General features: G+C 35.6%; 2 protein-coding genes and 3 long non-coding RNA genes across 9 annotated transcripts; 1 reads left to right on the forward strand and 4 right to left on the reverse strand.

The window, feature by feature from the left end:
* Positions 1-556: 556 nt before the first annotated feature.
* Positions 557-30,512, forward strand: LOC147490919 (uncharacterized). The gene is made up of 7 exons (XM_086565256.1): positions 557-577; positions 851-856; positions 951-1,001; positions 1,128-1,220; positions 1,287-1,382; positions 1,673-2,199; positions 30,096-30,512. Exons 1-7 carry the CDS (start codon positions 557-559, stop codon positions 30,097-30,099), a joined length of 798 nt encoding a protein of 265 aa, XP_086421382.1. The 3' UTR covers positions 30,100-30,512.
* Positions 28,487-29,430, reverse strand: LOC147490920 (uncharacterized). Its single transcript, XR_015198585.1, has 2 exons — positions 29,073-29,430; positions 28,487-28,833 (listed from the first exon to the last, which is right to left on the reverse strand). It is a non-coding gene; the product is annotated as an uncharacterized LOC147490920 (long non-coding RNA).
* A 968-nt stretch (positions 30,513-31,480) lies between the features above and the next one.
* On the reverse strand, positions 31,481-33,696 carry LOC147490921 (F-box/LRR-repeat protein At2g42730-like). Its single transcript, XM_086565950.1, has 4 exons — positions 33,543-33,696; positions 32,295-33,337; positions 32,008-32,178; positions 31,481-31,905 (listed from the first exon to the last, which is right to left on the reverse strand). Exons 1-4 carry the CDS (start codon positions 33,679-33,681, stop codon positions 31,600-31,602), a joined length of 1,659 nt encoding a protein of 552 aa, XP_086422076.1. The 5' UTR covers positions 33,682-33,696; the 3' UTR covers positions 31,481-31,599.
* Positions 33,697-34,099: 403 nt separating this feature from the next.
* LOC147490922 (uncharacterized) lies at positions 34,100-35,434 on the reverse strand. 2 transcript variants are annotated; one of them, XR_015199973.1, is made up of 2 exons: positions 35,360-35,434; positions 34,100-34,330 (listed from the first exon to the last, which is right to left on the reverse strand). It is a non-coding gene; the product is annotated as an uncharacterized LOC147490922 (long non-coding RNA). The 2 variants fall into 2 exon arrangements; XR_015199974.1 differs by having other exon boundaries at positions 35,342-35,434.
* An 11-nt stretch (positions 35,435-35,445) lies between these two features.
* LOC147490923 (uncharacterized) lies at positions 35,446-40,712 on the reverse strand. Of its 4 annotated transcripts, none has more exons than XR_015199977.1 (4): positions 40,096-40,712; positions 39,582-39,755; positions 38,005-39,010; positions 35,446-35,478 (listed from the first exon to the last, which is right to left on the reverse strand). It is a non-coding gene; the product is annotated as an uncharacterized LOC147490923 (long non-coding RNA). The 4 variants fall into 4 exon arrangements; XR_015199976.1 differs by lacking the exon at positions 35,446-35,478 and having other exon boundaries at positions 37,613-38,336; positions 38,811-39,010; XR_015199975.1 differs by lacking the exon at positions 35,446-35,478 and having other exon boundaries at positions 37,613-39,010.
* Between the last annotated feature and the right edge of the window lie 13,268 nt (positions 40,713-53,980).

The raw sequence follows: 53,980 nt of genomic DNA on the forward strand, positions 1-53,980 counted from the left end.
TGGCTCGGTTTTTGGCCGCTTCCAAATTTAAGACCCTTTTAGCATCCCCATTGAAATGACATTTTTGTGGTTGGGGTGCTATATTTGCCTTTAGCAGCCCATATATTTTATTTTTGTGGTTGGGGTGCTATATTTGCTACATTTAAGACCCTTTTAGCAACCCCATTGGACTTGCTCTAAGCCTCCACATTTTGTCAATAAAGCTAGCTCGTTTAAAAACAGACACAAGTCTAACTCCATAATCCTACTGAACTACTAAAGTAACCTTTGTAAATTCTCAGGCTTTGAATTCTAGCTTTAGATGAAGAAAGTGAGAAAATTATTGTTGAGTGTCTTTCTAACAGTTGAAAACGTAAAAGAAGGTGAGTTAAAATTTTGTTAAGCTAATTTTACTCTTGAAGGCATGCCAATATCCAAGTGGCATCCATTTAGTTAGTATGGGCTTTTTTTTCGGCCCATTTCCCAAGTCCAGCCTATATATATTAGTTCTCCCGCCAGAGCAAAAGGGAAAATTCAAGAACTTGTTCTTCTTCAACAACTCTCACAAATGAAAAAAATGGACAAGTTTAGCGAAATGGTAAAAAAATTGGCAAAAGAAACGAAAGTTCGATTGAATGATTTGTGTAAGTCTATAGGCACTGATTTTGAAAATGGCTCTTGGAAGATGATGGAGTGATAAACAAGGTTAGGGTTTATTGATTTCAACTTGTTTATTTATTTATTTATCTTTTAGTTTATAATTTATTTTAATATTGTTTTATTATTTTTTGAATTCTTGATTCAATTCAAGGATGATAATGAAAAAATTAAATCTGATGTTGCTGTGAGTGCTAAGGATGATGTAGTGTAGAAATCTGTGAGTATTTCATTGGTTTAGTAGGTTTAACTTTGCCAAAGAAGATAGTATTAATTTCTTCATAATTCTCATCTTATTTATTCATTTTGTAAAGGGAGTTGTTGACGGAGTCAAAGGAAATGAAGATGATGGAGTGATAAACAGGGTTAGTGTTTATTGATTTCAACTTGTTTTTTATTTATTTATTAGATATATATAGAATGAATTAGCTAGATGTGTAATTGATTCTAATCATGTTTTATTATTTCTTGAATGCTTGATTCAATTCAAGGATGATATTGACAAACTGAAATCTGATGATGTGAGTGTTAAGGCGAGTTTGGTGAAAAAGGATGATGTAGTGCTGAAATTGGGGTTGAATTATGTGAGTAAATCGTGTATAATTAGGTAGAGTAGAGTAATTATGATCATATCTATTCATTTTGTAAAGGGAGTTTTTGGCGGAGTCAAAGGAAATGAAGATGGTAAGAAAAAGAAAGAGGTTGTCGACCTTACTGATGACGATCCGGTGCCACAACCAAAATCAGTGAGTAAATTCACTTTTTCATTGAACTTGTTTGTTTTTGGGAAATATATAGTCTGTGAATTAGGGAGTGTGTCATGGGAATGCAAATGATGAAAGAGATACTTATTGTTGTTTTTGAATCCTTGAGATTCTTCAGTAATGGCTGTTGTTAAAATTAGATTACACATTGCTTTATTTCAAATATTTTCTGATTCACAGTTTCTTCCATACTTTCGTGTAACGTTTCCTTAATGTTCTCCTCATGTCTCGGTTCAAGCTAAAGTAACCTAATGAAATTCAATATTTTGAAGGCTACAGAGCTTGACAAGTGCAATCCAGCAGATTTCGAGTATTCACTTCAAAATCCATTATCAATTATTGATCATAATCAGCTGAAGGAGCTGGACCCTAAATCGGAATCTGCTTTGCTTGTTGATTTCACACAACCTACTTTGGAAGAGCTTGCCACTCAATTACAGATACCTAGACAAGAGCATGGCGCTCAACTACAGATGCCTGGAGAAGAAGATAGTGCTTTATTGGCCAAAAAAAGATTGGTAGACAAAGAAGTAACTCTTGGCTACTTTCTTGTTAAGGCTGAATACCTGAAGAATGTTAAGAAGTTGGTAAAGTATGAGCAGAATATAGATGTTTGTGAGAAAGATGATGTGGATCAACAGTTTACTATGCAGTTTATCAGATATACATCTTCAAAATGTTCATATTTCAAAGGGGATGGTCTCAAAAGTTACTTCCAGAAGATGGGTGCTCAAGCCAACAACGAAGTAAAACTGGAATATGACGAGGGGACTTTCTTTATAGCATTTATAGCAAAGAGGTAACTTATTCTTATTGATTTATTTTATGAATTTGGATGAGCTGATCTGCCACATTATGAGACTGAGTCTTCTTTTTTGCTTTCTCCCTTTCTGTTGCATTATTTCGCTTTTGGTTCAGATGTGTGACATCTATTAAATTATCCTTTTATGCTCTTATAAGATGAATACTGGTTCTCTGCAAAGTTTCAATTCCGGCGTCTTTGAAGTTTAAATAATTTTGGTGCAACTGGATTGACTTTAGATCCATAGTGATTTCATGCGGTTTCAGTTATACTTTTTAGCATGTGCAGACTAAATGGTGTGGTAATAGAGCATTAACAAATTCAACTTGAACTGACGGGGAAAAGGTTGAACATGGACTTTAATGGCTTGGTAATAGAGCATTAACAAGAGTAACTTTAGAAGTTTGATCAGTATAAATTGGTGTGTTAAACTGGCATTAAGCATGGATATAATTAGGGTTTAGACACTAACAAGAGTAACTTTACAAGTTCAATCGGTATAAATCGGTGTGTTAAACTGGCATTAAGCATGCATATAATTAGCATTTTAAGCACTCCCATTTATTGGCACACTGATCTCAAAGATTCTTGTTTTGGTGTTTTGTTCGGATAAACTGATTTCTTACTCGTGTTTGGATCAAACAATCTTGTATTGTGTGTGTTGATCGGACTCATTTCTTCCTTCTCTTGGGGATCAAAGATACTTGTGGCGGTGTTTTGTTGGTGGATGGATTTCTTACTTGTGGTGGGATCAAAGATTCATCTCTAAGACATTGTGGTGACAAGTTTTTAGAGCATGGCTAGGTCTTTGAAACTTTGTTCTTGTTGTACTAATGCCATTGATTTAGAAGGTAAAAGTTGGTGTTTCTAGACTATGAACATGGTAAAAGTCGGTCTTCTTACATTATTTTGTCTTGTTTCATACATACAAATATACAATACTTTAGTTTAATGTTTCTAGTTCCTTTTGATTTCATCAATGTCTGAAAAGAACGGATGAGTTCTTCAATGTTCCTTTGTACTTAATAACAACTTTCAAGTCACCATCAAAAAAAAAAAATATAACAATTTCAGGTCTCTATTGATCCTCTGCACTATATTTTCGCTTTTAAGACCAAGTCCAGAGGAACACCAAATAGTAGAGAAAATGTGGTCCAAAGGACTGCAAAGAACCGAATAACACCAACCTGCATTTTGCTTCGATCTCTGAAGTATGAAATTTGTACAAGAAGCACATTTGTCCTAAAACCAACGTGCTGCTGCTTAAAATTTCAGACCGTTGCTTCATTGTGTTGTTAGCAGATGGAACCAACCATTATAATTCAATGTTTCACTCCGCTCTGCAACAATATCAGTATCTCAATTCTCAACTAGAGGGGTTGACTTCTTCATACTAGATCATCTAGTCCATCTGGCCCAATCAGGTGGGGGGATGTTACTAGTTTCTCTACAATGACAATAACATTTGCATAGAGCTAAGAGTAAATGGAGCATGCAATACCTTGCACTTGGTAGATGTTCCCTATCCATATAGAAAAAGCAACATGCGTTGATGTAGATGTCTGCGAGTTGTTCTAAGGACAAGTCAATGCTCGGGTCTTGCTGGAAATCAATGTTAACTTGTCTTGGTCCATCAAATGCCTACTGCTGATAGATAGATATGCTAAAGGCGTGCATGTCGAACATCATTCCTAGGCCTTTGTATATCTGAATGGTTTCAAACTGGTGAGCAAGTCCGTGAATTAAGTCTAGGTATCTTTGCCATTTTATCGTCTCGGGCTTCAAAAGATGGGAGAATTGCCCCGCCACCAACCGTGAGTGAGTGAAAATTTGTAATTTTCGAACTCCTAAGTCCAAAGTCAGGCGATTAAGGCATATGACAGCTTCATATATCGCTACATTATTGGAGGCCTTGAACCCAAAACGAATCGAAGCTCCATGGTTGATTTATGTGGCTTGATAAAAACACATCTTAATCCAGAGCCGAATTTGTTGTGTGAGCCATCTGTGTAAACAATCCATAAATCGGATGAAGGGTCCGCATGCTTTGGTAGGGCTTCCTCGCCCTAACTATAGTCGTTTTCGCTTATAGATAACTGTCTGTCTTGGTTGACTCGGGGGACAAAATCGTCGATAGGAAATCGCCATTAGAGATGCAAGTGCATGACCCTTTTCTGAAATGCGAGGTTCAAAATGGATGCTATAAGCACTTAAGTAGATGTCCCATTCCGCGAGTCTACTTGATTCTTGGGCACTTCGGAAAACTTTGCGTAGAGGATATTCCGTGTATACTTTGATCAGTCTTCCTTGGAAATATGGCTTGAGGCGTCTGGCAGCATGAACCAAGGCTAGAGCAATTTTTTCAATTCTCGAATATCTGCTTTCCGCCCCCGTTAGTGTTTTCTATCCGGGGCCATGCGTCTAGGCTTCTGCCGAACTGGCTTGATGGTAGGATCCATGTCAAGTGTGTGGCATGCAACTTCGGTCGATCCCGGCATCCTTTCGACCGACCAAGCAAAGATCTTTTTGTTTTTCCGAGGAGTGCTACCATTTCTTTTTGTTCATTTTCTGTCGGTTTGCGAAATGAAAGTTGTTTGTCCGCCTAAATTCCCAATTTGAACTTCTAAGAGGCGGTCGATAGTCGGCGGTCCTTCATTTTGTGAACTAGCAGTATAAATATTGTGCGTGGTTGACTCTGATTTAGATAACGCTATGCTTTAATTATCGAGAATTGTATTTCCTCGCATATCCCGAACGACGATATTCATCAAGACTTTTCGTGATAGGCTGTGGGAAGCCATCGGTCACAGCGACCTTACAAATTTTGTCGAGAGATGGGAATTTTACTGCCTGGTGAAAGGTAGAGACTACTGCGCCCATGCGTTGTGGAGCCAATCTCTTCCTAGGATTGCATTGTACGGGGACTTGCAATTCATCAGGAGGAATTCAATGTCAATAGACTTGTCCATGAGCGTGACTGGTAGAGAGACTCTTCCTACTGGAGTTATTTGCGGTTCCAGTCAAACCCAATGATTGGAGTACTTTCTGTAGTAATTAAATTTTCTGACAGCTGCATGTTCTTGTAGCAACCTGCAAAAATGACGCTGACAGAGCTTCCAGTATCTATCATGATACGCTGAACTCGCCATAATCCAACGAAAGCAGAAATGACGATAGCATCATAATGAGGATGATGGACGCCAATTAGATCTCTATCACTAAAACATAGGGGACCAAGCTCTGTGGTTTCTGAACGAATTCCTTCAACAAAATCAATGTTATTGACGTGATAAAATTCCCGTAAGAAACCAAACTTTGCTCGTTGTTCACACTTTTGCCTTGTTCGTGAAACATCATTGATTTTGGCATGACTAGCTAGTATGACATTGTGGCTAGTCATTGCTACATTTTGTTTCACCGTTTTTGAAAGCACAAACTCATCTAATTGTCCCTTGTCGACTAGCCTCTGTATTTTTCCCTTGAGGGATATGCACTCTCCTATTTCATGGCCGAAATCATTGTGGAAGTGACACCAAAGATTTTTGTCTCGTGTAGACTTAGTGTTTTCAGGCAACGGTAGTGGTGGAAAAAGTAAGTTGCGTCCCTTGATCTTTTCATATATCACATTGTACTTGCCATTTAATGGAGTGAGCTTCATTTCCTCACGAACTGTGTTAACCTTGTTGTATTCTGACTTCTGTTGTGGTCCTTCCGATATGTTTTGCTTCTGTTTGCCTTTACCTTCGTTTGAGTCTTTACTCCGGAAGTCTTTGTCTCTTGAGGCTTTTGATCTAACATCTTCCTCCACGTTAATGAACTGTTGTGTTCGTGCAAACAAATCGGATTTTGATTGTGGGGGGTCTCGTACAAGGGAGTTGTAAATTCCATTTTTATCGAAATGGACTCCTTCCTTGAATGCATGAATGATCATTACGTCAGGGACATCATATCGGTGACCTCTACTTGCACTTGGCGGAAACGAATTACGAACTTTGCCAATGCTTCATCCTTTTGCTGCTTGGTGTTGAGCAAGATGTTGACATCCTTAGGACGTGTCCAATTACGCTTAAACCGATGTGAACTGGTTTGCTAATTCCTGAAATGACGTGATAGATTGAGCTGGCAAGCTGGAAAGCCAACGTAGAGCTTCTCCTTTTAATGTAGACGGAAAAAGTTTGCACAGTAGGGGGTCATCTTTGCGCCATAGAATTACCCTGCTTTTAAACTCCATAACATGATCGTTTGGGTCTCCTCGCGCCGTTGAGCGTAGGAAGGTCCGGTTGTTTGAATCCTTTTCGATGCTCTCGCATTTTGTATTTTAGGGAAAATCTCCCTACGACATCTTCATTTACTTGCAAGGTCTTTCCATCGCGGCTGCCCGTGACACCCACATTAGTCATTGTTTTCTTGATGATGTCTTTGATTTGTTGTTCCGTGAATGGTGCACCTGTGGCTTCTAGACTTACGACTTGAGGAGTAACTTCACTACGTTGCATCTCACGGTGTTGTCGCCCCCAGTTGTTGCTTGCTTCTATATTCGGGCTGGTTCCTTTGGGCTGCAAGACTCGGCCGATAAAACGGGCTAGGCTATCGAAGCGGGGACCCATTTCTTTGGTGTGGCCATATTCTGGGCTGACCGTCATTAACCTGTCTGTATCGGTTTGCTGCATTCAAGCCATGTCTAAGGTCATGTTGCAATTCGTCTCTGAGGTCCTGATCTTGGCGTCCAGCATTTCGTCTTATGGTGGATGTTGTCCACCTTTCTGATACGCTATGATCAACATTCAATGATCTTGTCATGTTATGACCACTTATACGCCTAGTGTTGTTGGTATTTCGAGATCTGGATCGTCTTCTTGAATAGGATGAATGTCTGCTTGACCTTGGGTGACGATGCTCAGGGACAGTTTCCAATGGACGGGATGTACCGTAATTAAATTGTAGTCGGTTGGATACACTCCGATTTTCACCGGATCTAGGAGCTCTTGCCGGTGTGGAAGATGCAGCGTCGGCATCATCCCTTTGTCTAGTTGCTTCTGCAAGTAGTTGCTATGCTCCTTCTCTCTTCTGAACCTCTGACGCAGTACTTCTAACGGCATGTCTTCATCTCCTATCTCCATGTTATCCGGATCTACTTTATTTGCATTTGTAACGTCTAGATCTTGAAGGTGAGTTACTGGAGCCTGAGATGTCGGACGTCTAGATCTGGGTTGTCGTGGCACTGGGAGTTGAAAAGGCTGATCTTGTAGATCTGTTGCAGCCGGTTGTTCTATCACCTCCTGATTGATTAGTATTTCCGGATTTTCGTCTTGTTGTTGTTGTTGTGTTCTTGCATTCTTGTTCACCTGAGACCTTGTAGTTTTTGCCATTAATGGTGCTTGGAAGAAGGAACGTGGAAGAGGGCCTGTCAATAAGGACCACGGACGGAGCCAATTATGTTTGGGTGATGACTCACACAAACACACCAATTCAATGATCTTGTTGGAGAGGTTGATAGAGAGTGAAAGAGATTGTACCACCAATGGCTGCCTACGTATCCAAATTGTTCTATGGAATTAAGTCTCAAAAAATGCACGTAGTTCTTTGTTTGAAATGATTGTTGGGTATTTATAGGAATCTTATTGCTAAAAATACCCTTTCCTTATTTGACGAGATATTTCCCTCTTTGTATGAAATCTTTCCTAAAGCTTCATATGGAAAAAATCCCTTGACATAACTCGGACCTGCTATATATAACTTGGGTGTCATATTAGTGGGCAGTGTCATTGCTTCAATAGAGGGCATGCCCGAATGCCACATTAGTAGACAAGTGGGACTGCCACAGTAGCGGGGGCAAGCAAGCCCGCCTCATTAGTGGCCGGATCTTATAGTGGTACCCAATGATGGTCGTTCGTAGGGGTACCAGTACCGTGGTACATACAATGTCCTTTGGTAAGTTCATGTCTCTGGGCATAGATTAGTGGAGCACCAAACTAGTAGACCAGAAGAAATCACTCAAAAGATTTTCATAATTAGCAATCAAGGGAAATTGTAATGTCGTTAAATGCTGAAGACTACTTAGCTCAGGCTCGACAGTTTTTAACATATCGTTGCATTGGCCTGACTAGCCTTGGGTATGTTGATCCAACACAAAAGGCAAACAGTCTAAGGTCTAGCTGGCTTCCCTACATACAACCGCGACAGTTCAACTAAGTAATTCTCTCCCCTCTATAGAGGAAGAAGGGCCAGTCCACAAGCAAAGTATGAACATTTGGTTATCAGTGTATCGCAAGGTCAAAAGTGAGCAAATAAGTTCTATGTATACATACAGAGAGCGAGTCTGAGACACATGTTTTAGTAACACCACCTAAATAAACAAAAAAAAATTTTAACAAGATAAGGCATGCAGAGATGCTGAAATATATTGGGGCCCCTTGAATTTTGCTTTGAAAATATGCTTTGAGCGATTTTGAGAGCGATTTTTTTCTGAGGGTAACCTAGTTTTTTTTTTTTTTTTTTTTTTTTTTTTTTTTTTTTCCTTTTCCTTTTTGGGTTTGTATCTTATATTTTGGAGGGAAAGTGAGGAAGGTTACTCTTTATAGTAATCTTGACTTCGGGTTTCCGGTGGCTTGCCACCGTTGAGTGACTAGCAATGGTTTGGTGAGTGGACTAGTGATTATGAATCCACCAAGTAACGAGCCGTCTGTTTTACCATCAGTAGATCAAGAGCCTTCTGCTTCGACTACAACAATGAATGTTGGAAGTTCTTGGAGTGATCTCTTTAAACATAGCAAGTCAACAACTTTTTCTCCTCTTTTAGAGCGATATGTGATAAGCACCCAAAATTGTAATATTAGACCCCATAGAGACATAGCAATTTGGTTAATTATGTGTTTAATAATCAGGAAATAATCGCATTTTCGTGCTTTTGCAGGTTGGAGAAACTAACGTAAAAATAATGATAAAACCAACATTTAAGCACGAAATAGGGAGTATACAGAAGCTTTTCGATTAAGCCCACGTGAAGCCCAACAAAATCCGGACTAAAGCCCAAAGACTCAAATAGTATAGAATCCAGTCAGAAACGGGATTACGTGCACAGAAGCATCAAACTTCCGAAGCTCATATCTCTTAAACCAGGACTCCGAATGCAACGAGTGAGCTGCCCAGACGATCAGTGCGACGAACTATACGCATAGGCGGGGAGTTGTAAAAATGCCAAAAGACCGGACCGCCACTGGACACTGCACATGGACCTACTAGCGTGGGCCCGCAAGATTTGATGAGTCATCATGTAAGTCAAGACAAAGGTGCAAATAATTTGTGCAAATTTGACACCTTGCATGAAATTAATGAAGTTGGTTGGATTTAGGTGATGATTATCTAAAAGAATGTAAGGTATCAAATAGGGGTTAGTTTTGGATAAGAGGAAAGTAAATGAGGGGGGAGTGTTTCACGTGGGAGAGGAGAAAAAGGCTCTCTTATGAAAAAGGGGGCTGATTTTGGAGAAGGCTAGCATTTACTTCCTTTATTGTTTTTTCTTTTTCCATTCTTTGTCTTTATCTTTTAGTTTTTAGTTTTTAAAGAAAGCTTGTAACATGTTAATGGTGGAACACTTTCTAGTTCTTGAATAAAATCTTTCTTCCTTAGGTAAAATAGGTTGTTCCATCTTGTTTCCTTTTCTCTCTCTCTCATTTTACATATCTTCTTGTAGTTTTTATTCAATCCTAGGATCATGAGCTAAAACCCTCCAAAGTGGAGGGTTAATGAAGCTCATGTGAGAATTCGTATAAATTTCTTAGGAGTAGGATTCATTGCCTGGACTTAAGGACACATGGAACACACTACCCCAAAATGGTAGTGTTCGGCCAAACTTGAGACCTGGAAGTGAGGAAGGACTCGCATGTGCCTCCCTTTTTATGCCTGGGATAGTCGCGCGCGCGGGTCTTCTTTAGCTTCTTGTTTCCAGATTTGACAGGATTATGTTGTATGAGTCCAAGAGTTGAGATGGAATTTTAGAGATGAAATTCCAGTTCAACTTCTTATGTTAGGGAAATAGACTTAGAGATGGGTTCATTTCGCTAGGGATCGACGCTCAAGCCGGTTCGGGTTTGATAATGAACCCAAAACAGCTTAGAGATGGTAGTAATCCGATACTAAGATAGGATAATATGACCTTGCATGAGCAACATGATCCTCCACCCCTTCTTTTTCTTTGAATATCTTAGGAAAAATCTTAGTTTTTTACCATTTTTCGTATTTCGCACGTTAAGCGTCATTTAGGATTCAACAAAGCAACTTAGCTAGCAAACCACTACGAAACCTACTCACTAGTTTCCTAACTTAGAGCTTAAGAAGGTTGTATGATGTTCTAGAATTTAGGTTGGTTCGAATCCCTACTCTAACTAAACGAAAGTAGACACGTGAGTAGGAACTTGTATTTACACCAAACGGAGAATAGAAATTCAATCTAAAGACCGCAAAGTGTAAAGATCAATATGAACCAGAGTTAATCAATGGAGTTGCACAAGTCCCGTCCTCTATTCTTGAGGAAGGTGAGGATATTTGGAAGAACTACCTAGTGGGTTATTTTATAGAACGCCGACTTCCGTACCCCATGGTCAAGAATTTTCTTGAGAAACATTGGAAGGTCAAAGGTAGCTTTGAGATGTTATATGATAAAGATTTCTTCTACTTTAAATTGGCTGTGATGAAGATAGACAAATGGTTATTGACAAAGGTCCAATTTTTATTGCTGGTTGAGTTTTTGTCATAAGATCTTAGTCAGAGCAGATTGAACAACAAAAGAAAGGTACCAAGACAATTCCAATATGGGTGAAGACGGACTTACCTAAGAAGTTGTGGACTAAATCAGGTATTAACTATGCAGCTAGCTTGATTGGCAACCCTATCTGTGTTGATGAGGCCACACAAAACAGAACTAGACTCAACTATGCCTGTATGTGTGTTGAGGTTGGTATCAACTGCGCTTTTCCCAACTCTGTTAGTTTCAATCTTGGAAAAGGTATCATTGCTGATGTGTAGGTAGAATATCCATGGTTACCTTCAGTGTGTAGTAAATGTAAAGCCTTCGACCATGCAGACGCTAAGTGTAGCAAAACCACAAGGGTTTGGAAGCCAAGAAATCCAAATCCATCAATTGTGAATGTGAATACACACACACGCACACGCACACACGCACAATTTTTGTAATTCTTACGTCTTCTTTGAAGGTTGATGAACTAATGAACTGATAGACAGTTGCACCTTCAGTCGACTCAACTACGACAGACAAATATGAAGATGGAGATACTTTAGGTCAGTTCATCTTATCTATTTCCTTTGCTCGAGACTGGGTATCTCTTTCAGATGAATAAGAAGATTAAGTCCACTATACTCGCTCATCAAGTAGGAAATTTGTAGGCACATCTTGAATTTGGAATTGCAGTATCTTCTTTGCAACCTCATAAATTCCCTTTCTTGAGGAGTTGAGAAAGACGTTCGTGTATATGGACCTAACTATGGCAGGCCAATAGTCAGAAAGAATTAGCTGAGGTTAGTTTATCTCATATATTTTGTTCTTATAACCATTACTTAAGTCCCAAGTAAATTGATTTCACTACCGACCTACAATGCTTTGTTTTTTCAACAGTCTTTCTTTAATGAGTTTTTGATTTGCACACGCTAAGCTATGGGTTTAAGAGCTCTTCTTCTTCTGCCCCTTTCAACCAGGTATGTCTTTCAAATTGTTTTTTGTTTGCATAATGATAATAACCACCCTTTGGTGATATTGGTGTATTTGCTCAAGTGTTGTCTTATTGGAATGTTGGATTGATGATTGTTTTTTAGAATACCCATTTGTTTGTTTTGTTTGCTTTTATGGACATCTCGAATCTTTGATTGATTTATAGAAATTTTAGGACACAAATTTATAATTTTGTTGATTTAAGAGATACCTGAGTTAATGATGATAGTATCCATTTGCCTGGTGATATAGTTTTTGAAACTGAAGTAATAATGTTGAACCAAGAACAAAGAAAGTAACCCAATTTCCATTTTCCTTGATAACCCAGCTTAGTATTACTCATATTGAGAAGGTATTAAGTTGAACATTGATCTAATAAGGATCAACTTTTTATGACAATTGGGATTTTTTATTGGATAAATCCCCTTTACGCGGTTTTTTGTTTCTCTTTTTGGGAAATGGACAACTCAAACAGTCGTCACACTGTGATTGACATTTTTTTTAGCTGCTTCTAACTTGCACTTGGTCTCTTACACTTCAACCAATTTTTTTGATAACTTGGTAACTCTAATTTTGGACCGGTTAAAACTCAGATTGACTATATAGATCTGTGGCATTTATTGATATCTTCATATTTTCACTGGTTAAACTAAATTTATAACTTCCTGTGGATTCATCTGCGACGCAAGATGTGAATTTTTTTTTAGACTGTTTCGGTCTAATCATCCAAATTGACATCCTTAATTTCATGTAGTGTGATTAGCATCCTATAATGTATTGCAGTGTCACGGTGTTACCCCCATGATGATTGTGTTGAAACATACAAAAAGAAGAATTACAATCGATTGTATAGATTCAGATAGATCATATTGGGCAGACTCAGCCATTACAAATTATATAGTCAAAGAGTTGTAATGAAACATAGGATAAAATGTCTTATACATACATATTTGTTTTTTATTTGAAATATGTTTGATGGCAATAAAATGTCTTGAGAGATGGTTGAATCCTCTACATAAGACAAAGGGAAGGAAATCTTAACATAGCAAGTGGTTTATTCTGCATTTGTTTGTGTTTAATAGGAGCATAATTCTGTATTGTGCAGGTACTTCAAAATTGAAGTCGTACCGTGTCGGACACTCCGCATTTTAACTGAAAATATCGTGTCTCTGGAGTGTCCCTACCATGTCTCAATCGTACCCGCAGTGCCGGCCCTGACCTTTTAGTGGCCCAAAACATCACAATAGAATGTGGCCCTATATGCGAAACAATTCAATGAAATGAATAAGGCAATAGACCAATAGTCCAAAAAAGAGCCGAGTGACTTTGTTCTTTGAAGAGGATTTTTTATTTTTTTAAATGAAAATTTAGGTTTTTCTTTTATTTTTTTTTTTTAAATATAAGAATGAGGTCAAGTAGATTTTCTTTTTGTTTGTCTGTAACTAGTGGTGTAAGGATTGTAAAACGAGTTTGTATGGAGTTGAGTTCTCAGATTAATTGATTAAAAGATGATCGTGTGTGTTTTTCCTGAATTTTGGTTGGCATTTTGTCTTAATGAAGTGGAAAGTCTATACTGTAAAGGTTTCCTGTTGACAATAATGTGGCCCTATCTTATATATTTGGAGTTGGTGGCCCAAAGCCACCGCTTGGGTGGCTTTGCATCAGGGCCGGCACTGCGTACCCGTGCAACATAGGAGCATATGCTCAGTGGATTTTGGTTATAGGAGTTTTAAGGTATTGGGCTCTTTCTTATTCTCAAAAGTTTATTGCAAATTCTAAGGTATTGCTTATCAAAGAGCTCGAGGAACTGGTAGAGACTACCCTAGCGTTATACAAAGTTATATAGGCCTTTCTGAACATAAATGTTTAAGTGCTTTACAAGTTGTAATTCACTGCAAACTGACAGCCACAGCCCCACAACCTTATCGACACGCACGCACACGCACACACACAGATGCCTAGAATAAACACATAAATTTTAAAAAGATGAATAAATTACATGATTAAGTGGGTATCTACACCCTTGCCCTCATGTCGCCCACATCTATCCAACCAGATGGGTGGATGAAAATCAGTAAGGCTAGGTAAAAGGGACACTGCACAAGCAATCTCCCAATAATTAAGGTTTCAAATCAACCCACGAATTTGAGATACCTCATAAAGGGAAGACACATAAAAGTGTTGGAATTCGGGATGCCAAGAATGAGGTATGATAATTAACTAACAAAATATAATAAGAGCCTAATACTGTTTAGGCAAACCAAATAAGGGGGTTCATGGATGTCATTGCGCAAGACAACTGACCTACCATAACATTTTACAGTTAGAACTGGTTATATTATTAAACTTCATTCCCATATTGTTAAGAAAATAAAAAACCATAAATTAATTACAAGTGAAAATTATGTAGGAGAGCTTCAATTGCATTTGTGGAAAGTAAGAGGTGTAGTATAAAGGTAACCGGTGTTTGTTTTTGTGTTGTAATTGCTATTTTGCGCTGTGGGACCTGGTTATGGTTAGAGTTGTAGTTGCTAGATTGAGCCAGTGGTGGTGGGTATGGATAACCGGTTACCGGTTTGTTGTTCTTTTTTTTTGCTTGGTACGAGTTTGTTCTTCGTTGCTCATCTTTGAGGAGAGCAAATTAAAGGAGAACACGCCATGATTATTTTTATTATTTTTATTTATTTTTATTGAGTGGTCAAGACGCACATTACATCAATGATGATCGATTTTATAATACTGGGTGTGAATCAGATTACATTCTCCTACATTACCAAAACCCAAGAATGATGTTATGCCTCTAGGAGAAGCTGCAAAAAGAACATCAGGCTCACTGTTGTGACTAAACGTATTTTTTAGCAGGTGCCGACTAACTTTACGGGATGAAGTGCCTACCAGAGAACTGGGTGCAAAACTACCAAAAACCAGATATTCATTTTATAAGAAGATCCTGAACCTTGATGTTGAACTCAACTCCTTGACAAGGGTTGAAACTCGAAAGAGTTTTAGGACTTCCTGATGGATTGGACTTCCATATGAATGAGCAGTGTCTTGCATATGAAGTGTATCAGATAAGAGATATGCGTCGTCACCTATTTCCTGGTAAGCAGGGGGTGGGGAGAGTATTGAGAGTGCAATTTGTCACACAAACAGGTTGACTTTTGGTCTTTTGCTTTTCTGCCCCAAAATATCATAAAAATAAAAAAGAATAACTTTTGCAAGGGCATTGGTCATTTAAGTTTTATGATTACAGAAAGACAATAAATAAGATATCAACGAAAGCTTTCTTTTAGTACATTTTTACTGCAAGGAGAAATAGAAAACAGTGTTTGCATATGTTGTACCTATCCTTACGAAAACCTTGAGTGCACGATCATTATAATGTTGAACTTTTTTTTTATTGGACCTTGACTTGGGCATCATAGTTGGAGATTTGAGTTAATATCATTTTTTTTCTTCTTGCAGATATCATGGCTGGGACCAGTTGAGGCTTCCTTTGCTTCACCATAGCTGATTCGTGGTATCGAGTTCCAAGTATTATGTGCTTCTGGTACATTCTTTTGCATTAACCTCTGTTGTTTATACATATGTCACCAATCCTCGCCTTTGTTTTAACCCCCAGATTCAACTTGGAAAAATAACAAACATTTAACATATTTTTCTTTTCGGTTCCTTCTGTTCTTTGGGCTTAATATGTTGTTTCTTATTGATTTGATTTACAGGTTGTGATATGACAGAAGATGACAATTTCATGTTGCCATCTTACATTCTTACCAACGTTTAGAGTTCGTTGGTGATGCTGCTTTGGGGCTTGCTTTTGCAAATTTCATATATATCACATACCCTGATCTTGATCCGGGCCAACTCTGGCTTCTTCGTGCTTCCAATATTAACACTGAAAGGCTTGCTCGCGTTGCAGTCCGACATGGCCTTTTTCATTTTGTTAGGCACAATGCCCCTTCTCTTGATGCAAAGGTACACAAGCTAAGAATATTCTGCTGGTTTTAAACTTTAAATATTTGGTTTGATTATGCTCTGATATTCAGGTTTGTATATTGTTTTGGTAGGTTAATGAATTTTCTTTAGCAATTAAAAAAGAAGAACAAGCTTGCGAGATTTCAAAGTATGGAGGAAAGGTAATAGCGCCAAAAGTCCTAGCGGATATCGTCGAACCCGTTGCTGCGGCTGTATACGTGGATGCCAAAATTGATTTGAAGTTTATGTGGGAGAACTATGTGATTGTGTTTTCATAATTTCATACATCTTTCGAATGTTAAATTACTATGTGATTGCTGCAGCTTTGTTGTTGTTTCATATAGGAGAACTATTACCGATTTATTATTGATATGATCAAATGAGCTGCTGCAATCAGGATCACCAGAGAAGTCAGTATTTCAGATATTAACTGAGAAAAAAACACTCCGTGCTAGCCAGTCAGATTTACTGATAATAGGAATTATCATGGTTTACTCCAACATCTCAATCTCCTGCTTACCTATCTGATGGATAACAAAGTGCTTATCCTAAACTGTTTTACGACCAACAACTATAAACTGTAACAAATATACATTATGGAAGTGTCGTGCACCCTGTCTTCGGTAAACTACACAATAGCTATGAGAGTGTTTCACAGGTGTCTAACATATAGGTGAAACGTTTTGTTCGCTCGAATCATTCACAAAATCACAAGTTATATGTACCTAATGCAGGTGATAGATAACAAAGAATCCTTTTTCAGAATCCAGCCATGAGACCGTGGTGAGAAACTAACAATAACACAACGAATGTATAATGTCCTAGCACAACAGAAACACCGAAGGAACATACAAAAAATGCAAGTAGCAATTCAGAAAATATACGTGTAATACAATCGTCTATAGTTGCCATTAGAGTATCCTGTGAACAAGTTCGATAAAAAATGCATAATTTTGCTTTGTTGTGATCCATAAAAATGCACAACTTATTCCGTGCTATAGTGCTATAATGGATTAGTTAATTGATATGTATTAGTTATTGGATATGGATATGGATTAGTTAATATATATGGATACGAATTAGTTAATGGATCAACAACAGAGTTCTTATGCTATACAACTGCTGTCATATTAAAATATATATAAAGACATCAATATTCATGAAGCATTCAATAAAAACCTATTGAAAGCATACGCCAATATACAGAAAGAAATCCTAAGAAAACACATCAATATTCACGAAGCACACACCATCATTGAAAGGTTTACGAATTCCTTCCACTTCCTTCTACTGAAGGTTCGTTTTTTTTTCTTGGACTGAAGGTTTTTCCCTGGTACACCATCTTTGAAAGGACTCCAAATTCTTTCCACTGAAGGTTAGTATTTTTTTACTGTTAGTACATATTCCAGGAATTTCTTACAAAAGATTGATTACTGCATGGCGGAAGCTTCACTTTTTGCTCTGTTGTAGGATTAATAACATAATTCTTCACCAAAAAAAAAAAAAATAACATAATTATCATTGTCAATCTGCAATAGTAGTAGACCATTACAAGAAGCAAGAATCGTCCCTTTGAGATTTCTTAGTTTCTCTTTCAAAATCTTCCCATCTTTTATGTTAATGAAATATTTGTGAACCTGCAGCTGCTGGTATTGTAAGCGTTCTTGGATGATTACACATTCATACCTTATCCAGAACTAAGGCTGTGTTGGAGTATGAAATAAGGATCGGATATCATGTTAAAACATTGCTTGCATACGTGCGCCTCAACTCACTTAGTGAATTAGCTGGAACTCCTAGAAGAACTTTGGTGATAATGTCATCGTTAAGATGTTGGCTACGATTTTGCTGTTTTGCTGATTCTATTGTTTCACCACTCTGACCACCACCATCACTAATACGCCCCAGTCCACCAATTCCATATTTATCCACACTGACACCTCTAATTAAAACACCTCCTATGGTCGGACCAAAAGCTCTAAAAAGAGACATTCCAGTCATAGAAATGCCATTTGCAGCTCCTCTTTGGTGCTAGTCCTGTCCTTATAGTGAGAGATGTGCGTCCAGAAACCAGTAGTTATGATGATGTCCAACTTATTTTCAGAAAATGGAGAGGAATGTGTATAACATATGTGGGAAATATTACCACAGCATTGTTCTGCAAAACTAATAGTCCAGTGGTAATGGATACCTGGTGGAAAACACATGATAAAAGTAAGAAATGTTTTTATCCTAAAATACAGGTAAAATTTTTATGATGGTGAGGAGTGAGGACGGAGGATTTCTGAAAAGTTACACAATTTAGTAAAAGTGAAAGATTGAACCCAGAAAGCTTAGCTATGAAAGGGTAACTTGCTAGCACCGGTATAGTCAAAACCTTCATGCAATAAGAACGTGAAACAAGCAACTGAAATCAGTTATCCATGTTAAAAATAAAGACAAACTCCAAAACAAGACAGAAAAAGATCTTGATAACATACTGCTGCAATGCGAGCAACCATGATAGGACCAAGAATTCTTTCAACTCTTGGATATAGAAGAGTTTGAGAGATTAGAAGTTCAACACCTAATAATAGATAAATAAGTAAGTAACACTACCACGTGCACAAGAAATATCACTAAATTCACATATTTGTTTGATTCTCTGCTTTAACTGACTCCTTTTCTTTCCAGGCTTCCAGAAGTATTCTGTTCTACATGATTTCAGTTGACGAGAATTTATCCAGCAGAAAGCGATGGACACCAACAACAATCCAACTTGAAAAACTGCATCAAGTATTTGATCAATTCAATGGAAGTCCAAATAAAGAGATAATTAACAATTTGAAAGTTGAACTAAATCAACACGATAATGTTTCAGAAAAAAACATAGTTACTTGGTTTTGCAACATGCGTGCTAAGTTGAAAAGAAAAGCACTCATTAACGCAGAGAAAGATTCAGATTAAATTCAAGTAGAGATTCAAATTTCTCTAAAGAAGACCAAGTCTAATAATATGGAAGAAACTTTTGGTGACATTGTTCATTCACAAGAAAGTATGTCTTAACTTACAACAATTCTGACAAGTACTTTATATATTCATCATAATAATATTACTCTTAAATTGCAGGTCAGCATCAAGTATCAGTTAGAAAAACAACAACTACAAAGTCTACCCCAGTCAAAAGAAAACAGAGGAGGAAAACACATAAGAGAAGTTATAAATCTAATCGTCTTAGTAGAATGAAACGTTTTGGTAAATATTTTCTTCTTATGTATTCAATTTATTGTTCTTATAGCATCAAATACTTTATTAAATGACATATTATTATTTTTTAAAACGATTATCTATGCCCGAACAAGTGAAGAAGAAACTAAAATAAATAGAGCTAAACGAAAAGAGATGCTGAATTTAAAAAGCATTGGAAACGATAATTACATTGACGATGAAAGTGATGATGATTACCTATCACAAATGAGTGGATCAGATTCTGACATTGAAGTGGACAATGAAACTGAAGTTTCCATTTCACATGGAATAGATGTCTCACATAAAAGTAATTTTCTTACAGCAATGTTTTATATTCTTATTATAATTAAATTCTTTAATTTTAATTAACTTTTTGCCTTGCAGGAAGTTGTTTTGAGCCTTTGGATTTTGGATGTCCAACATCCATATGTTCTCACTGTGGAGCTATTGTCTGGTACGAAGAAAGGAATTATAGGAGCAAAAAACCTATTAATCCTAAATTCTCCATATGTTGTCAGAATGGAAAAGTTCAATTGCCTCTTCTAAAAGATACTCCAGAATTTTTAAAGAATCTTTTGGATTGCAATGGAGGGTCTAAATCGTTAAATTACATGGAAAACATCAGCATTTACAACTCAATGTCCGTGTTCACATCTACTGGTGGACAAGTTCAAAGTTCAGTTAATGATGGAAAGGCACCCTTTATTTATAAAATAAAAGGGCAAAATCACCACAAAATTGGAACATTGCTTCCAGCTGAAGGAGTACGTCCAAGGTTTGCACAGTTGTACATATATGATACTGAAAATGAAGTCACCCACAGGTTGAACTCTCTTAGTAAGAAAATTGTTAAGAGGAATCCAAAATATGCTTTAGATTCTAGCATTGTTCAAGGATTGATAAATATGTTGAATGTTACCAACGAACTCACCAAGACTTATAGAATGGCAAGGGATAGATTTAAAGAATGTCATGTGGCCGACGTCAGCATACAATTGATTAATAGAAAACAAAAAGATGGAAGACTTTATAATTTGCCATCATCAAAAGAGATAGCTGGTCTAATCGTTGGCAATGGTGATGAATTTAACGAAAGCAATGAGAGATGTTATTCGGACAAGAAAGGATTTGGCTTGAAGAGAATCAACGAATTGCTACCAAGTTTCATGGCAATGCAGTATCCACTTTTGTTCCCCCATGCTGAAGATGGATACAGACTTGACATTCCATATAGAAACAATGCAGTAGTTGGAAAAAGAAAAAATATTATCATGAGAGAATACTATGCTTTTAATGAGAGAAAAAATATTAGCATGAGAGAACACTGTTGGTTGACTCCTTTTGACTGTCAAGTTGGGGGGGGGGGGGTAATCCTAATTGCAACTAGTGGTGGGTGGGTATGTCAATATATATAACCCAATTGTTTATGTATGCATCGCATGTATGTTCGGAGTCCTTCATAAACAATCAAGTCAATAAGGGGGTGTTTGGATCCTATTTATTTATTGCCAAAAAGTGTTTATTAATGAAAAAACATTTTTTGAAAAAATAAATGTGTTTGGTCTCTATTTTAAAAAAAAAAATAGTTTTTCATCCAAAAAACACTTTTTGGTCCCAAAAATTTGTTTTATGATAATTAGGTAAAACTTGTTTTTCAAGTTACAAAACTATTTTTCTTTGAAAGAAACACTTTGGGTGCTCAAGGCAAATGAACTCCCCGGATGTTTTAGACTTTAGTAATTTATGCCACGATATGCCAAAATATATCGAAAAATATAGTGTGAAATCTTATTTGATAAAATAGTTTTTTAAAAAAATCACAACCAAACATATTTATTGAAAAACTATTTTTAGAATAAATATTTTTTCAAAAAAATACTTTTTAAGAAAAAATGAGAACCAAACACCCACTAAGAGTTCAACTAGAAATCTAACTTTTTATTTTTCTTATATTCCAAGCTTTGCCTTCTATTAATAGTACTCCAACTCATATTAGATTAGGCACTTTATGGCCTAATAGCCTATGGCATTATGGGAGCCTGTGGTGAAAATAATGCCTTTGGAAGACTCTTGAAGACCCACCCCACCCCCAATCCCCCATATGTTTTTTCAAAAAGAAATAAAATAAGTATAATACAAAATGTGAGAAGGTGGATTTAAAATCCTCTTTAGAGCATTCCCAATGCAGGTGAAAAAGAGGGGTATGTGAAAATTTTCACCTCTTTTTTGTTCAAATTCAGTGCTCAATGCAGAGGTGAAAAGGAGGGTGACTCTTTTCCCAAGTCATTACCAGGGTGAAATCTTCAACCGAGATAGTGGCTGACTTTTGAACTTCGGACGGGATGTTGGATTCCGTCTCGTGTGTTTTTTTTAAAAAAAAATGGGGTTTTTTTTTTTTCGGAATGTTTTATTCTGTCTCGCATAATTTTTCAACTTTTTTACGGGTTTTTTTTTTTTTAATTTCAGACGGGATGTTTTATTCCGTCCGGAGCATTTTTTCAATTTTTACGTCCAGACGAAATCTAACATCCCGTCCGAAATTAATATTCACCTTTACATTGGGGAGCTTCACCTTGCTTTTCACCAAAACGGTGATAAGAGGAAAAAACTGCCTACGTGGAGGTGATAAGAGAGAGAAAAATTGACTTGCATTGGAAATGCTCTTAGGGTGCAAGCCCATGTTGTCTAAGCCCTTTTCCATAGCATAGGGCCCCCAAAATAAACTAAAATCAAAGGGCCCGCTCTACTTGGAAAACCCCACTATAGCCGTTAAAAAACAAATAGAAAGCCATTCCACATTCCAGTAATAAAAAGAAACGAAAAGGCCCATTGGAATTAAGGCTGCTTTGGCAAACTTTCGTCACCACTGGCATCTTCTTCCTTGTCAAGATTTTAGTTCCACACAAAAACTATTCCTTACCAAGAACTGAAGAAGGCTTAAGACCTCTAATGTTTTCTTTCAAATATAATAATCCAATTCAAAAAGTTTCAAAACCCACTGAGTGATACCCAGTTCTCTTTTCACTATCTTCAAGGGTTAAACCTATAGCCCAAGAACCTATAATTGACACAATCTCTGAGCTTGGTACATTACTTCATATATGGAAGCAATGTACTTGTCTAGGTGTACCACCCATAGTACAAAATATCAGGATATGAATATTTATCAATATTCAATTTCTGGATATGTATCGTGGATATATCATTATCTTTGGAGATATTTGACATTGTTTCACATGTAAATATCGTAGATATATTCAAAATATCGACAAATATTGTAGATATTTCTTGATATATCATGATACATTATTTATATTTATTTGAAATATAATCGTAAATATTAAATAAAATTGTTATATACACAAAATATCGCCAAATATCTCCAAATATCGCAAAATATCCCCAAATATTACAAATATCACAAATATCATTAAAATATTACCGATATTTACAGTCGTATATATCTCTGAACATATTGTGATATTTATATATCTTTCTCTGAAATCTGGATAAATATCTCCAAATATCGCGATATATCGAGATATTTTGTACTATGGTACCACCTACCATATCGGTTTGTTGAAGTCCTATTTTTGTTTGAGACTAGACATTGGATACGTTGGATTATATTTGAGACCAAAATTAACCGAGACGCTCGCCATACAACATATAAATGGCTGTAACACATCATTAAATTTGCAATTTATTTATCTACTGGTATCTCATTCATAGTGAAATATCTGGGGAGATTTGTGAATGTTTGTGGATAGGGCTGAGAATGGTACGGGATCAATCCGAATCTGACCCATATCCGAATCTAAATTATCCGATCCGAATATCCGAAAACCCGAACCATTTTAACAAGATTCATATTTTAATGCCTAAAAATAATTTATATCTTACATTTATATATGAAAATCATTAAAATAGTGTATTTTTGTGTGTTTTTAGTGGATATGGATATCCGAAATCCAACCCGAATCCGAATGGATCTGGATATGGTAAAGAGTTTTGAATGAGAATCCGACCTGAACCCACTTCATTTCCTGCCCTATTTGTAGATGCAATAAGATAGTACTCTGGGCCATAGTACAAAATATCCCGATATATCGCGATATTTGGGGATATCTATCCAGATTTTAGAAAAAGATATATAAATATCACGATATGTTCAGAGATATATACGACTGCAAATATTGATGATATTTCGATGATATTTACGATATTTGTGATATTTGGGGATATTTGGTGATATTTTGTGTATATAACAATTTTATTTAATATTTACCATTATATTTCAAATAAATATAAATAATGTATCATGATATATCAAGAAATATCCACAATATCCATGATATTTGTCGATATTTTGGATATATCCACGATATTTGCATGTGAAACAATGTCAAATATCCTCAAAGAGGGGGATATATCCACGATACATATCCAAAAATTGAATATCGATAAATACCCATATCCTGATATTTTGTACTATGCTCTGGGCGACTTGTCCAATAACCCCACTTACCCCAGGATGATATTTTGTCAAAAATCGCCAATCTTATATGAGAACAGTTGCAGGTTGTTTTCGTGGCCTTGTGCCTCACCTTGTACCTGGTAGCATCATTAGCATGGGAAGGATGTATAAGAACTGTGTTAACCAGAAATACTAGCATGGGGCATTTTCGTGTCTTGAATTCGTTAGTAATGCACCAAGTGATTATGGAACTGGTACAAATTGATACGTTGAACCTAAAATCGATCACCCCCCTCTTTTTCTTCTCCGATTGTATTCAGCCTTGATCTTCGTAATTCAACCCTAGGCCAAGTTGGTTTGTTCTAATGTGAAACACAGCATCACATGTAACACTTATAGTTTTTTTTTTGGTAAAGAATAGGGCTTTACTCTTGTTTAGAGGGAGCCCTTCCAGAAATTCTCAACGGCCCAGGCGAACCAAGGCCGAAGAGGGGGTTTGGAAATAGTCTATATATATATATATATATATATATATATATATATATATATATATATATATATATATTATAGCTCTCCCCTCATCAATTGAGGGAGAGTTTTGAGAGTGTCCACGTGGCCAAAACTAATTACGATAAAATAGGAAGAGCTTATTACGTGAAATCAGGAGCCAAAAAATTCATCTACTTTTTTTGTGCTGGCCTTTCCCCACTAACGAGAAGAGGTAAACCCCAACAAAACCCCAAAAAAAAAAAAAAAAAAAAAAACGGAAAATTGTCGAACTCAATAGACCTTTGCCAATCAATTCCCCACCCGACTAATAACATATTACGAGAAAAGATGGCAATTCACATATTCCTTCTCCTTTCTCCTTGGTATGTCTCAATTTTACTGTTATTTTCTGCAGTATGAGTACATGATTTTGCTGGACTTGCTGAGGAAATCCACTACCCAAACTCATACAAACATTACCCATATCGAAGAAGAAAAAGTAACAATTTAACCTAAAAAAAATACCTTCATCACCAGAGAAATTGTACGTATTAATAAAGTGAACCCTTTTTCGTTTAGTCATTACTAGAGAAATTGTATGGATTCAACTACACTAAAGCAAAACCCTTTTTTGTTTTGCCTTTCAAAATCTGTTAAACATTAAGGATTGAGAAGAGATAGAAATCAATTTTTAGAGAAAGGAGAAGGAATTGATTGGCAAAGGTCTATTGAGTTCAACAATTTTTTTTATTATTTTTTTTTTCCACTTTGTGAGAGAGTTTGGGGTTTTTGTTGGGGTTTACCTTTTCTCGTTAGGGGAGAAAGGCTGGCACCAAAAAATTAGATGAATTTTTTGGCTCCTGATTTCACGTAATTAGCTTTCCCTATTTTATCGTAATTAGCTTTCGCCACGTGGACACTCTCAAAACTCTCCCTCAATTGATGAGGGGAGATCGAGCTATAATATATATATATCCTAAGAAAACACATCAATATTCACGAAGCACACACCATCATCCTATCTTTAAACTTGAAACTATTAACTGCATAATTAAATGATGTAATTCAGTTTTTATTGGTCTTAATAAAATGGTGTCAATATGCCTTCTCTATAGATTGATTCAATTTGTATTTTGTAGAAGGGATTATTTCTTAGCATGTAGTTGGGAATTATTTGTTGTAACAAAAATACGAAATAGATCGAATATCAGCAAAGCTTGGACATATTCTATTAGAAGATGATGTCTTCCGAGGTAGATGAGTCTGATACGGAAAATCTGAGGTTAAAATAAACTGTGAAATTACCAAGAGCTTATTTGGTTATCCTCCTCTAGACTTTTATAGGTAAGTGTGTCTGCAATATAGGTTTTTTAGGTATTGTCTTTGAATTTTAAATGTTTGGCATGGCACCATGGTTAAGAGAGCACTATTTTAAGATAGAAAAGTACACACAAAGTAGGGGCACATGCAGATGTGTCAATGCCTATTTTTTAGAAAAAAATATCTCCCTTAACTAAGCCAATTCCATTTCCTATATATCCAAATCATTAATTATTTGTTTCTTCTTTATTCATTAGCTTCACGGGACTCATTTTGTCAAAGGAGGATTGCTGGTCGAGCTATGCTTCCACAAGTTATATAAAGAACTGCTTCAAATTTAAGCAAATAATTGGAATGCCAGATTTACTCTTAGTAAGTTTCAATCTACAGGTACCATGGAGTTCTTTCAATTTTACTTTCAGACTTTAAGTTACTTTATATCTATTTGTCATGTGCTCCTTCATGACTGTAGCCTATGGACTCAAACCACCTTCATGAAGCTTAAAATTGTTGGGCGTTTTATTACTTATCTTTGTTTAAACACAAGTCTTTCCGAGGAGGTCAAGGCTTATACAAAATTGTGAGGACTTCTACTCTAGCCAGTTATACCGAGTTCCTTTGTAGTGAGCCGCTCACTATGTTTACACTATTGAGTGTGTTGTGTTAAATGCTTTGTACTAGCATATTTTTGCTGTTAGATTATTCGAACCCGTTACACTGCCAAAATGCATTGTTAATTTATCTGAATAGATCTTATAAACTACTATCCATGTTGATCATCGAAGCGTCTAAGACCAATTATGAGAGAGAATTCAAAGCAAATGTTTTCGGTGGTTACTCTTGGAAACTTTTCCAACTTTTAATAGAGGTGTATCAGGAACAAAACATGCATATTTTCTTAATATATGTTTATCTTGATCTACTTGACATATATGCGGACACAAATAATATGGTTAAACCTTAGTTTTATGGTAGATTTGGACAAACCAATTACTTGGATTTATATTTATGGGTTGATTGTTAAATTAAATGTGACTACAAAAGAATATGTGTTCGACAGTTTGTTCTTCAAAACCTATTCCTACATTGCCATAGAGCTACTTTTTATCCATGAGAATAAAAGATACATCCGGTTTCGACGTACAATATCGCCTTGGTTGAAATGTACATTTATAGATTAGGCGCAAGGGAGAGTGCATAGGCAATCGTAAAGTTGTTATTGGTCGCGAATTTCGGTGTTATACTGCTACTAGATACGTACGTTTCTCTTCACTATAGAGTTTATATTACTACCAATCTGCCATTGTTTCTATTACAACCAATCTGCCATTGGATAGTGTAAATTGAACAGTTGGGAATTGGAACTTTTATAACATCAACTCTTCTTAATCTTTATTTTACAGTTGTACAGGGTGGCTTGCGAGTCATGAACCTTCAACGTGTACGCCTTCATGCGGATCTGATATGATTTTTCAAAATTCAGCTCAATAGAATGTTTGAGCGTGAACAATTATGACTTTTACCAAAGTTTCTCCCCATGTAACTATTTCAATTTCTGATATCCTGTAAATTATCTTCTTAGTTACACTGATAATTTGTTCATTGAGTAGAGGAACTTCCTGGTTAAGGACTTGGAAGTCGCAGTGAAGGGGTACTATGTTTCTGTACTACTTGATATTTATGTAAATACAGTTGATTCATCTCCAATTTTAGGCTCAATATTAGAATATTAGATTGATATGAATCCTATTTCTCTCGATCTACTTCAAATTTGGCTAAATCTCTTCTGGCAAATGGGAAAGTGAATTTCAGTGAAGATTGGACTCACCATCATACAGAGTAAAGGAGTTTGTCTGCCACATTTTTAACACCTTTTCGGTATCCTGTCTGTGTTCGTCTGTGTTCTTCATTTGCAGGGCAAATAGAGTTTGGCAGTATGTGTTATATGTGAATGGGCAAAAGGAGAGTTCTAGTCACATTTACATTTCTGCAAACAAATGGTAAACAATTGCATCTGTTGAATAAGGAAGTCAAGGTGGTGCATTCTCAATAGTTTGGATCTTGCGTGAGATATGTTCCATACCAGCAGCAGTGTGTATATGTTATGCCAAGAATGGGAAGTATAAATTTTGGTCCTTGGTCCAACTGAGCCTAATTCCCGTCTCTGGATGTTCTTAGTAATGTTTGGGAGTCAAATAGGGAGCTGACAGAATATTTCTGTAATGCTGTTGCTGCCACTGTTTTTTTTTTTTTTTTTTTTTTTTTTATCACACCATTGCGAAGTCCAAGTGCGAAGTCGAAAGGTTGCTCCCTGCAGGACCTTTTTATATAGGATGCCTGAGGAAGTGAGGAGTAAAAGTGATTTTCTTCTCTCACATAGCTTCAGCCAACTTGGCTGTGGTCCTCTGAGGTCAAATGCTGGTAATAACAAAATCGTAAACGGAGCAGAAGATGACAGCATAAACTTATTAGCCTTCCACAAATTATTGCTTGTTAGTTTGGTTCTCCTCCTTTCCAAGTGCAAGGTATTGCATGCTCCATTTACTCTTAGCTCTATGCAAATGTTATTGTCATTGTAGAGAAGCTGGTGACATCCCCCCACCTGATTGGGCCAGATGGACTAGATGATCTAGTATGAAGAAGTCGACCCCTCTAGTTGAGAATTGAGATACTGATATTGTTGCAGAGCGGAGTGAAACATTGAATTATAATGGTTGGTTCCGTCTGCTCACAACACAACGAGGCAACGGTCTGAAATTTTAAGCAGCAGCACGTTGGTTTTAGGACAAATGTGCTTCTTGTACAAATTTCATACTTCAGAGATCAGGAAGCAAAATGCAGTTGGTGTTATTCGGTTGCTGCAGTCCTTTGGACCACATTTTCTCTACTATTTGGTGTTCCTCTGGACTTGGTCTTAAGAGCGAGAAATATAGTGCAGAGGATCAATAGAGACCTGGAAATTGTTATATTTTTTCTTTTGATGGTGACTTGAAAGTTGTTATTAAGTACAAAGGAACATTGAAGAACTCATCCGTTCTTTTCAGACATTGATGAAATCAAAAGGAACCAGAAACAGTAAACTAAAGTATTGTATATTTGTATGTATGAAACAAGACAAAATACGTAAGAAGACCGACTTTTACCATGTTCATAGTCTAGAAACACCAACTTTTACCTTCTAAATCAATGGCATTAGTACAACAAGAACAAAGTTTCAGCACCTAGCCATGCTCTAAAAACTTGTCACCACAATGTCTTAGAGACGAATCTTTGATCCCACCACAAGTAAGAAATCCATCCACCTGAACAAAACACCGCCACAAGTATCTTTGATCCCCAGTAGAAGGAAGAAATGAGTCCGACTGAACACACCAATACAAGATTGTTTGATCCAAGCACGAGTAAGAAATCAGTTTATCTGAACAAAACACCAAAACAAGAATCTTTGAGATCAGTGTGCCAATTAATGGGAGTGCTTAAAATGCTAATTATATGCATGCTTAATGCCAGTTTAACACACCGATTTATACTGATTGAACTTGTAAAGTTACTCTTGTTAGTGTCTAAACCCTAATTATATGCATGCTTAATGCCAGTTTAACACACCAATTTATACTGATCAAACTTCTAAAGTTACTCTTGTTAATGCTCTATTACCAAGCCATTAAAGTCCATGTTCAACCTTTTCCTGTCCAGTTCAAGTTGAATTTGTTAATGCTCTATTACCACACCATTTAGTCTGCACATGCTAAAAAGTATAACTGAAACCGCCTGAAATCACTATGGATTTAAAGTCAATCCAGTTGCACCAAAATTATTTAAACTTCAAAAACGCCGGAATTGAAACTTTGCAGAGAACCAGTATTCATCTTATAAGAGCATAAAAGGATAATTTAATAGATGTCACACATCTGAACCAAAAGCGAAATAATGCAACAGAAAGGGAGAAAGCAAAAAAGAAGACTCAGTCTCATAATGTGGCAGATCAGCTCATCCAAATTCATAAAATAAATCAATAAGATGGGTGCTCAAGCCAACGACGCAGTAAAACTGGAATTTATTCTTATTGATTTATTTTATGAATTTGGATGAGCTGATCTGCCACATTATGAGACTGAGTCTTCTTTTTAACTTTCTCCCTTTCTGTTGCATTATTTCGCTTTTTGGTTCAGATAGATGTGACATCTATTAAATTATCCATATTTTGGCCTCAAAAATTCTTATAAGATGAATACTGGTTCTCTGCAAAGTTTCAATTCCGGCGTTTTTGAAGTTTAAATAAAATTTTGGTGCAACTGGATTGACTTTAAATCCATAGTGATTTCAGGCGGTTTCAGTTATACTTTTTAGCATGTGCAGACTAAATGGTGTGGTAATAGAGCATTAACAAATTCAACTTGAACTGGACAGGAAAAGGTTGAACATGGACTTTAATGGCTTGGTAATAGAGCATTAACAAGAGTAACTTTAGAAGTTTGATCAGTATAAATTGGTGTGTTAAACTGGCATTAAGCATGCATATAATTAGGGTTTAGACACTAACAAGAGTAACTTTACAAGTTCAATCAGTATAAATCGGTGTGTTAAACTGGCATTAAGCATGCATATAATTAGCATTTTAAGCACTCCCATTTATTGGCACACTGATCTCAAAGATTCTTGTTTTGGTGTTTTGTTCAGATAAACTGATTTCTTACTCGTGCTTGGATCAAACAATCTTATATTGGTGTGTTCAGTCGGACTCATTTCTTCCTTCTACTGGGGATCAAAGATACTTGTGGCGGTGTTTTGTTCAGGTGGATGGATTTCTTACTTGTGGTGGGATCAAAGATTCGTCTCTAAGACATTGTGGTGACAAGTTTTTAGAGCATGGCTAGGTGCTGAAACTTTGTTCTTGTTGTACTAATGCCATTGATTTAGAAGGTAAAAGTTGGTGTTTCTAAACTATGAACATGGTAAAAGTCGGTCTTCTTACGTATTTTGTCTTGTTTCATACATACAAATATACAATACTTTAGTTTACTGTTTCTGGTTCCTTTTGATTTCATCAATGTCTGAAAAGAACGGATGAGTTCTTCAATGTTCCTTTGTACTTAATAACAACTTTCAAGTCACCATCAAAAGAAAAAATATAACAATGTCCAGGTCTCTATTGATCCTCTGCACTATATTTCTCGCTCTTAAGACCAAGTCCAGAGGAACACCAAATACTAGAGAAAATGTGGTCCAAAGGACTGCAGCAACCGAATAACACCAACTGCATTTTGCTTCCTGACGTATGAAATTTGTACAAGAAGCACATTTGTCCTAAAACCAACGTGGTGGGGGGATGTTACCAGCTTCTCTACAATGACAATAACATTTGCATAGAGCTAAGAGTAAATGGAGCATGCAATACCTTGCACTTGGAAAGGAGGAGAACCAAACTAACAAGCAATAATTTGTGGAAGGCTAATAAGTTTATGCTGTCATCTTCTGCTCCGTTTACGATTTTGTTATTACCAGCATTTGACCTCAGAGGACCACAGCCAAGTTGGCTGAAGCTATGTGAGAGAAGAAAATCACTTTTACTCCTCACTTCCTCAGGCATCCTATATAAAAAGGGGCAACTTTTCGACTTCGCACTTGGACTTCGCAATGGTGTGATCAAAAAAAAAAAAAAAACACAGTGGCAGCAACAGCATTACAGAAATCTTCTGTCAGCTCCCTATTTGACTCCACAGCATTACAGAAATCTCCTGTCAGCTCCCTATTTGACTCCCAAACATTATTAAGAACATCCAGAGACAGGAATTAGGCTCAGTTGGACCAAGGACCAAAATTTATACTTCCCATTCTTGGCATAACATACACACTGCTGCTGGTATGGAGCATATCTCACGCAAGATCCAAACTATTGAGAATGCACCACCTTGACTTCCTTATTCAACAGATGCAATTGTTTACCATTTGTTTGCAGAAATGTAAATGTGACTGGAACTCTTCTTTTGCCCATTCACATATAACACATACTGCCAAACTCTATTTGCCCTGCAAATGAAGAACACAGACGAACACAGACAGGATACGGAAAAGGTGTTAAAAATGTGGCAGACAAACTCCTTTACTCTGTACGATGGTGAGTCCTTAACCAGGAAGTTCCTCTACTCAATGAACAAACTATCAGTGTAACTAAGAAGATAATTTACAGGATATCAGAAATTGAAATAGTTACATGGGGAGAAACTTTGGTAAATTTTGGCAGTATCTCAGTAATACACATTTGGCACCGCACTGTTTCCAGCCCCTTTTCATCTGAGCAGCAAATATGCATCTTCTCCAGAATCTTCGCATTCTCGAGTAGAAACCTTACAAGGTATAGTTCGCCATCACTTCCTTTAAAATCTTCAATGTCAACTGTTTTAAGGCCGTTCAATATGTCTTCAGATGGCAACTGTGTGGGTTTCCAACATTCGTCTACATTAGCCATGTTTGAGATTGTTGCTTTGTCCTAATCAAAAACAAATATTCATTAGTACATAATAAAACAAATATTTTACATTAAAGAAGACAAATTTGTTCAAAAGAAAACTTTCAAAAATTCTAGTCATACATAAAGATTCTCGACAATTATGCTCAGAGTTTGCAGGTTGGGATAACTCCTTGATAACAATGTTATCACTTGGGCATGCTTTTCGCTAGCGAACATATCAACATGCAAATGTTTCAGGCTGCAACATGAGGATGGTACACCTGCTAAAAATTCTTGATCCATGGAGAGAAACTGAACAGACATCCAAAGTATAAGTGTTTTGTAGTTGTAGCCCAAAAAAAAAAAAAAAAAACCAAAAACTGCTACATATGATATAGACTAAGAATGAAAGAATGCCTTATAAATACCTCAATAATGCCACTCATTAAACAGAGTTTCTCCACATTGCGCAGCCACACCAGAATCTTAGAAGCACTTCTAAAAAAAGTATTATCAGGGGTAGCACACAGACCAATATGCAGTGAAAAGTGAAGCTTAGCACTGACCACAGATAAAAGATTCTCATAGGTAATGTTTGGTGGTCTACAACACATGTATATAAGTTCCCGAAGAACTGTGTTAACGAGGTTGATGGTAAGTTCATGCGTATCAAACAGCGTTAAGTATTTAAGAGTAGGAAGAGAAATGGAAATAGTATTGATACCAGAGCAGCAGCAATACCAGATAACCAGTTTTTCAAGAACGGGACAAGTAGAGCTTGAGAGGAGTTTGTTGACTAGGTTTTCACCACGGAATGCAACATCATCAAATAATAAAGATTTAAGCACTGGAAATTTAACAATTGTGGGCAAATTTAACTCGACCTCATACAAGCTCAATTTTGTTAAGGTAGTGCTTGTAAAAAGGCATTGAGGAAGCTTTTCCAATCTACATGTGTAGGACGAAAACTTAAAGTCTTGAACATTGTGCTTTACAGCAAAAGAGATCCATGAATTGAGATGACAAGAAGTTATAAATGTATCACCGAGCTTCACAGTTAGACTGAAACTTTTTATGTCTGATCCATTGTGACTTAAAAGCGTCTCATCAACAAAATCTCTAAAATCTCCTCTTTTGTGCTTTTTTGTTTTTTCGAAATCAACTTGATCAAATTTTAGATTAGAAAGAGAAGAGCATACATATCTCCATTGCCTTGAAAGAATGCTGCTTCTCATTGCTTCTTTCATTGGAAGGAAAGAAACAATGTGGCTCCTAATTGGGTCGGGCATATGGCTAATCCTATTTTTCTTTTGATCAAAACAAGAAAAAACTTGCTTCATGTTTCTTTCTATATAAGTAAGTAAATAATTTACCACAACAATTTGACAGAAGTTAAATAAATTAGATATGGAAAAGTTACCCTGATAACCTAAACTTTTCTTCTGAACCAGAAAAAGAGGGAAGTTTGAACCTGTAAATAAAGTCCAACCAACACAAATTCAACTTCTTATAGAAATAAAATTTGATGGGAAATAACCAAAAGAGATTCCTTTTTCAAAATTCAAATTGCCAACCAAAAAAAAAAGTCGGCAGGTTCATGAAAGGGATAATCTTTATGTCATATAAACAAATTCCGTAAATCAAAAATGTTTTTTCCAAATAAAAAAAATACAGACCAGTGAAGAAAGCACGTGAAAGTCCCGTGTGAAGAAAGCCCGTGAGTAGAAGTACCGTTGTTATTGATAAAACAAGCTTCCTAATAAAACTGGCGGTATGTTTTGCATTGAGTTTGAAATATCGTACTGCAACGTTCATTTGCTATCAACATCTTTTTTCTTTTGATAAGTCTAAATTCCATTAAAACTTCAAGATTTCTATAGGGATATAGTTGGAGCTCCCTAGTTTATAGGTAGTCCACACATGGATTGTTGGTCTTACTTGCTGCCGAAGTTGTGTTGCTGCTAAAATTACACCCAACTATGTCAAAGACTACTACACTCAAGTTAAGGTGGTGACAATAACTACGAATTAAGTTGGCTCTATAATAGTCAGACAAATTGAACACATTGGACACCTGATTATGCATAACGTTGCGTACATAAAATGCAATGGGAACAGCCAAAAAATGATAAAAGGATAATCTTACCAAAATAATTCAAACTAATCACTTCATTTAATTTTTTTTTTTAAAAAGGGCAAACAGTGAATGAGAGTACACTGCAAAATTGGAAAATGAAGAAAAAGAATGATATAACTTAGATGGAGTTGTTTGGATAATAAATTTAGGAATTTACGGATTTCAATGATACAGACCTAATCGACAAAATTACATTTGCAGTAAACCATAAAAGTCATAATTGTTCACGCTCAAACATTCTATTGAGCTGAATTTTGAAAAATCATATCAGATCCGCATGAAGGCGCACACGTTGAAGGTTCATGACTCGCCAACCACCCTGTACAACTGTAAAATAAAGATTAAGAAGAGTTGATGTTATAAAAGTTCCAATTCCCAACTGTTCAATTTACACTATCCAATGGCAGATTGGTTGTAATAGAAACAATGGCAGATTGGTAGTAATATAAACTCTATAGTGAAGAGAAACGTCATTATCTAGTAGCGATATAACACCGAAATTAGCGACCAATAACAACTTTACGATTGCCTATGCACTCTCCTTGCGCCTAATCTATAAATGTACATTTCAACCAAGGCAATATTGTACGTCTAAACCTGGATGTATCTTTTATTCTCATGGATAAAAAAGTAGCTCTATGGCAATGTAGGAATAGGTTTTGAAGAACAAACTGTCGAACACATATTCTTTTATAGTCACATTTAATTTAACAATCAACCCATAAATATAAATCCAAGTAATTGGTTTGTCCAAATCTACAATAAAACTAAGGTTTAACCATATTATTTGTGTCCATATATATCAAGTAGATCAAGATAAACATATATTAAGAAAATATGCATGTTTTGTTCCTGATACACCTCTATTAAAAGTTGGAAAAGTTTCCAAGAGTAACCACGAAAACATTTGCTTTGAATTCTCTCTCATAATTGGTCTTAGACGCTTCGATGATCAACATGGATAGTAGTTTATAAGATCTATTCAGATAAATTAACAATGCATTTTGGCAGTGTAACGGGTTCGAATAATCTAACAGCAAAAATATGCTAGTACAAAACATTTAACACAACACACTCAATAGTGTAAACATAGTGAGCGGCTCACTACAAAGGAACTCGGTATAACTGGCTAGAGTAGAAGTCCTCACAATTTTGTATAAGCCTTGACCTCCTCAGAAAGACTTGTGTTTAAACAAAGATAAGTAATAAAATGACAAACAATTTTAAGTTTCATGAAGGTGGTTTGAGTCCATAGGCTACGGTCATGAAGGAGCACATGACAAATAGATATAAACTAACTTAAAGTCTGAAAGTAAAATTGAAAGAACTCCATGGTACCTGTAGATTGAAACTTACTAAGAGTAAATCTGGCATTCCAATTATTTGCTTAAATTTGAAGCAGTTCTTTATATAACTTGTGGAAGCATAGCTTCGACCAAAACCAATCCTCCTTTGACAAAATGAGTCCCGTGAAGCTAATGAATAAAGAAAAAAAAAATAATTAATGATTTAGATATACAGGAAATGGAATTGGCTTAGTTAAGGGAGATATTTTTTTCTAAAAAATAGGCATTGACACATCCTGCATGTGCTCCTACTTTGTGTGTACTTTTCTACCTTAAAATAGTGCTCTCTTAACCATGGTGCCATGCCAAACATTCAAAATTCAAAGACAATATCTGAAAAACCTATATTGCAGACACACTTACCTATAAAAGTCTAGAGGAGGATAACCAAATAAGTTCTTGGTAATTTCACAGTTTATTTTAACCTCAAATTTTCCGTGTCAGACTCATCTACCTCGCAAGATATCATCTTCTAATAGAATATGTCCAAGCTTTGTTGATATTCGATCTATTTCGTATTTTTGTTACAACAAATAATTCCCAACTACATGCTAAGAAATAATCCCTTCTACAAAATACAAATTGAATCAATCTATAGAGAAGGCATATTGACACCATTTTATTAAGACCAATAAAAACTGAATTACATAATTTAATCATGCAGTTAATAGTTTCAAGTTTAAAGATAGGACAGGTCGACGACCTTTTAAAATATTGATATGTACACAGGTTAGCGCATATGCCCACAACCATCTAGTTAACGAAAAAACCTTAAGACATCTTATTTGTTTCACACATATAAGGTACACCCATCTATTGTTACAAAACCTAAAAGGAAATTTCATATTTGATTCCGCAAATAGAAAAGCCCAAACCTTATTAATTATAATAAGGGGACTCATGATTGAACATAAAAAACTACATTGTAATTTTAAGTGAGCTCCTACAACTAACCACGCTAACAAAGACACTACAACAAAACTGGTTGCACTAATAAACGCCAAGAATTACAATGCGAGGCATGCGTTAATAAAAACAGTTCCATGTGACACTTCAATTGCACAACTCTTGGCATCAAATGTGAAATAAGTGACACCCCAAACACATGTATGAATGATAGCTTAATACTACACTTAATAGTACTAACTATAAAGACGATAATTTATTCAAGCACAACAAAAAATTTCAAATATAGGACCATTTGAAAAAAAAAACAAAAAACGACAAATAGAGTAAACCATCAAACACTAAAGCTAATTAAGTACTGGCTTCATGTTTCATTAGAAAAAACTCCGGACTATAGTTTCAAAGTTATAAACATAAACTCCCTAAAGTATAAGACCCTTCTCAAAGTTATCTCTCAAGTGATTTGAAAACCTTTACCAACAACCGGCTCATATGCACCTATAGAAATAGACACCAAAGCTATTCAAGCTCATAAAGCTAGCTTTCCAACTATCAAACAAAACTTTGGCATGAGCAGTCGTGCATATACAGTTGTGAACAAATTCTAGGCTGAAAATTGATGGTATACTTTAGTGTGTGTGTGTGTGTGTATATATATCAATTAGAATTAAATTTTAGTGGAAATAATCTGTCTATTCTTGCAAAGTTTCTTATCACAATGGAAGAGCTATGTATCTTGGAAGAGTCAAATTAGAGCAACTAAGGTGCAAAAGATGAACAACCATTTCGGATGCGTAAATTTTATCTGCAACACTTTACATCGGGTCCATAGTTGAGCTAAATTAATTAGAAGTACAATAGCAGTGTCTATACTAACCACTCTAAAATGGCTATTTCTTAGATTTGAAATACTCACTCTGAGACTCAATGTGGAGTCTTTGCCAAAAGGTCTCAAAGTAAATATCTACATGTGAGTCAGCAACTCAGCACTTACTCTGTATATGTGAGGTCTATTACTCAGTTCAAGTATGTCATTCAAAAAAATCAGAAAAGAAAAAAAAGATAAAATAACAGGAAACCTGCCATTGCTCTTAAGTATTTTCACGAATCACTCTAAAAATTAGTGGAGCTAACTTATATCCATAAGTCTGGTTAAAGAAAAATTCTTATCTTAACTGCTCAAGTCGACAGTCACACCTCATTTTGGAACCACACTTCCTACTATTTCAACGTTGACCACAAATAAACAATACCTACCAATAGATCATATACTCAAATTTAAACACAATTCCGCAAAATTGGCAAAAGCTTACTTGCTATAATTGCGCTCATTCCCAATTCCTGAAAAAAAATTAAAAAAAAAAAAAGACGTGCGAAAACCTTAAATCATCAAAATATCAATCAACAAAAGATTAAGTACTTATAAGATTAAGAGGAAAACAATGTAACTAAGAGGTGACATACAGCGCAACATGGGCCAACAAAGTAGAACGGATATAGCATTAGTGGATGAACCAAATGATGATACATTAGTAATGGAGAGCACTAATAAGGTCATAGACCTCAACCTTCATAAGTACCATTCAGTATGGCTTCTAAAGAAAAGAAATTATGTGAATGAATCTTCACAAATAGATATGAACTTTACACACATAGACGTGCACAAAAGGAAAAAGAAAACATAAAATTCCAATTGCATGTAAAAGAAAATGCCAAAATATTGGACATCCTTATAAGTCATGAAATAACCTTCACAATAGATCCAACCTCAAAAAGTATTATGCAGCTTCATATCTTGATTTATAACAAAATTAGAAAGTAAGTAATGCAATGTGCTAACCTGAAAATTTCAAAAACAAAAGTCTAAATACATATGTAGATACTAAACCAAAAAATGAAACGAAACCAGAAATCGATAAAAATGATTTTTAAAACTTCGAGCAACTTATGATAGATATGAATGTACAATTAACTGAGCAATAAAGAGCAAGATAAGTTACTTATTGGTTAGCGATATATAGGTAGGTTGAACTTGATCTTCAGGAAGGCTTTTCATCCCCAAAAACTTCAAAATTCCCCCCCTACAAAAAATAATAATTCACATTAGCTAACATATTGCATTGTCATAGGATAATGTGTTCGCATTGTCATAGGATGGGACACCCGGAATCACAGCCGAGAGGCTTAGATGACTAAAAAGGGCAGTTGTTAGTTAAAACGTGGTAAGATAGTTTGGTAGTTGAATGTTAGCTCGCCCACGCCTCTATGTTGTTCTAAGAGGTTGCTAAAATAGTGTATTGATACAGGTTATACAACACCATAGCCTTTTCTTTGTAGGGTTGCATACCAGGTTATATATATATATGAAGCAATAATCACTCAATCAAAACTTAAAAACTTCAAATTTACAGTAGAAGCTAAAACTAACTCAATGCATATAAGAATTATAACAAAAAAACTTTTGAGATTGATAGTAGGTAAATAGGTAAATGCATTGTCATGTTTCACTGCCTATCCAGTTTAGTATCTTAGATTCCCAACTTTTTTCTGCTTACCTTTCATAACATCAGGTCCTCTTAACCACGTACAAAGCCAACCACTATTGCCTAGAGGCATACAGGAACCAGAGTTCCAATTCACAATTTTAGCTTGCATGTTTGGCACCTTAATTAAGTCCCACTGACGCATACTTACTGAATTTTCCTTTATTGATGCAACGTGTCAATACTGTAGTGGAGTTAGACATGCCATAGCCCTGGAAAAATATAATGATTTGATATTAAGATTGTATGCAACAATCAATCGCTTATAAATTTCCAATGGAATCTCATCTTAGGTCAAAAAACATTCACATATAAATAAAACTTTATTTGGGCGCTAAGTAGAATCCCAATTCATATATAAGCATAGATTGAAAAAAAACTACTGGAAGCTTTTAATTCAAAAAGAACTACTGAAAGCTTTTGAGTTGTTTATAATGAAAATCAATCATGTCAACTATGCTGGCGCATAAAGATGGAACTTGACAACCAAAGTCCCTTAAGTATTTTATTAACATCTAAGGCTCTAACTCAAACATATTGTTTGCAAAATTTTGAGCGATTCAAGCTTCTCGAAACTATAGTGTATTCAGATGTGTTGCAAACCACCATTTGTTTTAACTCTAACCATTTTTATGGTACCTCCTAATTAACATAGCATCGAAATAAAAGAATATTTGTTCTACATTACGACAAAAAAATTCAAATTACAAATCTTGAAAAGATAGTTCAGTTAAGCGGACGAAAATAATACTTATTTAATAGACAAAGAATGCTTCACTTCACCTGAATGAAATCAACACCAGAAAAACTCTGAGGGAAGTGATGTACTCAAAGGAGCTGCACCACTTGAAAGTGGTTTCAAAGGTCAAAATTTGTTCATATTCAGTTCAGCTTATAAGTTCAATCTTCATATCGGATATCGGATTTTTTAATCTCCTTCAAAGTGCAAAAGGAGACCTGAGATACCATATAAACTGCAAATTCTCAAGTTCAATAGAAACAATGGTTTCTATGATGCAAGCAAGCAGCTACAACTAAGATGCATTACTTATATCGATGGTCTTAGTGGGCAATCCAAAACAATTGTGCTACGAATGTGAAGATGTTGCAAAAGTCGTGAAAGATGACTATCACCACAAAAAAAACAGACTAAGTTAGACATTATCACAAACACTTAGACCCCAATTCTACTTAGCACAAACAATAACTATTACTTGAAAATCACACAGAAAACGAATAATTAAAAAACCACAAAATTAGCAATCAATAATAATTGTCAAAGAGCAAAAAATGTCACCTGAAAACTCCTCGCCAAGCCCCTAGAGTTTAATGAAGTTCAAGAGAAAGCGAGTTCGATAGACATGGCCATTGTATATCTGATGAAAACAAATGATTTGAGGAGATAGATGAATTGAGGAATTGAAGGTAATGAATTGAGAAGGGTAAACACATAATTGTTATTGATTTTGTTGCTATTCTTGTAGATTGATTGAAAATAGAGTTTTTGGTGGGTTTTTACGAAGGGTTTTCCTTGTTTTTTTGGTTATTAAGGTTTTGTAAATGTAACAACCAATCATTATTCTTGTGCCAAAATTGAATGCAACTAAATCAAGCTAACCAATTTGGAGTCCTTTCAAAGATGGTGTACCAGGGAAAAACCTTCAGTCCAGGAAAAAAACTGCAGTAGAAGGATGATGGTGTGTGCTTCGTGAATATTGATGTGTTTTCTTAGGATATATATATTATAGCTCTCCCCTCATCAATCGAGGGAGAGTTTTGAGAGTGTCCACGTGGCCAAAGCTAATTACGATAAAATAGGGAAAGCTAATTACGTGAAATCAGGAGCCAAAAAATTCATCTACTTTTTTGGTGCCGGCCTTTCTCCCCTAACGAGAAGAGGTAAGCCCCAACAAAAACCCCAACTCTCTCACAAAGTGGGAAAAAAAAAAATAAAAATAAATAAATATATATATATATATATATATATATATATATATATATATATATATATATATATATATATATATATATATATAAATAAAAATTGTAGAACTCAATAGACCTTTGCCAATCAATTCCTTCTCCTTTCTCTAAAAATTGATTTCTATCTCTTCTCAATCCTTAATGTTTAATAGATTTTGAAAGGCAAAACAAAAAAGGGTTTTGCTTTAGTGTAGTTGAATCCATACAATTTCTCCAGTAATGACTAAATGAAAAAGGGTTTAGTTTATTAATACGTACAATTTCTCTGGTGATGAAGGTATTTTTTTTAGGTTAAATTGTTACTTTTTCTTCTTCGATATGGGTAATGTTTGTATGAGTTTGGGTAGTGGATTTCCTCAGCAAGTCTAGCAAAATCATGTACTCATACTGCAAAAAATAACAGTAAAATTGAGACATACCAAGGAGAAAGGAGAAGGAATATGTGAATTGTCATCTTTTCTCGTAATATGTTATTAGTCGGGTGGGGAATTGATTGGCAAAGGTCTATTGAGTTCGACAATTTTCCGTTTTTTTTTTAGAGAGTTTGGGGTTTTTGTTGGGGTTTACCTCTTCTCGTTAGTGGGGAAAGGCCAGCACAAAAAAAGTAGATGAATTTTTTGGCTCCTGATTTCACGTAATAAGCTCTCCCTATTTTATCGTAATTAGCTTTGGCCACGTGGACACTCTCAAAACTCTCCCTCAATTGATGAGGGGAGAGCTATAATATATATAGAGACTATTTCCAAACCCCCTCTTCAGCCTTGGTTCGCCTGGGCCGTTGAGAATTTATGGAAGGGCTCCCTCTAAACAAGAGTAAAGCCCTATTCTTTACCAAAAAAAAAACTGGAAGTGTTACATGTGATGTTGTGTTTCACATTAGAACAAACCAACTTGGGCTAGGGTTGAATTACGAAGATCAAGGTTGAGTACAATCGGAGAAGAAAAAGGGGGGGGGTCCATAATCACTTGGTGCATTACTAACGAATTCAAGACATGAAAATGCCGCATGCCAGTATTTATGGTTAACACAATCCTTATACATCCTTCCCATGCTAATGATGCTACCAAGTACAAGGTGAGGCACGAGGCCACGAAAACAACCTGCAACTGTTCTCATATAAGATTGGCGATTTTTGACAAAATATCATCTTGGGGTAGGTGGGGTTATTGGACAAGTCGCCCGAGTACTATCTTATTGCATCTACAAATAGGGCAGGAAATGGAGTGGGTTCAGGTCGGATTCTCATTCAAAACTCTTTACCATATCCGGATCTATTCGGATTCGGGTTGGATTTCGGATATCCATATCCACTAAAAACACACATAAAAATACACTATTTTAATGATTTTCATATATAAATGTAAGATATAAATTATTTTTAGGCATAAAAATATGAATCTTGTTAAAATGGTTCGGGTTTTCGGATATTCGGATCGGATAATTTAGATTCGGATATGGTCTATTCGGATAAAAATGAATTCGGATATGGGTCAGATTCGGATTGATCCCATACCATTCCCAGCCCTATCCACAAACATTCACAAATCTCCCCAGATATTTCACTATGAATGAGATACCAATAGATAAATAAATTGCAAATTTAATGATGTGTTACAGCCATTTATATGTTGTATGGCAAGCGTCTCGGTTAATTTTGGTCTCAAATCCAACGTATCCAATGTCTAGTCTCAAACAAAAATAAGACTTCAACAAACCGATATGGTAGGTGGTACCATACTACAAAATATCTCGATATTTGGAGATATTTATCCAGATGTCAGAGAAAGATATATAAATATCACGATATGTTTAGAGATATATACGACTGTAAATATCGGTAATATTTTAATGATATTTGTAATATTTGTAATATTTGGAGATATTTTGCGATTTAGAGATATTTGGCGATATTTTGTGTATATAACAATTTTATTTAATATTTATTATTATATTTCAAATAAATATAAATAATGTATCATGATATATCAAAAATATCCACAATATTTGTCGATATTTTAGATATATCTACGATATTTACATGTGAAACAATGTCAAATATCTCCAAAGATGAGGATATATCCACGATACATATCCATAAATTGAATATCGATAAATATCCATATCCTGATATTTTGTACTATGGGTGGTACACCTAGACAAGTACATTGCTTCCATATATCAAATAATGTACCAAGCTCAGAGATTGTGTCAATTATAGGTTCTTGGGCTATAGGCTTAACCCTTGAAGATAGTGAAAAGAGAACTGGGTATCACTCAGTGGGTTTTCAAACTTTTTGAATTGGATTATTATATTTGAAAGAAAACATTAGAGGTCTTAAGCCTTCTTCAGTTCTTGGTAAGGAATAGTTTTTGTGTGGAACTAAAATCTTGACAAGGAAGAAGATGCCAATGGTGACGAAAGTTTGCCAAAGCTGCCTGAATTCCAATGGGCCTTTTCGTTTCTTTTTATTACTAGAATGTGGAATGGCTTTCAATTTGTTTTTTAACGGCTATAGTGAGGTTTTCCAAGTAGAGCGGGCCCTTTGATTTTAGTTTATTTTTGGGGGCCCTATGTTATGGAAAAAGGGCTTAGACAATATGGGCTTGCACCCATTTCTAATGCAAGTCAATATTTTTCCCCTCTTATCACCTCCACGTAGGCAGTTTTTTCCTCTTATCACCGTTTTGGTGAAAAGCAAGGTGAAGCTCCCCAATGCAAAGGTGAATATTAATCTCGGACGGGATGTTAGATTTCGTCTGGACGGAATGAAACATCCCGTCTGAAAAAAAAAAAAAAAAAAAAAAAAAAAAGTCATGCGGACGGAAATGAAACATTAAAAAAAAAAAAAAAACCCCATTTAAAAAAAAACACACACACGAGACGGAATCTAACATCCCGTCCAAAGTTCAAAAGTCAACCACTATCTCGGTTGAAGATTTCACTCTGGTAATGACTTGGGAAAATAGTCACCCTCCTTTTCACCTCTGCATTGGGCACTAAATTTGAACAAAAAAGAGGTGAAAATTTTCACATACCCCTCTTTTTCACCTGCATTGGGAATGCTCTAAAGAGGATTTTAAATCCACCTTCTCACATTTTGTATTATACTTATTTTATTTCTTTTTGAAAAAACATATGGGGGATTGGGGGTGGGGTGGGTCTTCAAGAGTCTTCCAAAGGCATTATTTTCGCCGCATGCTCCCATAATGCCCTAGGCCATTAGGCCATAAAGTGCCTAATCTAATATGAGTTGGAGTACTATTAATAGAAGGCAAAGCTTGGAATATAAGAAAAATAAAAAGTTTGATTTCTAGTTGAACTCTTAGTGGGTGTTTGGTTCTCATTTTTTCAAAAAATCATTTTTTCTTAAAAAGTATTTTTTTGAAAAAATATTTATTCTAAAAACAGTTTTTCAATAAACATGTTTGGTTGTGATTTTTCTTAAAAACTATTTTATCAAATAAGATTTCACACTATATTTTTCGATATATTTTGGCATATTGTGGCATAAATCACTTAAGTCTAAAACATCCGAAGAGTTCATTTGCCTTGAGCACCCAAAGTGTTTCTTTCAAAGAAAAATAGTTTTTTAACTTGAAAAACAAGTTTTACCTAATTATCATCAAAGACCATTAATACTGAGTAGTGGAAAATGCTTCCAGTGACCCACATCAGCCCTTTTTTCTCTAAACTGACACATCAGATTTTACATAAAAAAAGAATTCTACGCCCTTTTTTGACGATTTCAATTGTTCGTGACCCGAAATAGATAAAAACATCTTTCTATATTTTTTTTTTTCAATTCTACAAAACACTCCTAACTCAAAAAAAAAAAATCATCTCTTCAAACTCTCTATCTTATTCTTCTCTACTTCCAAAACTAAACGAGGTGAAAAAAAAATATGATGGCGAAACGGATGCTTTCTTAATATTATTCTCAGTAGAAATAGCATTATCAGAACTTTGCCCAAATGTTTTAATCGCACTCCAAAATCTATCCCCACCCCAATGATCCCCACTATAATCTTCATCAAATCCAAGTTTCCCATTACCACAAGACAATCTTTTCGCCGTCCGTAAAATCACCCCTTCACCCCAATTCCCCTCAAAGTAGTACCCTTTATCATCAATCGGAAGTATCTTAATAGATAAAATAGATGGATCTCCATAACCCGATTACTATGAAAACAAGCGAAATAGTACCATCACTTACAAACACTATTCCTTACGTAAATGGTGATCATCAACTTGACTCCAACCACTATTAAGTGAATAAATGTTTGAGTACCTTCTAGCGAAATATCGAAAAGTGGCTCATTATCGAAATCAGGTAATTTTATTAAACCAAAGAAAATTCTTTCTTGAATACATATGACCTTGGGGCACTCTTCCAATCTTTGTAATAGTTTGTTGGCCGATCGAAAGTGGGAAATAACGAAGTGTGTTCAATGGTGGTGTTATGTAACTTGAACGACTTGCATTTCTTTGGTATTCCCCTGTATATGCAAAATCTTTAAACCAAAGTGTATTTGTTGGTGGTGTTTGGACATTTGTTCTTGCACCACAGCTTATTCTTAGTGCAAATGGCTCTGCAACAAAAAAGAAACAATCTTTAGTAAGTCTAAACAGAATGTATTGTTAAATAAAAGAGTTGGTGTTTGTTTTGTTTGTTTGTTTACCAGGTTTGGAAGATGAAGTTGAAAGAGTAGTGAGTAGAATGAGCAGTTGCAGAAGCATTTTTGTTGTGGGGTTTAATGGTTGGTGCAACTTGCAAATAGTAGTGGTCTGCTTTTCATCTCCTACATATTTTTTTTTTCTCTCTCTCTCTTTTTAGTTTTGTTTTCTTTGTTTGTTGCTTTGTCCTTTTTAATGGTGTTTCTGTTAGTTAGTTAGAATAGAAGTTATATTGACATGTGAGTGTGTGAGTGATACTGTCAGGTTTTAAAAAAAAAAGAATTATTGTCAGAGCAAGAAAGAAACTATAAGGGTGGGATCATGCAATGGAAGCCATATCCATTAGACATGGGAACCATGGTGGAAGCCCCTCTTACAGACATAAGCTCTAATAGTATCTTAGAAAGAGATAGGACGAGCAGCTCGGTCAATTGTTATAGAATGGAAACTTAAGCACATTTTTTTGTGAATGAAACTCCATCCATTGTAGCAACTTAGCATAGAGAAAGAACTTGAAAAACTAAAAAAAACAGCTTTTGTACGTGCCAGGGATAGTATGACACTAAAGGTTCTTTCAATGAATCCAATTTGTTATCGTAATTCGAGTAGGTATGCATCTGATAACCTTTAACATGTCATATTTGAGGAGTTGCAGTTGCATGATCACAGTCCGGCTATTCTATCCTTTTGGATTCCTTTATATCCAGGAACCCTTTTAGATTTTTTGAGCATACTCTTAGTAGTAGTTAAGACTGTCCCATCTATGGCAAACCCTCCTTATATATGGATGGACCATTTTAATTAGATCAGCAACATCAAGTACACTGGCCATGGTCCCAGACTCCTAGTGTTCCGATATGATTTCACGCTTCATATAACATAGGAATGATAGGATAGACCAAAGTGTTTAAGTTGGTACAACATGTTTACATGGAAATATATCAAAACATGCTATGGTCTGTAGTCCTTTGTCTTAGTTATATTCAGAAACCTTCGTACAACCATAAATTATGTTATCACTGAATAACACAATCCTAGGCACTGACACGATATTATCGACTCAATACGCAGGACTGATTGTGTGCTTTCCTATTTCTTTTTCCATTTTTTTTTTCTCTTAGATCTGTTCTCGATCATATTAGTGTTGAATGCTTCAAAAAGGTGCTATTAATTCAGGGATGTTAGGGTAACTGAACACATGTAATCAACAAACTATATACCAGAAATGAAGAAATTGTGTTTTTCCACTATACAATTGTCCACTAGAACCAACAATAATAACTACCAAGATATCGTCAAGGTTAACAACATTTTATCATGATATATCCAATTAGAAAATTAAATAAGATTTTAAGAAATGATTTAAGACATTTAATTATTTGTGGTTTGCTACTGTTCTTTTAAGCAAAAGAGGTGATATTGTATTGTGTAGCTACTAAGCCAAGAAAATGTGTTTTATTTGATTGCTATGCTTTTATATTCTCTTTTCTAGGCAGTTGCGTCTCTATTCTTCTCACAATTCTTTTTTAGGAAGAGATGTGTATCTGAAATTAGCCTAACCAACTACCTGAAAGGAACTCCTTATGATATAGTGTAATTTTTCATTCATGGAGATCTTCTGTTTCATCACTTGATGATAAGCGCCATTGTGCATGTTGGATATGCACTATTCTAATTTTCATTGGTTCTACCATAACATTATTTTTTTCAAATACCATAACATTATTGTTTGAGTTTGTAAATTTTGATTTGCTGGATTTTGTGTAACTTGATTTCTATTGATTTATATTATGCATAGAGGAGAGGCTGAAGTGCAGTCCACGTGCATTGCAAATATGGAGGCCCTGGTGGAAATATTGCAATAGAGTAAGTCAATTCCATCTCTTCCATATAGTTATGCTATTTAGAAATAGCAAGTAATACTAATTGCCTGTTTCTAGATCTAAAATTATGCTTTCAATTTCATTTTTATATTTCTGTAGAGTATACCATTTGACATGAATATGTTTGGGAAATTCTATAGTTAGCCATTTTAGTTTAAACTTTAGAGCTTTAAAACCACATTTCTACGTATATATATATATATATATATATATATATATATATATATATATATATATATATATATATATATAATCCACAATGATGTGTTAGATATTTTCACCAAGTTATTTCGTACTATCAGGAGAAAGGTCCTAGGTTCTTTCACTATGCACTTTCTGTGAATAAATTTAAATAGGGATTCATGGTTTGTGGCACTCATGTTACATACATACTATAGGTTTATGAGAAGTATATTGATCAGCTTTGAGTGTATAGAAGCTTTAAGTCTATAAGTCTAGCTTTTAAATGAAGAGCTGCTAATAACAATGTTTATAGTTTAAGTTTAGCTTCTCATAAATATTTCAAGCTACATCAGATATGTCCAATGAATATATTTTGAGAAGAAAGAAGAAAATAGCCACTGTATGTGTAAATGATGGCGTCTTTTGAAATAAAATACCGAGGGAGTAACCAAGGGAGTTTATTTTGTGTGTGGTGCGAGAATGAACACACGTGTGTAGGGGGGTATCAGCTTGCAGTAACTGTTTTTATGAAGTATTAGCAGGTGGTATCTGTCTCTTGCCTTCAAAAGTAGTGAGGATATTAGTGACTAATTAATCTCATTGAGGATCTTAAGTGTATCTCAAACATAACTTTGAGAAATGTCTTAGTGTTACAATAGGTAGTTGTAATGGCATTTATTGTTGAAGGGATTAACTAGAAGGTACTTGATATGTCAATGGGGATGGTTGGATGGGGATGAGACCTGTGATGGGTTCCAAATAGTTTTAGCAATGCTTTGATAAGAATTTGTAGTCTTGGTCTGTTGGATACTTAAATGTTTGATGAGCAGACTCTTTGGTGTATATAGGATTGAAATTTTTTACATCTTCAAGTGAAAAGGTCAGTGGGCTTACCAAACATGATAGCTAGATTGCTCATTGTTGGTCATTATTTGTCTAGCTTGCTTATTCAATTGAAAAGTTATTCTCAAGTTAAAAAAGTCTGAATCGATATTAAATATAAAGCAATTTATTTCGGTTTGATTTTTCTTACAAACATCCTACTTTAATCTATTCCTCAAAATCTTGACAAGTAGTCTTACACGTTTGCAAATAACCATGGTCGATATGTTATATTGGTGTATACAAGTTTTGAAGTAGGACGCTTGCAGGTGTTAGAAGGCACGGGAGATACCCACTCCCGTGCCTCTGCCTTTTTTGTGAGACATCATAGCACCAATATTGTGTGTCGGAAACACCACTGTTATGCCTCTTTGAGACGTTTTTAGCATGAGTTCCTCCCTCTTTATGTGAATATGGAGAAAAGGTCATGTTTGGGGGATTCATAGAAATTTCCGTGCGGACATGTTGGATCTTTGGAGTAGGAGAAATCGCATGAATAAATTTCTAAGAAGAAGAGGGTATAACGTACTAAGAGTCACAATACATCTTCAAACTATATCTAAGTGATGAGCAGAAAAAGTAGGACATTATTATGTTAAGCTCACGGATAAGATAAACAAGTATCCTTCCAATTAACAATTGGAAAATCTGCATGCAGAAGCATAAGATCACAAATTTCACATAATTATGAACAGAAAAAAGTAAAAACTTCAGATGATTTAAAGAGTTAAATATAGAAATCATTAAACACGGACATTCATTCTAAACAAGTCTGCCTCCTCTCCGAAAATAAATACTTTAAGCTGTAAAGGTCAAAGGTCCAATTCAAGGGACAACTTTGCAGATGTTGTATGATGCTCAGCTTACTATTAGGGAGCAGCAGGAGCAATAATCCCAGGCTACAGTTCCCATTTATCGATAGAAAGACACACTATATCTAAGAACTTCTCCAGATATTAATTCTAATACTGTTCACCGATTCTTAACAGATATTTCAAAGTTTTTACCAAAGGACCGATTACAATGTCGAGAATCACGTGTTCAGGTTCTAGAGTAGTTTGCTCCCTTCAAACAATCTAAGTTGTCAAACAAAATTTCTTATTCTCTATTGATATAAAAAAAAAAAACGTACCACTAATGCAAATTGGACTGTTGTATTGTACATCGAACTCCCTTAGCAAGGAGCTAAGGAAAGTTGTACATCCAAAAAAAAAAAAAAAAAAAAAAAAAAATAAAAAAAAAAAAATTAAAACACCGCAAGAGATATTCTTCAAACAAGAAATTGCACGGGGATATATTAGTGTAAAGTAGAACATAACAGTTTTGGAGATAAAAATATCAATTATCGCTTTTGAACTAAATACAAGGTTAAGCAAGAATCGTAAGCCAAGACATCACTTTCTACATTGCAACCTCTGTTGTTTTCTTAACGAACATGCAAAATTTTGTGCCATAGAAATATAGAATAGGCATTAGTTTTTCCAGTAAGCACATATGTCTACATATCTATATGGAAAACTATATACAAATAAAATAAAAAGAGTTTTATAGACATAACCCCCCACAACTTTGGCCAATTAGACATGATCCCTCCAAATTCTTTAAACAGTAGTGTTGAGGTGTCTTCAAAAACGCCTTTGCTTTGACAAGCGATACCACTCCCCAAACAAAAAATACCCAACAGCTACGAGTACTCGATCTGATGTAGCTTTATTGGGATTACTTCCAAAACAATGTGGTTGACATGTATTCTTTGAAACATGGATGAGAAAAAGCGTAGTAGCTAACGAAAATGAAACCGAGAATTTTATAAGAAGAGAGCCTCCACTGTTGGAATCTCTTCCCGTATCAGTGATTTATTAAACCTGCTTTTCAAGATTTTCGCAACCATGAGAGAGAGAGAGATGTCATGTTGGTCGCAGTTCCATAGTGTTTACGAGAAAGGACCGTGAAGGGTGAAAAAGAAAGTCGGGCTTCCCAAGCTCAGAAACTTAGTTGCAAGTAAAATTACTCTTGCATTTATCGCAAAAAAAACTTCTTATATCATTTTACAACGAGAAAAGAATCTTGGAATATAATTACAGACCGCCATCAACTAGATGTAGTAAACCAAATATATCAACATCTCTCCAGTTTCCTCAAACAAAGTATCGAATGAGCGACCTTGCAGCTCGCCACCCTAAAAAAGACATTATTCTCTACAAACAAAACATATCTATATGCAATTCTAGCACAAATAAAATTTTATAAATCTAATGCTATATTTGGAATTATCCAAAACTGTAAATGATATGAGTTCTTTATTGTGTGTTATGAAATAAATAAAGAAATAAAAATAAATAAATTACCTGTTTATCTTTGTTTCCAACAGGAGCAAGACCCACGAAACGGGTTACATGAACAGCCTCATTGTTAAGATATGGTTCACGTGCATAATAAACACCTTTTGTACCTGCAACGTGATACCTGTAGAGTACAAGATAGTGCACACTCAAACGATAGGATCTGAAATAAAAAAAATACTTAAGTTCATTATCCCCAAGTCCCTAACATATGGGCAAGCTCAAAGCAAAGACATAATATGCTAATATGCATAGTGCATATAAGTTGTACATTTATTTTTTGCGATTCACATTATGTATTAGAATTTGAATCATACTTTTGGCCCTGGCTATGCCACTATTGAAAAAATTGTTGCCCTAAAAAGTTTTGCCACAAGTTACCGCTATTACTTTCATAATACAAGCTGTATTGATTGTATAATGTCATAAGACATTTCTACTTGATACAATTATTCACTTTGATATGAAAGTGGTCACCTAGATAGCATCAAAAACAGTCAATGCCTCACCTAAACAACTGATTAATCAATAGACAACTGGATATCACCACAATTTCTTTAAAAGGTATTCTAAATCATTTAGAACATGCATGTATGCATATAAATAAATGAATAGAAAACATATAAGACAAAACAACAAAACATAATCAGATCCAAAACAAGTAATGTTGCAGTTCCTGGAATTGCAACGTGAGGAAGAGCATGCCAGACACTGAGGCTACAATAACAAAAAATGTAAAATGGGTAGAGTTGAATGCTTGCCTCCAATGATACCATGTGAGGAGACCCATTGGATCAAACCCATAACCAAAGAAAATAAAAATAACGAGCTCCAAAAGACTTCCAAGCAAGAGAGAGGATAAATGTCTCTCACCGAAAAGAAAAGGATGCAGGTCTTCTCTCAGATATGCATGATCAAAACCTCTTTGGAAATAAAAGTCTGATCACTATAGATTCTCTAAAAGGCAATTCAAATGCAGCTGTTTTTGAGACTCCAAATGGTGTTTTCTTTTTTAATGAGCGGTCGAAGTTAGTTCAGTCATTCCAAAAATTACAAAAAGGTAATCCCCACTTAGCAAGATATTATGGTACAAGATTATGCACACCCCCAAACGAAAAAGAAAGACCTTTGATCTACAATGTTTTCCCAACTAACCACGAAGTCTTGAAATCTTAAGGTCTTCAAGTCCGCTACCCCTAGAGTCCTAGACCAATCATAGAGTACTTCCTTGATCTCCAACAAGACAAGTGATCTGAGTTTTCACAGTAGACTGCTTACTGACTATTATAGCCTTCATAGCTAGGTTACATGGATATGCCATATTTTGAAAAAAAATTTGTGTCGGATACGTATCCACGTGTCCGTGTTGGACACAATGTATGTAATTTACCTTGAATTTTGATATTTTGCCGTGTCCGACAATTCGTATCCATGTCCGATACGGACACACCTACCCGTGTCAATGTAATTCAAAAGTAATAATTATATACTATCACACATTCTGTTAAGCCTCCAGCTAATTGACATCTGGTTTTCCAAATTGTATTGCTGTTTTCTCCAATTCTCCCACATCCAGATCAATGCACGAGGTGTTGCATGTATAGAGTTAGAATTGCCTCGGAGTGATGGGTCTGTACAGGGATGTTCTTATATCATACGGCTCACCCCTTCTAACTGTAACTTATATTATTGTTTTTCAAATATTGGATTTGTTTTTCAGAACTTATTGCAAAATTCAAAATTTGTTAAGCCAAGTCCACTTTTAGAGGATTCCAACTTCAGAAACATTTCATACATACCGCTTCCAAAGAAATTGGTCCATACATTGTCAACTGTGATGCCTCCCCCGCCTCCAAAAACTATGCCTCCACCTCCTTCGAGGACAATGCCTCCACCACCATTAAAGCTAATGTCATCGACTCCATTTTCGGAAGTTGGTCACAGTATTTCAAATCCTACCAAATCAACATCAGACCCTGTTCCAGGTGTTTATAAAAATGATCCTTATTAAGACAATTATTTACTCTCAAAGGATATGGCAAAGGAGCCGTGTTTTTCAATGTGGGGTTCATAAGCATGTGGATTTCTTTGATAAGTACGAGGAGCTTATAGTAATGGTTTAAAATCATATGTGCGCCCATTTTATTGCTCTTATTATGGTTACAAAGTAAGCGACTATCCATCCATAGTTTATTGAATGTAGTTTCTGAAGGGTTTTGTTCTAATTAGTTTTTCAATTTATTGAAGGATGAGTTGTTATGGGGTGCTGCATGGTTGCACAAAACAACTAAAAATTGAACTTATTTGAATTATATTCAAGTTAATGGACAAACACTTGGTGCTGACGAGTCTGATAATATATTTAGTTTGGATAACAAACATGTTGGAGCAAGATTCTCCTCTCTAAGGTCCAAATGCCTTTTCAAAGAAGTCGATTTGTGGATTTCATGATATTCTTTTTGAAATTGGGGATTATTATGTACATTTAGTTTCTGAATTTGGGTTTTGGGTATTGCTTACAACATGTAGTTTTTGAACTTGGGTTTTGGGATTGAATTAAGAAGTAGGCACTTTGCTAGACCTGAAACCAAAACCTTTTAACTTTTGAATTATCACAACACTTGGCGGTGAACTAGAAAATATGTACCATCGAGTGTAAACTTACCTTATTCAAATTGTGACTTTCGGGTTAGAGAAAACAAATTTTATCCGACTGCTTCTATCGCCAATCTGTAACAATCATACCACCAAATTCCAGTCCGGTTGAAGGTCTCGTGGGTAACGGCTAGAATCTCTTATGCATCTTTCTCCATGGAGTTAAAGTGAACTTATGTGTTCTACTCTTCATGTAATCATTGTGTTTTTGGTTTAGTTGCTAGAGCCATGTGATTGAATGTAGTTACCACTTTTAGTGCTAATACACCAATTTTTCTTTTGCTCCACAGGTTACCATGTAGGCACAGATCTGTTTTACGTCGATGGCGACATCGCCACTTTCGGTTTCGAAATTGCTTTGGCACCATCGAGATGACATATACGCTATTTCTTGAAGGTACCACCGCTCTCGTTCTTAAGTCGAGAACAAATTAGGCAATGTTCTCGTTTTTGCGGAACATAGTAGACTCTGATGATTAGGAGGAAAAGGGATGCAAGTAGTTGCATTAAGAATAGGCTGGTTAAAGATCCATGTTTTATATGGTTAACATTGTAGGTTCACAGGACACTTTGTTAGA

This window comes from Coptis chinensis, chromosome 6 (assembly GCF_015680905.1).
Source record: "Coptis chinensis isolate HL-2020 chromosome 6, ASM1568090v1, whole genome shotgun sequence".
NCBI classification, from domain to species: Eukaryota; Viridiplantae; Streptophyta; class Magnoliopsida; order Ranunculales; family Ranunculaceae; genus Coptis; species Coptis chinensis.

What these genes read in the sequence shown, in the direction of transcription:
- LOC147490921 (XM_086565950.1), bottom strand. Translation starts at nt 33,681, where the DNA reads ATGAACGTTGCAGTACGATATTTCAAACTCAATGCAAAACATACCGCC. An exon ending in TTCACGTGCTTTCTTCACTG is followed by an intron (nt 33,338 to 33,542) that starts GTCTGTATTTTT and finishes CTTTATTTACAG; the next exon opens with GTTCAAACTTCCCTCTTTTT. An exon ending in TAATGAGTGGCATTATTGAG is followed by an intron (nt 32,179 to 32,294) that starts GTATTTATAAGG and finishes ATGTCTGTTCAG; the next exon opens with TTTCTCTCCATGGATCAAGA.
- LOC147490919 (XM_086565256.1), top strand. Translation starts at nt 557, where the DNA reads ATGGACAAGTTTAGCGAAATG. An exon ending in TGAAATTGGGGTTGAATTAT is followed by an intron (nt 1,221 to 1,286) that starts GTGAGTAAATCG and finishes CATTTTGTAAAG; the next exon opens with GGAGTTTTTGGCGGAGTCAA. An exon ending in CGGTGCCACAACCAAAATCA is followed by an intron (nt 1,383 to 1,672) that starts GTGAGTAAATTC and finishes AATATTTTGAAG; the next exon opens with GCTACAGAGCTTGACAAGTG.